The 72,089-nt window shown below is 40.3% G+C and overlaps 1 protein-coding gene across 1 annotated transcript; it reads right to left on the bottom strand.

The window, feature by feature from the left end:
• Positions 1-39,510: 39,510 nt before the first annotated feature.
• On the bottom strand, positions 39,511-39,839 carry LOC100444327 (non-histone chromosomal protein HMG-17-like). The gene has a single exon (XM_054551138.2). It carries the CDS (start codon positions 39,837-39,839, stop codon positions 39,567-39,569), a length of 273 nt encoding a protein of 90 aa, XP_054407113.1. The 3' UTR covers positions 39,511-39,566.
• Positions 39,840-72,089: the final 32,250 nt, after the last annotated feature.

Genomic DNA, 72,089 nt, shown 5'->3' with positions numbered 1-72,089 from the left:
TTGAGAATTGTAGAAAATAATGTAAGTAAAACACTTAGCACAATGAATGACCCAAAGTAAGAGCTCAAAATATATGTCAGTATTAAATGCTCTTTGATGAGTCAGCAAGCATGATATGCTTCTCTGATTGGCATTGTATCTGCCCATATAACTCTTTTCATGCTTCAAACTGTGGTTGAATGATGTATATAGGACACCAGCAAGTTCCTAGCTTCTGTCATATTTAGTCCACTGATCAACTCTCCTTGATGACAAACTGACCTAGCATAGTAATGGCATATCTCAAGTAGAGGCTTTTGGCCCAAGAGTCATCAGCTCAAACATTAAATAAAGTCATAGCCTAAAAGGATGATAAACTCATGAAAAAAATGTCCCCTACCTCTTTTAAGCTGTTTTTCAATTTGGCCAAACCAAGTGACATTTATACTGTGTCAGTACAGCACAGAAAGAAATTGAGAGCAAAACAATTTCTAGCAGATCTGGGTGATTTAGACAGATAAGCCTCATAGATTGGTGTCCACAATGGATGACCTTGCTGTAGTTATGGTTCTGAGGACCATGCCATTTTCACAGGGTAGATACAACATTGATTGAGGATCCTCTTTTTAGCCTTAGAATTTACTGGTGTTCTTGATGTATATTAGGCTTTCAGAAAACATTTATGGAATGAATAAATGAATGAGCCAATGAAGAGAGACTCCATTAGTGAATAAGACATAGAAAAAAGGAGTAAATTCGTGTTTTGCAGAGGACCAGTGTTTGTTCTGCTGTGGGTTTTACTTCTCTCTGTGGGCCATCATTTCCTCTGACCCAATGTTGGTTTTATTCAATAACCATGATTTATTGGGTGCTTCCTGTGTGAAGGCCTCATGCTAGAAGCCTGGTGAGCATATAAGGGTCACCAGCAATCTGTGTGGTTTATTCCATTTTAAATTAGTAAATGTATTCTCCCGGCAGGGATTGAGATATCATAATAAGCTGTTTGACCCTGTAACAATTGTGCTCCAGAATGATAACTGACTTTAAAAAATGCAGCTTTGAATATTCCCTGCCTGTGAAGATCCAGGTACGAAAATCATTATCAAATAGGAATTAGGGCGAAACACAAGGAGACTGACCCATAATCCCGGCCTAAATCTAAGGTGAAACATTCCCCTACTGCCAGATATCCCACATTGCTAGTGAGGAAGGAGAGAGAAGAAGGCCAATGAACAAGCCATTTCTGGTGCTTCAAGGATTTCACAAGTTCCAGTGGCCTCTGCCTGTCCCTTAGCCCCAGCCCTACTTCCTGCTATTCTCTTGCCAATAGTTAAATGCAGCCCAGGTCCATCCTTTTAAAGGCAGAGACCCACTCACCTTTTGAGGGAAGACATGAGTGTATCTCAGCTGCCAACTGACTTCTGACCTTGGCCATTTAGGAGGGCTTGATAAACTGTATCTGAGCACACATCTTATAACATAACCTTCTTATAAATGTGGACTGATGTGAGCATCCTGCCTTTCTATTCATAACTATTATGTTTTCTGTTTAAATGATACCCGTAAGGATATGTTTCTTTTTATTTTTATTGTTTATTTGTTTATTCTTACTGTCCTATGCCAAAGGCGACGCCAAATCAAATTTTCTGATTTGTAAAAACTGTGATTCAGATTATGGATGACTGCTTAAAGACAACCCCACCCCACTGCCCTCAGCAGTGGGCAAGTTTCCCTAATATAGAACAATTGTAGGGCTGCAGAGAATGTCTCCCACCGACACCTATGTGCATATGTCCCAGGTGCAAAGGGAAGCATGTAGTTATGTTTCATTGAGAATGGGCTGTGCTAGCCATTGTGCGATGTGCCCAATATGTATTAGCTTAATTCTAACTAAGCTTAGTTCTAACAAAATCTTTCAAAAAGGGGCCATTTTCTCATTTTATAAATAAATAAATCAAAGCTCAGAAACACTGACTCATAATAGACCACGCAGTTGGTAAGCTATGAGGAAGTGTTGATTCCTTCAAGGGGCGTATATCATCCAAGGCAGAAACTGCAAACTGTGGGCCATATCTGGCTTTACTTGGCACATATGGTGTTTAAAAAGCACCAAAGTTAATTTACTACATTTAAGAGCCAGGAAATTTTACATGAAAATCTAGGCTTTGGACTTCTCTTAAAGAATATCTGGCCACAGCAGACCTGCACACATGTAGGGTAAAAATTGGCTGAAAAGTGGCTGCTCTCTCAGGTGGAAGGAGCCCTTCCTAGATCACCGAGGCACCCATTTGGCTGGATTTGTTCATTTTTATCCCTTGACTGGTCCCTTGGATATTGGAACTTGATAGCTGTCATCTAGATTTCTCTATGAATAATGGTAAGGTATGTGGTATGGAGTAGGGGTAGTGCTGTAAAGGATGAAGAAGTAGGTAGGGCTGTAAAGGATGAAGAGTGATAAAGCAGGAGACATTTTCTAGAATATTCTGGAGCCAGGTCAGCCATTTCAAGCTGAGTTAGCCATTCGGAGTTTGGATTGCTTGGGGTCAAATGAAAGGGCTGCACTAGTTGATTTCTGATTTTCCATCGAGTTCTGAGTTTCTCTTTAGATCTTGTCTCTCCTGGAAAACTATACGCATTTCTTACTGCGAGTGGGTTTGTCCTAATTGCTATCAGAAAGTGACTTCATTATCCAGGTTACTATTGAACAGCAATTTTGTGTTGGTCAGCACTGCTAAGTTTACAACTCCAGGGTTCCATTTCCATGGTATTCTACATGAAAGGTGCCTCCTGGGGTTTTGCAACATGGCAGCCATGTGGTGGTATGTCCCATGGTTCTACATGGATACTGCAGTAAGATAATTTTCCTCGGGGGCTTCATGTCTAGGACAATGATGTACACTTGTAAAGGACCTATGGACAACTAAAGAAAAGTGTCAACCCTGTTCATAGAATGCTAGACTAGAATACATGAAAAAGTATTGAAAGCAGGGACCGGTGTTTCAAATTTGGGCGGGATGAGATTGAAAGCTGTCATGCTGCTCCTCACTCTCAAAAGGTGTCATGAAAAAGGCATATGTTTATGAGCTAACTCATGGTGGGGAAGCTGGCCAATTGGGCTGGGGTGAGGAATAGGAATGAAGGGAAAGAGGAATAGCAATATTTTTAGAGAAAACAAATTTGCCTAAGAATTTTTCCTTCCATTTTAGAAAAATTCAGATGGAGCATTTTTTTGGGCATGAAGACAATTATTCAACAACAACAAAAAAGGATTGCTGCTTTGTTTTTATTGCCCTCAAATGATTTTAAAAATCTACATACTAGGAAAAATTGCATGTACAATTTATATGTATTTTCTGCTAATCACACATTCCTTTTCCGCTAGCTCAGGTAAAAATCAAGTTTTTTGTTTTTTTTAATCCAAGTGTATTTCCAATTTCAAGTGCAAAAGAGAGCCAAGTCAAGGACTTTATGAAGAAACCAGAAGTAAGAATTTGCTCTCAGCTAATCCATTCAGTTGCTCAGAGCCTTCTTGGCTCATTGGATCACATTAGAAAATGGGCAGTCTACTTAGGATTTGCTGTGAAATTTCTAGGTTCTTAGACCCAGGGCCACTTGCACTTCTAGTAAACTGATGGACCTTAGAATTCTGCCAGACACGTTTTTCCTGCAACACAACAGCCATAACTTTATACAACATACTGTCTAACTTCCTCATTTCTCACAGACTCCTAATTCTGTCATCTTCTGCATGCTATAAAAGAATCAGCTCATCTTTTGATCCACATACATAAGGGTACAAATGTGGAGAAATGTAATGAATCCTGAAGAAAACATGAGTTTTGTAGTTACCAGTTCCCCATCCCATTCCCTCAGAATTTATTAATATTTTTAAAGACAAAGGGCTGCTACTGTGACATTTGTGAATTGCCTTGAGAGCTTTTTATCTGTCTCTGAGCACACAGCCTGCATACAAGGGAAGCCAGAAAACAGATGTTCTGGAAGCAACTCTCAACCAATCATTGAAAGGAGGGCCTCGGATTTCTCACTCCTTAATAAGTCTGCAGCATGTTGTCCTATACCAGCTCCCAGAATTCCCCACTAATCACGCCCCGGCTGCCCCAGCAACACCTTGACGACACTATTGGCTGCCTGTCCTTCCCTGTCTCACTCCCGCACTCTAATGGCATTTCCCAGATCACCTCCCAAATCAACTACTTGCACTCAATCCTTGTCTTAGGATCTGCCTTTAGGAAAGTCCAAACTAAGATGTCTATCGAAAGGAGAAAAAGGAAGCTCCACAAGAAGCAGGAATTGATGATTCTGATAGCTATGAAAATGACTGATTAGACAAAGTTGAAAGGGGCAAAGGCTGAAGTCCTTCCCCACGCCCCGCCAACAACCACTTTGCTGAAAAAGAGGGCTTCTATGTTTATTAGATATTTATAAAGAAGGTTATAATAATATTTTTGACATGTGGATATACGACACCTAACAGAGTTCCCAGCACATAGTAGGTACACAGAGTACTTGCTGAATTCAAGAGTATGGAGCCCCAAGTCAGATTTGTTTTTTCTATTACACCCCCTCAGTCATTTAAACACATGAATTATTATTACATCCATTCTCCACTTCTACCCTTCTTCTTGAACTGTCTGGCTGATTTTTTTTTCCCTCTCCAAATGTGGGTCTTTGTATTCACTTGTATTGACCCTTTTCTTGTTAGATTTACCCACATTTCTAGTTACTGAGGTTCTTTTGGCTACTGTTACTGTCATCTCATTCTTGCATTCTGCTCACTTCACATTCCCCGTATTTTCCCTCAGGACACCATCTCGGTCCTCACCTAAGGCATTGGTATAGCTCTTAACTAGGCAGGAGCAATGTTAAGAACCAGGACAGAAAATCATGTGAACTATGCCACTACTTCCTTTTATCTTAGGGGTGTTAGATAGCCAAGGAACAGAAAACTGCTCAAACTATCTTAAGCACAGGAGGGCTGATTTTAAGCACTCTGGGAAACTTCTTGCACTTTGATTTTTCTCTACCATCTGGGTCCTTGTTGTTTCTTTGCTTTGGCAATGGCTGCATTTTCCTCCCCCTGCAGACTTGTAAATCTGCTCATTCACTGAGGCTCACAATGAGCCACTGTGGGTGCCCTCATGGAGTTCCCTCACACTCCAGGACCACCTGGCCTTCCAGCTCAGCCCTCCACATTCACATACTCTTGGGATTGGCCAAGTTTGATACAAGTGTCCACATCTATTCCAACTATCTGTGGCTAAAGGCAATATCATATTGTATATTGAGCTGCCCCTTCAAGAATGTGAGTGGGACGATTTCTCCATGTTGGCATATAGAAGAGAAGAAAACAATTGCGCATATCTAGAGTCCTCTAAGGCCAAAAATACCTCTGTGGTTAAGAGAGCATTCATAGGGTAGATTTTGGAGACAGCATCATTTCAAGGCCTCATGACTTCTGGGTAGGCCTGCTATGTGGTTCCTACAGAAGACATAGCCTTGTCCATCCAAATGTCTGTTGGAAGCTTACTTTCACTGGGAAGGCTTTTATTTATTCATTACTAGGAAAACCCAACAATTTCCTATGGTCCCATTCTGATTTTAATTAGAATATTAATCAGCTGTACTCAGCACAACTTTGGCTAAACATCCACAATGCAATATACTAAAATTCCTAGGAACAGAGCCAATTTAATTTGTATTAGATATTTTGCCCCAGGATAGCATTAGGGACTTATTATTGCACATCTTATGTAGCTATTATTATTATAAATGTGCATATTGTGCAAATCAAAATCACATTTCATTCAGGGCAAAACCTCTCTGTTTGTTTGAGTCCTAGTGACTGCTTCCCTGTTCTTAAAGGAATTAAGTGCTTGCAACACCTCTTATGGTAGATCTTGCAGGGAACTCCTCAGACACTGTGCCACTTATCACTTCAGGAAGGATGTAGTTTAACCACTGATGCAGTGGCTGTACTCAGGGCATAGAAGAGTAGCAGATAATGACCCTCACTGTATCTTTGTTCAAAAAGCTTTCAGCACCCAGAATAATATATGATAAATATTATGATGGGGAGGTGCAGAATGCTAAGATACATTTGGTGGGGTCCCTAGCCTTGTCTAGATGTCAGAAAAGGCCTCTTGAAAGACGAGATATGTGAGCCAAGACCTGATGACTGAGTAGGAGTTAAACAAGGGAAGAGAGTGTGGTGTATGGGAGGAATGAATAAAAGTTCAGTATGGCTGCACTATAGAGGGTGGAGTGGGGATGGGCAAAATCAGGACTGGAGCTCTGAAGTAGTGTCTGTAATGGAGAAGTTGAAGGCATGGTAAGGAATTTGAATTCTACCATGACGAAAGGAAACCAGTGAAGCTTTTAGTAGAGGAGTGAGATATGAGATTTGCATTTTAGTAGGATCCTTCTGGCTAAGATGTGGAGCATGAGTTGAAAGGAATTAACAATAGAAGCAGAGATGGTAGTTAGGAAATCATTTTCATGATGCAAGCAGGAGCAGATGATGGCTTGGACTATGAGAGTGGCCATAGAAGTTGGAGAGAAGTGGATGGATAGAGAGATGTTTAGGAGGTGGAACTAATAGGTGGTGATGATTGGTTAGCTGTGAGGTTGAGAGATAGAAGGGAGAATTCCATGTTTTTTTAAAACATTTTGGTGGATGATGGTGCCTTTTACTGAGATGAGAAATGTTGGAAGAGAGAAGCATTGTGGTAGGAGGAAAGGTGGTAAGTTTAAAGTTGGACATGCTGAGTTTGAAGGTCTGGAACACAGGCAGATGACGCTGTCTTGGAGATGGTTACATATATGGGTTTGCCCTTCAGAAAGAGACCTGGCTGAGAATAAAGAATGAAGAGTCTCAACACAAGGAAGGTCTTTGAAGTCATGAATTTCACTGGAGTATCCCAGAGCATGTCACATGAAAAGAGAAGTCCCAAGATAAAGCTCTGAGCAAGAAACATCCTAAGGGTGGAGGAAAAGGAGCATGCGAAGGAGACTGAGAAGGAGTGACAAGAGTGGCCCTGGAGGGAAGGCAGGAAGCACTGGTGCCACCTAAGCTCAGGAAAATGTGTAATGGAACTGCAGGCATAGTCAACAGTCTCAAATGCTACTGAGGATGCAAACAAGATGGTTACCAGAGGAACTGAACTCAATTCCCTATGTCTATCTATGACCCCAGTGTCCACAGTAGCCAACAGTTTTAGCCCTGATTTCCTGTTGCATATTTACATTCTGCTTATCTTTTTTTTAAGCATAAGTATATCTTCATAATTTAAAGAATTTTATGCAGCATCAATAGGTGTTCAGTGTATTGGGTAGGTTTCCTTTTGAATTCTTTCTGTAATTTTGATTAGAAATCTTCATCCGGAAATATATAATCATTGCTTTTCTGAACTCACTGTTATCATCACCACATGAGTGTGTATTTATTTATATCTTCCTTTAAAATCATGGTTTTAAAATGTGGTTTCTGGACTAAAATCATCAGTGTCACCTGATGTGGTTGGTGGAATTCTAAGATGGCCCCAAGACTGCTGACTCCCTGGTGTACATCCCCTGTTTAATCCCTTCTCTAATCTATTCTCTTTGAATGTGAGTGGGACTTGGGAATATGACGGCATATTACTCCCATGATTGTATTAGAAGAAGAAGGAATTTTGCAAATGTACTTAAGGTTCCTAGTCAGTTCACTTTGAGTTGATCAGAAGGGAGATTATTTAGGCTGGGCCCTTCTTGAAAGAATAGATTTAAAGCATACAAGAAATTTCTTCTGCAGGACTCAAGATAAAGAAAATTGCCTTATTGTGAAAGACCTTTGGAGGGCTATATAGCAAAGACATGAAGGTGACTTCTAGTCCCTGGCTAACAGACAACAAGAAAACAGGGCCCTAAATCCTATACCCTCAAGAAATTGAATTTTGTCAACAGCCACCACAAGAGCTTGGAAGAGGACCCTAACTTCCAGAATGGAATGTAGCTCAGAGCCATCTTGACTTCAGCCCAGTGAGAACTTGAACAAAGAACGTAGCTTGGACTTCTGACTCATAGAACTGTGAGATGACAAAGGTGCTAAATTTGTGGTAATCTGTTACTCAGCAATAGCAAACTAATATACCTGGGAAGTCATTAGAAATGCAAATTCTGGGCCCCTTCCCAGACATACTGAACTCTGGGGGAGGGGCAGTGTCTAGAAACTGGGTTTTAACAAGCCTTCCAGATGATTCTGATTTTTATTAAAGCTCAAGAGTCACTGTTTCACATGGTCTTCTAAGTGCTAGATTTGGTTTCCAGGCTACAGATCTTAACTGGATGTCATGGCAATGATTAATAATATAGTACCATAATCATTTATGGATTACCTTACATATGAAGCACTTTCAAAGACATTATCGTATAGACTCCTGCATCCTTTAACTCTTACAAGATTGTCACAGTTCCATTTTATGAAAAGAAAGCTGAGGCAGAGCTGGCATTGAATTCAAATTTTGGATTTGTTGAAGTGGTATTAGAATTAAATCTTGCATTGGACAACACAGCCCTTATTAGTCATCTGTTGAATTCTGGAACATTTTATAATGTATCAGTCAAAAAATGAATTTGTGGAGTACAAAAAACTTGTGCTAGATTCATGTGACCCTTGGAGATCACCCAGTATTTTCTTCCTTGCGTTTATCAGACAGCAGAAGTAAGCTTCCCTCCAAGATAGACCAGGAACTGCATTCACTTTCCACTCATGCACACTCATTAATTATTCCCCTCCGTTCTTATGATGGGGCACCTGCCTGGTGGTAAAACCACAGTCATGGCTCCTGGGTCGGGGTGGTGGCTGGGAGCAAGATGGCAGTGATGAAAACCTGAGGAGCTCACTTGCTTAGAGACCGGAGTCCAGGCTGCTTTTGCCTTCAGTAACCCATCTTTAGAATGCATGCAGTTTGTGTTCTCACTCATAAGTGGGAGTTGAACAATGAGAACGCATGGACACAGGGAGGGGAACATCACACACCGGGGCCTGTTGGGGGTGGGGAGCAAAGGGGAGGGAGAGCATTAGGACAAATACCTAATGCATGTGGGACTTAAAACCTAGATGACGGGTTGATAGGTGCAGCAAACCACCATGGCACATGTATACCTATGTAACAAACCTGCATGTTCTGCACATGTATTCCAGAACTTAAAGTAAAATAAAAATTAAAAAAAAAGAATGAATGCAGTGTTATATTTTCAGAGGTAGACACTGTGGTGGAAGTCAGGCTGTTTTTTGATTAACGTAAGTAAAAATAATCCCCTCTGTGCACTCTAGTAGTTTCTGGGAGGCTCAGCCTGACTGCACTTGTGATATAGTAACCCTGACATTCATACTCATGCAGACCCACACCAGCCACCACAAAGGCTGCATGTTTAGCAGTCTGGCCATTGATTAGAGATCGCTGGACTGAGAGTTCTGCCTGGTAATGTCAGTTCATTTGTGGCAACCCCCTGTTATCCCAAACATCAAAACTGCTGAATGCAATGATTCTTATGAAGTGCAATTATTTTGGTAAACTAATTAAAAAGCCATAAGAAAGGAGACAGAGAAAGGGTGAGAGAAGCTGGGATGGGGGATGGGATACAGAGATAGTGAGAAAAAATCAACTGAGCTGAGGGCCACCAAGTGACTGCCTTTGGCAGGGAGATGGTCCCACGGTTTCACAGTGTGAGTTAGAACTGATAGTTTTCACAGGAGGGGAGTTTAGCAGAAATACAGTATTTGATTCAAAACATATCAAAGAGAACTACAGACTCTTGTCTCAGGCATTAGGACATACCACTGCCCTGAACAACAGTCCTGAGTAAACACCTACCATGGGGGATAAATATTTGAGAATACCTGTTTATGTGCATTGTCGAGCTGGCATGGAAAGTGGGGCTCCTCAAAGGCCAAAGCAGCATGAAAAAAGGAACTAAAAGGGGTTGAGCAAGCACTAAACCTGGCCTTTGCTCAGGCTTTTTCAGAATAAACACACAGTCCTTGGTGGTCATAGGAGCACAGGAACTGGCTGACAAGGCCTGGGTCCAAGCCAGGTGGGCTGTCTTGTACAAGGCCTCACCGTAACACTGGGACATCAAAACTCTACACCTTCAAAGTCAGGGTGCATGAGAAGTGAATCTGCCATGTCCAACAACTCTCTAGAGAGGTACTGTCCCATATAAGAGCTACTAGCCATGGGTGGCTATTGAATATTTGAAATGTGCCTGTGATTGAGGAACTGAATATTTAATTTTACTTAGTTTAATTTAACTTTGAATAGTCACATGTGGCTACTGGGTATCCTGTTGGACAGTACAGAGCTACAGGGCATACCAAGAGCCCCCAGAGAACTTTAGGAAATTCTTTAGGTCGCACAGGTGGTGTTAGGGTCTTGGTCATGTCTGCTGACATGGTTACATAACATCCCACACTTGTGTGAGAGTGTGGACCAGCAGGCAGGGAGTTCACCTGTCACTCCTGCTCCTTGGGCTTCAGGGAAGAGAGTTCCAGAAGGGCATGGCAATCTCAGGTGGGATGGGGGTGGCTGCATGAAGAGACCATCTTAGTAAAGGGCTGTGGGGCCATGTGGGGCCACTCTGGGGGAATGTTTTCTGCTGCTAGCAAGGAACACCAACAAATCCCATCTTGGGTGGCTCTGCTCCCTACACTCACACTTGTCACCCCCTGGTTATAAACCCACTCCTCCTGGGGCAGGTTCACCGTGTGCTCCCTGCTAGGTTCATTGTAAGTGATCAGAGGCGAAGTGCCATGGCTAGGGTCACACAGCACTAAGTGGTGAGCACTAAGACAGGACCCACGGCCAGGTCTGTGAGCACACCCAGACCTAAATGTAAAACAGAAAACTACGAAACTCCTAGAAGTTAACATTGGAGAAAATCTACATGACCTTGGGTTTGGTGATGACATTTTAGACACAACACCAAAGTCATGATCCATGAAAGAAGGAACTGATAAGCCGCACATCGTTAAAAAAATTCTTTTCTGCCCAAGACACTGTCATCATAATTAAAAAAACAAGCCACAGGCTGGGAAGAATATATTTGCAAAAGACGTATCTGCTAAAGGACTGTTATCCAAAATATACAAATAACTCTTAAAGCTCAACAATAAGAAAACAACCTGATTAAAAAATAGACTAAAGATCTGAACAGACACCCTCACCAAAGAAGATTTACAGATGGCAAATAAACATGTGAAAAGATGACCCACATCATATGTCATCAGGGAAAGGAAAATTAAAACAAAAATGAGATATCACTACAAATGTATTAGAATGGCCAAAATCCAAAACATTGACAACATCCAATACTGGTGAGGATGTGGAGCAACAGACAGGAGCTCCCACTACTTGCTGGTGGGTATGCAAAATGAGACAGCTTCTTTGGAAGACAGTTTGGCAGTTTCTTATAAAAATAAACATGTTTTTACCATAGGATCCAGCAACTGTGCTCCTTGATATTTATCCAAAAGAGTTGAAAACTTATGTCCACACAAAAACCTGCACATGGACATTTATTAAAGCTTTATTCATACTTGCCAAAAATTGGAAGCAACTAAGATATTCTTCAGTAGGTGAATGGATAAATTATGATACATCCAGACAGTGGAATATTATTCAACACGAAAAAGAAATGAGCTATCAAGGCATGAAAGGACATGGAGGAAACAAATGCATGTCACTAAGTGAAAGAAACTGGTCTGAAAATGCTCTAACCTGTATGATTCCAACTATATGACATTTTGGAAAAAGAAAAACTATGGAGATGGTAAAAAGGTCTGTGGTTGCCAGGAGTTAGCAGGGAAAAAGGGATGAATAGGTGAGGCACAGAGGATTTTTAAAGCAGTGAAATTATTCTATGTGATACTACAATGGTGGATGCATGTCATATGTTTGTTCAAACCCATGTACGCCACCAAGAATGACCCCTAAGGTAAACTGTGGACTTAGGGTGATACTAATGTGTCAGTGCAGGTTCAACAGTGGTAACTAATGTACTACTCTGCTGAGGGATGTTGATAATAGAGAAGGCTTTGCATTTATAGGGGCAGGGGATGTACGGGAAATCTCTTAAAAATGTCCATTAAAAAGTGCTACTTTTAATTGTTTTCAACAGTGTGTTATTAATATTTACAAATCGAAACTTCCATGCTATTCAGGGACAAATCAGAGTGTAAGGAAAGAATGAAAGCATCTCATTCTTTTAAAGACACTGACATAGAACCAATACCAGAACTTATATCTGAACTTGTATATGCATGTGTAGGAGCAGAGAGTATATGGAGAATCTCTGTATCTTCCACTGCAAATCTAAAACTTCTCTAAAATAAAATTGATTAAAATTAACTCAAAATGGGTCATAGATTTAAATGCAAGAAATAAAACTATAAAACTTTTAGAAGAGAACATAGGAGAAAATATTTGGCACCTATAGTTTGGTAACTAATTCTTAGACACAATACCTAACATATGATCTAGAAAAGAAATAAATAAATTAGATGTCATCAAAATTTTAACTTCTGCTCTCTGAAAGATCCTGTTAGCAGATGAAAAGGCAGCAACACAAAGAAAATGCTTGTAAACCACATATATGACAAAGGACTCCTATAAAATATATCTAAAATCTCTCAAAACTCAACAGTAAAATCACAAACAATCCCATTAAAAAATGGGCAAAAGGCATGAATAGACATTTCACTGAGAGGAATATACAGATGGCAAATAAGTACATGAAAAGATGTTCAATACAACTTTCCAATAGGGAAATGCAAATTAAAATCATGATGCGATATCATTATACAACTATTAGAACAGCTAAAATAAAAAATAGTGACTATCAAGACTGGCAAGGATGCAGAGAAACTCATAAATTGCTGGTGGAAATGTAAAATGGTATAGCCAATCTGGAAAATATTTGGTAGTTTCTTAAGAACTAAACTTACACTTACAGAAAAACCCAGCAATCACACTCCTGGGCATTTACCCCAGAAAAATGAGACTCATGTCCACATAAAAACCAGAACATGAATGTTCATTGCAGTTTTATTTGTAATAGCTGAAACCAGGAAACAACCAAAATATCATTCAATGTGTGAAAGGCTAAACAAACTGCAGTACATCCATACCATGAAATACTAACCATCGATAAAAAGAAACAAACTATTGATACACACAACTTGGATGGATCTCAAGGGTATTATGTTGAGTGAAAAAAGCCAATCCCAAAAGGTCACATACTGTATGATTTCATTTATATAACATTCTTGAAATGACAAAATTATAGAGAAGGAGAACAAATTAGTGGTTGTCAGGGGTTAGAAATGATGAGTGGGAGGAGGTGGGTATGATTATGAAGGGTTAGCATGAGGGATATCTCTGTGGTAATGGAATAATTCTGTACCTTGATTGTGATGGTGGTTATAAAAACTTATACATGTAATAAAATGATATAGAACTATATATACACACTGTACCAATGCCAGTTTCCTGGTTGTGATAATGTACTATAGTTACACAGCAACTAACCATTAGGGGAAATTGAGTGAAAGGTTCATAAAACCTCTCTGTATTACTTTTGTGACTTCCTGTGAATCTATAATTATATCAAAATAGTTTTAAAAATGAAAAAGTAAAACACTGTATCGTATGAGTTTATATTGATACTGTCAATTCAAATTTAGGATTACAGAGTAAATTTCTCTGATCTGACATCTGTGTCTCCTTTCCCCTATACTGAATATCCTGATTCTCAATGACACTGTCATAATTACCCATTTTCTTTCCTTTTTTTCCCCACAACATGTATGTATCCAACAGACTCAGAATAATAATACCAATACCTCTACCAACAGGTGATTATTGAAAACAACTGAAGAATTATCTTGCAGTTATTTCTGTCTTTAGGGAGTATCCTACTAGAGATGTACAGGTAATTTAGAATCACTTAGAATATTTTCTCTTTGGAGGCTATGCTACCAATGGCTGTACATCTTTGTTCATCTGTTTAATTTTGCTTTTGATTTTAAGAATTGCTTTTTAAAGATTCAATTTTGTTCTGCAACTATGTAAATTTTCACATGGTTTCAAGTGCAATCCTCAAGACTAGATATATCCAAAGAGGCCTACATTTTATCCCTTTTATCCACATCTATCTATAGGCAATCATGTAAAAATTGTATGGTTTTTCCTTCTATTTTAGAATATTCATCTTCGAGCATGGCTTAACATATGCAAATCAATAAATGTGATTCACCACATAAGCAGAATTAAAAACAAAAACCATGTGATCATCTCAGTAGATGTAGAAAAAGAATCTGACAAAATCCAACATCCCTTCATGATAAAAACCCTCAACAAAATAGGCATTGAAGGAGCATATCTCAAAATAATAAGAGCCATCTATGACAAATCCACAATCAACATCATACTGAATGGGCAAAAGCTGAAAGCATTCCCTCTAAGAACTGGAACAAGACAAGGATGTCCACTCTTACCACTTCTATTCCACATGGTACTGGAAGTCCTAGCCAAAGCAATCAGGCAAGAGAAATAAATAAAAGCATTCAAACAGGAAAAGAGGAAGTCAAATTATGCCTTTTCACTGATGATGTGATTGTATATTTAGAAAACTCTGAAGATTCCACCAAAAGATTCCTAGGCCCGATAAATGACTTCACCAAAGTCTGAAGATACAAAATCAATGTACAAAAATCAGTTGCATTTCTATACACCAATAATGTTCAAGCTGAGAACCAAATCAAGAATGCAATCCCATTTACAATAGCTACACACAAAAATACCTTGGAATATATCTAACCAAGGAGGTGAAAGATCTCTGTAAGGAGAATTACAAATCACTGCTGAAAGAAGTCATAGACAAAACAAACAAATGGAAAAGCATTCCATGCTCATGGATACAAAGAATCAATATTGTTAAAATGTTCATACTGCCCAATGCAATCTACAGATTCAATGTTATTCCTAACAAATTACCAATGTTATTTTTTACAGAATTAGAAAAAATTATTCTAAAATTCACACAGGACCAAAAAGGAGTCCAAATAGACAAGGCAATCCTAAATAAAAAGAATAAAGCCAGAGGCATCACAACTTCATTACATTACACAACTTCAAACTATACTACAAGGCTACAGTAGCCAAAACAGCATGGTACTGGTACAAAAATAGACACATAGACCAATAGAACAGAATACAGACCATTGAAAACAAGCTGCACACCTACAACCAACTGATCTTTGACAACTCAACAAAAATAAATAATGGGGTAAGTATACTGTATTCAATAAATGGTATGGGGGAAACTGGTAACCGTATGCAGAAGAATGAAACTGGACCCCTACCTCTAACCATAAACAAAAATTAACTCAAGACAGATTAAAGACTTAAATGTAAGACCCTGAAACAATAAAAATCCTAGAAGAAAACCTAGGAAATATCCTTCTAGACATTGACCTAGACAAATAATTTATGACTAAGTCCTCAAAAGCAATTGCAACGAAAACAAAAATTGACAAGTGAGACCTGATTAAACTGAAGAGCTTTTGCCCAGCAAAATAAACTATCAACAGAGTAAACAGACAACCTACAGAATGAGAAAAATATTTGCAAATTATGCATTCAACAAAGGACTCATATCCAGAATCTATAAAGAACTTAAACAAATCAAGAACAAAAAACAATCCATTAAAAAGTGGTCAAAAGACATAAACAGACACTTATCAAAAGAAGACATACAAGCAGACAACAAACATATCAAAAGATGCTCAACATCACTAATCATTGGGGAGATGCAAATCAAAACCATAATGAGATACCAACCATCTCACACCAGTTAGATGGCTATTATTAAAAAGTCAGAAAATAACAGATGTTGGCGAGGTTGAAGAGAAAAGGGAACACATATACACTGTTGGTGGGAATGCAAATAAGTCTAGATACTATGAAAAGCAGTTTGGAGATTTCCCAAAAAACTAACAGTAGAATTATCATTTGACCCATCAACCTCATTACTGGGTATATATTGAAATGAAAATAAATCTACCAAAAAGACAACTGCACTCATATGTTCATTGCAGCACCGTTCCCAATAGCAAAGACATAGAGTCAACCTAGGGGCCCATTAATGGTGGATCAAATAAAGAAATGTGATATGTACACAGCACGGAATACTACACAGCCATAAGAAAGAATGGAATCATGTCCTTTGCAGCAACATGGATGCAACTGAAGGCCATTATCCTAAGCAAATTAACACAGGAGCAAAAAACCAAATACCACATGTTCTCACTTATAGGTGGAGGCTAAACACACATACATAAAGATGGGGATAATAAACACTGGAGATTCCAAAAGAGGGAAGGAATGGGGCAAGGGTAACAAAACTACCTATTGGATACTATGTTTACTACTTGGGCAATGGGATTATTACAAGCCCAAACCTCAGCATCACACAATATAACCATGTAACAAACCTGCACATTTACTCCTTGAATCTAAAATAAAATAAAAATGCATCTTATTTATATGGATATGCATATATGTTTATATCTTTATGTCTACCACTTTTTAGGAATGATACAAACTTCACTACATTGAAATTGTTATTCAAATATTTATCCCGACAATGGCTTCTTTATACCACGCAGAACTATTCCTTGTTGACAGCTGCATAACACTCCATTGTTTGGATGTACCAAATTTACTCAATAAGTTTTGTATTGATAGTTGTTTACACTGTTTCCAGTTATCTGCTGTTGTAAATTACATGGCAGCAAATAGTTATTTGCATGTATCTTTTCTTACTTTTGCCAGTGTAACCTTGGCATAGATACCTAGAAGTGGGATTGCTGAACCAAACAGTAATTTTTATAGATCTATCAACTACTTTTGATTTGTCAAAAAGAAAGCTCAATGAAACACTAAGGTGGAATGTGGAATTCCACTTTCTGTGGAATTTAATTCTGTGAGAATGACCATGAATTTTTACATCCTTGGTTCTTCTTCAGGGTAGTGGAATGCTCCTACAGTGTGGACCACAGGGTCATCATTGTGAGATTTGGAAGGTGAGGCTTCTGCCTGCCCCACTCCCAGCTCCTGGATGGTTTCTGGACAGTGAGCTGAATCAGGTGAATATCCATGGTGGTGCCAAGCAAGATTCCAAGTCATCCCTAGGACCTCCTCTGATCTCTGGCCTCCCGGGAAAGTCTCAGCACCATCTTTGTGCTGCTCTTTAACCATCTTTTGATGTAACAGGACTCCTCTGAGTCCCAGGCATCATACTTATTCAATCTTCCCACCCTAAGAAATGAATGCTTATGACAGCTAACGTAAAAAGCAAAAGCTACTGTTTTAAATTATTACTATCAAAACACAATTTAACATTTGAAGCTATTTACAAAGAATACCTTAATGGCAACACAAGAGCAAACCTGGTTTGTCCACTCCCAAGTCTGTTCTCTGAAGCAATTAAACTGAGACAGCTTGAGGTTGTGGAGGAAACCCCGGTGTCTGGGGCAAAAGCTGGAGGGCTTTGGGAAAATTGTCCAGCCTATATGGGCTTCAGATTTCTTATCTGTAAAATGAGGACTTGGGGCCAACTCCAAATTCTGTAATATTAGGATTTAGCAATGTTGGAATATGGACTGTAGAAATGGAGTGGGACAAAGTGGGTGGAAGGGATGTGCATTAAACATTCTGTAAAAAAATTAGGGCTAAAGAAAGTAAAGATTTGCTGCTGTCAGAGAATCTTCAATTAAGGATTGCTTCCACTTTTGCTTATTTTCTTCTCCAGTGCTTTGTAATCCTCTCTAGCCAATTTACAAAATTCCCCTCTATGCTCTGGGGAGGATTATATTTCAATAGGAACAACATTTGATTATCTGGAAGAGCTTAGCAGGGACCAGTGGCCACCATTGGTGACAGTGACTAATGAAAGACCCTGGCCGACAGCATGTGATCACAGACGAGTATTGTGTGTCTGTGCGTCCACCCTTAGTTAAATCGAAGGGTCCAATTTGGTCTGCTGAACAAACATATTTGTGGAGGCTTATTGAACACAAAATTAATTTAGGAGGCATTAATCTAAAGAAACTCAACTGACAGCAACAGTAATGGTGTTTAATGGAAGACAAAGTGAAAAAAAAAAAAAAAAAAAAGAGCCAGGCCTGCCACAGTATTTCCCTTTGTTGAGAAAATATAAGTATCCCCAGGGCTTTAATAGACTCTAATCCTTTCTCTTGAAAAATTTGGCCTCTGAATAGACCAAGTGAGCAAAATAGAATCCTGAAGAATGCACAATCTCAGGGAGAAATATCCTGAAGTCATGCTGGTTTTGGAATGAGAAGCTGTCTGCCCACCAGTGCACCTTCTCTTTCTACTCTTGCTTTCTTGCATATCTTTGAGTTGGGATTTATTTACATTAGTCTATGCCCTGGCTTCTCACAGTGTGGTTCACAGACCAACACTACCAGCATCACTTGGGAGCTTGTTAGAAACGCAGAGTCTCAGACCCTGCCCCAGACCTGCTGAATTAGAATCTACATTTTAGCCTGATTCCCAGGTGATTTCTAAGCACTTTAGAGTTTGAGAAGCCTTGTTACCTAAAGTTTTCTCCTTGAAGAGAAATTGAAACAATCTAACTTCTGATAATGCAGAAAACCAAGAACTGTCTGATAATTTTCCCATCTACATTTATGACTAACTAAAGACTTGTGCAGAAAACTTGAAAAAAATAGTGGAGAAGCACAAAGGAAAACAAAATCACCTGTAATCTTGTGAACCCAATGTAACTATGATTAACATTTTAGGGTGTGTCCTTCCAGTCTTTGTTCTATGTATGCTTATGTATTATTTTTAAATACAAGAGGTAATCCCTCGTTCATTCATTCATTCATTCATTCATGCAACATAGCCTCACTGAGCACTTGGTAGGCACTGGGTGCTGGGGATATCGTAATGAACAAGACTGGTAAAGTTCATGGGGAAACCAATATGTAACCAGATGAGACATAACCAGTAATGTACCCTGGACAGGCCCCATCCTGCTTCCTTTTCCCAATCTCCGCTTTCTTGACCCCTACATCCTTGTATTTGACCCATAGTTCCAGAGAGGCAGTAATGATTTCCCCTAATTTGCTCTTATTGACCTTCCTCTCATTCACTTTCCTTCCAATTCTTCTTTCTTCAGGTTTTGTTAATCATAAGATTAGCTAACATTTATTGGGTACTTACAAAGTGCCAGGTGCTGTTCTAAGTGCTTTGCATGTATGATCTCCAATCCTTGCAACAATTCTATCAGGTACTGTTATTAACATTCGCATTTTACAGTTTAGGAAACTATCCAAGGTCACCCAGATAGTAACTGGCAGTCAATCTCCAGGGCCAGAGCCACCATTGAGCTGATACACTGATTCATGCTAGAATGTTGATTAATAATAACTAATATGTATCTCATCTTGGCATTTAATAGGCAACTGCCAGAGACCAGACAATGTAATCCAAAGGAATGAACCTCTGATTCTGATATTTTAGGAAGAGAGGATGGTCATTGAGGTGAAAAGATGGTAGAAGAGGATCTTCCATGTACACCCTATTTTATATCATTTAATTTTCATGATCTTATCGCTTTCTTTTGGCTAAATGGAGAACCCCCAAAAAGAAGCTCTTTTGGAAATTTAGCCTCTTGCAACATTGTCTATTTTAAATTCCCAGCCATACAAATGTTTGCCCAGAAGCCTCCTACTCGTCCTTCAAGACTCAGCCCCAAAACTTCCTGCTCCTTGAAGTCTTTCCTGCATTACCCAGGCTGAGCAGACCTTTCTCTTTCTGTTGTAACATGCTCTTACCACTTCCTAGTGCTAGGACTCTGAGTATGTGACTTGGTCTTTCCAAGTCTCAGTCCCCTCATCTGTAAGATGGTGATAATCACAGGGTGTACATGATAGGACCGTGGTGACGGGCTACAGAAGATATGCACAGTTCCATAACCAACATGCAGAAAACACCCAGTAATGGTATCTCTCTTGTGTCCATCTCATAGTGCAGCTTTTTATCTTATTTGCATGTCTATCTTCCATCTTTGACTGTTTCAGAAACAAGAACTATGTCTTACCCATTTTTATATCTCTAGGAACTAGTATAGACCCAGAATTGGTATTCCATGAATAAAAGCAATAGTTGGAAAATAAAGAATCAGGCAAACAATGTTACTAGGCAAGAAGTTATATGTTAATAGGAAAGAAATTAAGACAAGTATTTTATTTATGATGACATCTCATGTTCTAGGGCATAGAGGTACAAGAGGACACTGTTTACAGAGGGTATGAGTAAATATTTTACATGTTTCTAAAAGTTTGACTTAAAAATCCTGATTAAGTAAATTTCCATTGATCTTCCCTCTCCTTTCATATTTGTGGCCATAGTGAGTGGTTTGGTATATTAGTCAGTGTCAGTCTTTGTAATTAGGTTTAAGGAGGATTTGTCATTAGTTTAGGAATAATTTAAGCTGATCAGTGAATTGAAAAATACCTAGGAAAGAAAGTTAAAAGGACCCAGTACCAACTGATAGTAGACGAAAAGAGCTTCAGAGCAAATTGGTATTACTAAGATGATAGAGAAACTGTGTGTGTGTGTATGTGTGTGTACACACACAGAGAATAGTTTTATACATCCTAAATTATATTTGCATTGATTTGGGTATAGAGTCACCTCAATTCTTTACCATAGACAAAGAGAGAGTACTCTGGTAGTTTGGGGCTCTAGATTTGCTAAAAGGGCTTTAGAATTGATATAAGGAATTTAAATTTAAATAAAGAAGGATCTTTTGAGACCATCTTGAACTATGTTACCTTATTCCTAGGTTACAGAGAAAAGCCTAGTGGTAGCCTCTACCTGAATCTATTTTTTTAAATATGAGTTTTTTGCTCTAAAAAAAAAATCCTGATTGATGAATTTCTTTGGGAATTTTATGCAATTTTATGAACAGAAAATAACTACAAGTGACTTCCACAAATTTCCTAGGTTAGTATTAGCAAAGGAAGACTATTATTAGGAAAACAAAGAATAACAATGGATTGGAACAATTTTAGATCCCTTAAGATTAAATAATAGCAATACTTACTATAATTATATTAAGATTGAATTTCTCCAAAAGGCTCAATAATAATTATCTCCCAGCTTCTGATTGAGCTCTTTGGCATCTTCTGACTGACAGCAGAGCTTGAAATGGAGAACTTTCCCTCCAGATGGCCCCTCTGACATAGCATCTGCAGCCTCTGAAAGTTGAGTTCATGCCCATTGCCCCAAATTTTGTTAAAAAGGAAGTGTTCTTGGCTTGCAGCTAAACTGCATGCTTAAGCTTTGTTTCTTTTTAATTTGTTTTTCCTCTTAGTACATTATTTCTTCTGTTGGCCATAGTCCTCAATGACCAACTGGACATGAAAGATGTTTCGTAAATGCGACCTAGGCTAGATCAACATGGTTACCTCACTTTCCAGTCAGTGTAACCAAGATCCTCCCAACACTCTCAGCCACTATCTGGTGTTCCTAGATGTCCTGAAGGGGAGAGAGTAGAGAGCCACAGGCCAAGTTAACTGCAGAAAATGCATAGGTTCCAGATCATCGCTCTGTCAGAGGACTGTCATTCTGGGTCTCATGTTTGGGCTTTTGATAGAGTAGGAGAACAAAACTCATTGAATCATTAATTCATGCTTTGAAGCAGTGAACACTGCATTCCTACTTTGTTCTAGACTTTGATCCAGTTGCTGGAGATATAAATGTACACAAAGACACAGCCCCTTCTGAGAATGAGCAAAAGGGCAAATTGTGACAAGCAGACATATAAAAACGTATCTGTGGCATAGTGTGTTGTAGTAAGAGAGATATGTAACAGGGGAGCTCCCAGTCTCGCTTTATGAATGAAAAGATAGCAATGGGGAAGTGGCCATTTTCACAGTCAGCCCTCTACTGTCTTCTCTGGGAGTTGGCTCCTGTTCTGTTCTGGTCTAAAGTGTAATTCTTTATCCATTTGTCTATCATTTATTCATCACCCATCCATTCATTTAACAAACATTAAATACCTACCAAGTGCCAGGCACCTTCACAGTTTTCAGGAATATAAATACGAGTTCCTCTTCTCAGAGATTCCATAAGTAGATAAGCAGAAAAACCTTTAGAATGGAATGTGACAAGTGCACTGTTAGGGAAGTGTGCATATGAGAGGGCCTGGTGATTAAATCTTTAAAGGCTGCATGGAAAGGGATTGATCTGCTGAGGCTATTAGGTAGGGTTGAGAAGTCTGGACTTGCCCCATTTGCATAATGGCGACTCACTGGGTGAGTGACATAGGCAGAGAAGGCCATTTGAATCACTTTCAGTTGAATAACATACATAACATTTTCTGGTGCAGCATGTATGCTCACAGATAGAATTTCAAAATAGATGTTTTCCAAAAATGGTATGATATGGTGATAAGATGTTTTATAGTTAGCAGAACCCATGTATGTTTCAGGTGTTTTCATCTGTAATTACCTTGCAAATCCTGGGGCATTGGTTAAGGAAAGATTTGTTTTTGTCATGACATACCAGCATTACAGATGTGACTCACTGAGATAAACTCTCAAAAGGGGTATACCTGGCTTCTACCTTGTGAGGCAACCAGAGATTGGGGTAGGAATGGGCCTCTAAATGAGTGTTGGAGGCTCCTTGACCTGGCTTTCATTCTCAGATCTACCACCTTACTTGGGCAAGTTTCTTACACTTTCTAGTCTTTAGTTTTTCTATTTGTAAAATCGAGAACAGAGTAACACCCATCTCATAGGTTTGTATTTAAGAATTAATAAAATAATTCAGGTTACAATGGGTTTTTCAGTAGCAGTTGAAGATTTAAGTGAAAGTAATTAGGAAGAGAACTTAAGAAAAGGTTTTTGGTTTTACGTAACAAGAAAGGCAATTCTATATATATATATATATATATATATTTTTTTTTTTTTTTTTCCTAAATGAGTCTCTGATTTGAAAGTCCACACTTCGAATACACAATCTTCTATTTTGTTCCATTGTTCGGTCTATCCATTCATTCATTCTTGATTTAGTAAATATAGATTTATAGCACATTTAATATTTGATAGAGCAAAGCCCTGTCAATAGTCTTCTTTTGCGAATATTTTCACTCACCTTACATATTTGGTTTCCCAGATGAGCTTAGGATCATTTTGTCAGTTTGTGAAAAGTTTATCTATGAATTTTGGTTGACAGTGGTTCACTTTACAGATTTTGGGAGAATGGACAGCTTTTACTCTTCTTGTTTGAGAACATGGCATGCCCATCCACATATTTCTATTTTTTTTATAGTTTTCATCTTATAGGTCTTGTACATATTTGTTGAATTTATTCATATGTATCATATATAAATGTGAGAGATCTCATTTTGTATTGCATTTTCTAAGTGCATTTGATTTTTATTCTTGGTATGTAAGAAACCTACCAACTTTCTGCATTTACTTTGTAATTGATCACTTTATTGAATTTGCTAATTTTCAATAGTTTTTCAGTTAATTGTGTTTGGTTTTTGAGGAATGCAATGACAGTATCTGCAAATAATGGTACACTTGCTTTCTCATTTAGAATATTAATGTGTCTTATTTTACTTTTTAGTTATTTTATTGTTTAACCTATTTATATTGTTTGGGACTCTAATCAATGCTTACGTTTCACCATTAAGCAGGATACAAGCTATTGGATTTGTTTATGTGTATAGTATTAATTGTTTTGAATTTTTTTTTTTTTTTTTTTTTTGAGATGGAGTCTCGCTCTGTCCCCCATGTTGGACTGCAGTGGCGCGATCTTGGCTCACTGCAAGCTCCGCTTCCCGGGTTCACACCATTCTCCTGCCTCAGCCTCCTGAGTAGCTGGGACTACAGGCGCCTGCCACCACGCCTGGCTAATTTTTTGTATTTTTAGTAGAGATGGGGTTTTATCGTGTTAGCCAGGATGGTCTTGATCTCCTGACCTCGTGATTGGCCCACCTCGGCCTCCAATTGTTTTGAACTTTTAAAAAATCTGGATGTTATGCTTTTTTGAAATATCTCAAGAAGGCCACATGGTTTCCCTCTTTTGTTTATTAACATGAAGAAATATATTGCTAGATTTCCTAATTTTGAATTAACTTAAAATACTCTCAGATTATATTGCTAATATTATATTAGACTTTTCATGGATATTTACCAATCCTGGAGTGTTTTTAAAAAAATTGTCATGGACAAATTCTGATATTGGCACTACATCAGTGTCTTTAAAAGAATAGAGATGCTTTCCTTCTTTCCTTCCTTATTCTCTGATGTGGCCTAAAGAGCATATGAGGTTTGATTTAGAAATAACTCACCCCTGAAACAATTTAATTCTGGAACTTTTTTGAGTGGTGGTTTCTTTCTGACAATTTCCCCAGTTTTGATCTGTGGAGATAGGAGAAAATGAATTATTTTCAGCTTCTCTTATCAAAGGGAGTTGTCAATTATCACTCCAGCCATTAACTGAACCCTAGAATTGGCTTTTCTGGGAAGCTATTTCTTTTTCTTATGAGAAAACATCCAAGGGGCATCTACAGCCATGTCAGGTGCCTCTCAGAGCTGCGGGATGGCAACTTGGAGTACCAAATGCTGGGGTTTGGTTACTTTATTCCCTAGGACAAGACTTCGTTGAGAAGAGAAAGCGAAGCAGAGACTAGGGCTGGAGCTTCAAATCTCACCCCTCCTTTGCTCTCCCTGCTCCCTGCCTTTAGGAACCCTGTCGCTGGTTAGGTAAAATCTGCATAATTTGCACAAATGTTTCCAAATGCCTCCTAAACATCTCCTAATGGAAACCTGACAGGCCGAAGCCTCACCTCTCCCCTTGCCCTCCAAACCTCCTGTATTCTTTGATCAATTAATGACAATTCCACCTACTAAATTTCCAGCATCAAGAACTTAAGCTTTGTCCAGGACGATTCCTTCTTTTTCACCTATCCCGTTTGATTTGTTGACAGAGGCTGCGATTCCATCTCCTCAACATCTCTCAGATCTATTTCTTTCTTTCTCTACCAAACACAGATGCTTTAGTTCAGATCCTTCAATCTGGTTGCCTCATTATTGCAATAGCCTTGTCATCAGTGTCTGACTCCAGTCTTACTCTCCTATGTACTCCCACTCCCCAAATCTTCCTCTACCTGTCTACCAGAATGAGCTTTTAAAAAATGATTTTGATATTTATCAAAGTACTATATAGAGTTAAAAATATCAAATACAAGTCTACAGTCACTAGTCTGTATTTTTTAAAAATAAAAAAAGCTTTGAAACGGATTTTTTGGTACTTCTGGCACCAAAGCTCATTCTGGTGGCAAAACTTGACCTAAATTTAGTTTCATTGCGAAAATATTGCATTGAATACAGCATACTTCCCCACACCTTGATGGGAGTATGTATGATAAGTATGTGCATGATATTCCCTCTTAGAAATCAGAAAATGTTAGAATTCTGAACTACATTTGGCTCTATGGATTCAAGATTGTGGATTGTGCACGTGTAGTATGAATCCTCCGCCCTCATTCCACTCCCCAGGGGCAACTCTTTAAATGCTTTTAGCTTTTAAAAATTATATTTCTTTCTTTATTTCAAATAACATGCTTAGCTTCATATCTTGATTTATAATTTTGGACATTTTAGTGTGTTGACTTCTTATTATAATTTATGAAGATTTGGTCATCTTACATCTTTTCCAACTGTATTAGTTTGCTAGGGATGCCATAACAAAGTACCATAGACTAGGTGGCTTAAACAACAGAAATTTATTTCCTTACAATTCTGGAGGCTAGAAGTCCAAGATCAATGTCTTAGCAGGGTTGGTTTCATTCTGAGGCCTTTCTCCTTGGCTTGTAGATGGCCATCTTCTTTCGATGTCATCATATATGACATCCTGTATGTTTCTTTGTTCTCCTCTTTTTGTAAGGACAACAGTCACTGGATGAGGACCTACCATCATGACCTCATTTAACCTTAATTATTAATACCTCTTTCAAAACCCTATCTCCAAATAGTCACATTCTGAGGTTCTTAGGGTTAGGACTTCAAAGTATGAATTTTGGACACGATTCAGCCCATGACACCAACTATGCCTCTACCTATTTGGTCGTCTCTGTGCTTATCAAAAGTTTTGTTTATTTAATAGTCAAAGCTTATATTCTTAGGGGTACAAATATTGTTCATTGCAGAATACAGTAGGGCATTATATTTCCTTTCTTATTTTTTTCCTAGAATTCATAATTGTCTCTTTTTCCATTTGCTAGCCTTTCTCTGTGCATATTTTTAATTTTTTTTCTCAAATGCTTCATCAGATCTGTCAGCGTATTAAGATGATTTTCCCAATAGTTGGAGGTGTAAGAAGAACAACCAGAGAACAAGTATTGGTTCTATTTGTATGCACCTCCTGAAATGATCATTCTCTAAAATTGCTGCATAACTGTCATTCTTTTTTTGGATCCACTTTTTCTTGGGTTCCATGTTTTCCTTTTTCTTCATTTTTGACCTCATTTTTAAAAAGTACATTTGTGGTAGCTTTCTTAGAAAAGACATGGGATATAAGTTATTAGGTTCCTTGCATTAATGAAAATTATTTTATACTAACATATGATTGCCCAGGCGTAGAATTCCAGATAGAGAATAATTTCTCCTCAAATGTTTGCAGCGTAGTCCTCCTACGTCTTCTATGTTTCACCGTGGCCTTTGCAAATACCTGTTTATATTCTCTCTGAATGCTTTGGAATCTTCACTTTATCCTTGAGACTCTGACATTTTACAATAACACCCTGTATAATGAATCTTTTTTCATTCGTCATGGTAGACTGTTGGTGGACCTTTCATTTGTTTGCTCATTTTTCAGTTCTGGTTATTTCTTTAATTATTTCTTTGACAATTTCTATTTTCTGTTTTCTCTTTCTGTCACTCCTTATTCAAATGTTGGACCTTCTAGTATGATTCTTTAATATTCTTTTCTCTTTTCTATCTTTGTTTTCGTGTTCTGCCTTCAGAGAGATTTTTAAATGCATATTGCTTAATTCCTCCAAAGTTTGTCTGTTTCCTCTAAGCACCTACTTTCTGTTGGTTTTGTTCTTTCTCATGTTGTGGGATTTTGTCAACATTTCTTGATCCTTGGGGGATGAGTATATAACTAAGAGTAAGACACCCAAGGGATGAAGGAACTGATTGAATGTTTAGGTAAACTGTTGGTGCTTGTTGTGAATAATATAAGATAGTGGATTTATTGTAAGATAGCGAGGAACCCTGAAATGTCAGTATCTAGTGATCTTTTCCTTTGAGGCATTCAGTTTCTCAAAAATAGTATTCACCTCTTGCCTGGGGTTTATGAATGAATAATTAGGGAAGGGTGTGTATGTGTGCTGAGGGAGGGAGACTGGAAATAGAAAATGGTTTTCAGAATATAAGTTTTTGGTTTTTTTTTTTCAACTTATCCACCTGTTTGTAGCCATGTGTCACATTTCTGAGCCTCCTCCCTTCTTGAGATCTTGAATTCTGAAACCCTTGACTTCAATTCATTCAAAGACCAAACTCCCTTCTCCTTGAATGGGATAGAGGGCCAGAAGCATAACTATATTGCTTACAGACTTTTTTCCTCTGCAGATACCTTATCTGGCAGCTTCGTTTGGACTCCCAACTCAATGACCAGTCCTGTAATGACTTCATTTTCTTAAATAATTTGTTGATATTCTGCTGATATCTCTCTTTCTTTTATGAGTCTGTATATTTAAAAATCTTTTACAAAGAAGTAACAGAAGGAACAGGAGATGCACACGTGTGATAAAGACTTTGAATTAAATTGGAGGTCCCACCGGAAGAGTGATCTTCGTGGATGACACCAAACAGATAAGTGGCATAATCAGATTTTCATTTTAGAATGTTAGCTTTTGTAGACCCTTAGGTAGACAGGCAACTCTCAGTCACCTCTCTGCTAACTGCTTTCTGATTTGCAAAAATTTGTTGAAATGTGTGTCTCTTTTAGTGACTCTGTGCCGCTTTTAAAATAAAGTCCAAGCTTCTTTAATCATCAGCCCCTGCCTACACCTCTTCCCTTGTAGTAGTCTGTGCCCTTCTTTTGCTTACCATTGTGTTCATTGGATGCCTCTCTTGCTTAACAAAATGTATTATTGGTTCTCCTCTATTGTCTCCTTACTTTTTTGTGAGCTTCATAAGGACTGAAATTAGCTTCTGTTTGACTTTTGATCCCTGGGTTAGTACCTGATATATTAAAGGAGCTCAATAATGTTTGTTGAATAAATGATAACAAAGCTACTATAACCTTCCTTCTTAAGCTGGTCACCCCAGACGTAGGCCTTGAGATGAAGATTGGTATGCAGGTGATTTGTTAAGAAACTGCTTCCAGTAGAACTAGTGTGGGAATGAGAAAGAAAGACAGGGAAGGGAGGGAAGTTAGTAAGGGGTGTAATGTTAGGCAAAGACAGCAGCTACAGCCTAATCCTATAGGGGAACTCTGAAGTGTAAATTATCCCTCAGAGTTTGTCCAAACTTGAGGCAAAGGAGCTAAGTTTACGTAGTCCAGCACTGTCGGTCACTGGCTAAGGTCTGATCTGGGATAGAGTAACCAACCACCTTAGTTGGTCCAGGACTATCCTGGCTTTAGGACTAAAAGTCCCATGGCCCAGGAAACCCCTCAGTCTGGGGCAAGCCTGGACATGTTGTAACTTAAATACTTGCAGCTATCTTTGCTTGTGGGAAAAATGGTATCAGGAGCCCAAGGAAAGTCCTTGGAAGAGAGAAACAGCTGCAGTCATTAGATGCTGTGTTAGAAAGAATAATGGCTCTGAAATCTGTCCACATCTAATCCCGGGAACCTGTGCGTTATCTTAATGGATAGCTTGAGTCCAGGACTTCAAGACCAGCATGGGCAACATGGTGAAATATACCGTATCTACAAAAACTACAAAAAATTAGCTGGGTGTGGTGGTGCACACTTATAGTCCCAGCTACCTCAGAGGCTGAGGTGGGAGGATCATCTGAGCTGGGGAGGTTGAGGCTGCAGTGAGCTGTGATCATGCCACTGCACTACAGCCTGAGTGACAGAGTGGAACCCTGTCTCAAAAAAAAAAAAAAAAAAAAAAGAAAAGAAAACCTTGCAGATGTGATTAAACTAAGAATCTTGAGATAGAGAGATTATCCTGGGTTATCCAGGTGGGTTCAATGCAATCACAAAGTCATTATATGAGAAAGAGGGAGGTGGATGAATCAGAGAAGACGATATGATGACAGAAGCAGAGGTCAGAGTGATTTGATTGCTGGCTTTGAAGATGGAAAGGGAGTGTAGGCAGCCTCTAGAAAGACAAGGAAATGGGTTCTCTCCTAGATCCTCTAGAAGGAATGTAGCCCTGCTAACACCTTGATTTTAGCCCCATGGGACCCATTTGGGACTTCTGATTTCCAGAACTGTTAGATAATAAGTTTATGTTATTTTAAACCACTAAGAAGATAGTGGCCAGGCGTGCTGGCTCACACCTGTAATCCCAGCACTTTGAGAGGCCAAGGTGGGTGGATGACCTGAGGTCAGGAGTTTGAGACCAGCCTGGCCAACATGGTGAAACCCCGTCTCTATTGAAAATACAAAAATTAGCCAGGCGTGGTGGTGGGCGCCTGTAGTCCCAGCTACTCAGGAGGCTGAGGCACGAGAAGTGCTTGAACCTGGGAGGCAGAGGTTGCAGTGAGCCGAGATCATGCCACTGCGCTCCAGCCTGGGAGACAGAATGAGACTGTCTAAAAAAAAAAAAAAAAAGGAAAAGAAAAAGAAGGTGGCAATTTGTTATAGAAGCAATAGGACAAATACAAAGGCAAAGGCTCCTTGAAGCTGGGGGAGATGAACAGAGACTCAGTAAAAGGGATCTGAGGGGGATCTGGCTGGTGCCCCAACAATACCTGTTCCCTCCAAATCAGGAAACTCCATCAGAGAGACAAAGCTTTCAATATTGACTACTGATTTAAAGTTTTGGCTCTCTGATGAAGTTTTCTGATTTGGAAGATCAGAAGTTGACCATCAAACTAGGGAACTATAGCATAGAGATTAAGCCATGGGATCCGGAGTTTGATGCCCATTGAGTAAGTCTTGACTTTCAGCATTTTTAAACCCTGTGAACTTGGCATGTTACCAAAGCCTCTCTGAACCTTAGTGCTTCATTTGTAAAACTGAGATAATAACAAAACTCAAAAGGTATTCTAAGGATTAAATGAATATGCTTGTAAAGTGCCTGGCATACAGTAAAATCTCAATGCAGATATTACTGGTAGCACAGTGGGATCCCGTCTCTATTTAAATGTTACATTCTAAAGACAGTATAAGGTAAGAATCAAGATTGGTGAATATTAGGGATTAAAATCACTTAACTTGCTCAGAAGGTACAGTATACAGGGTTTAGTGTTCACAACCTTGTAAATATGTACATATGAGAGTTTACTCCTCACCACAATAGAAACTTTATAATACTGAGTCCAAGTGCAAAACAATGTTACAGTATTTTCAATTACCTAGAAAAGGGAGGGAGTTGTTGAACTGTGCAATGGTCTACTCTTTAGCATTTGTTTCAATCCATGGTTTATTTAAAGGGTGACTTTCACCTTCATTTGAATTTGCTCTTTTTCTGAGATCTTTGTTAAGCCCAGCAAAGTCACCCATTGTACCTGTGCCTGCCTTCTCTTCCCAAGGTTACCTGGGGGTATTTTCCCAGCCTTTTGATATGCTAAGCAGTCATAATTGGAGAGAGTTTAATAAACAACCATTAAGTTGCTCTTAGACGTGTTCAAATTGGTCTAACTAGCAACTATCTAATAATTAATGAAGACCAGCTGTAACTATAAAACCATTTAGTGACCCAGATCAGTTTCTGCCAGATCCAGAAATAGCCCTACAAACCCCCTTCTGTTATCAAGGTGGCAGCTATTAAGGTGGTCGATTACCTGGGGTCTTTTATTCATTTCCATTAGAGAGCAGGGGCTGAAACTCAAGTCAGCTGATGTGAAATCTTTTGAACAGCTCTTCAAGGAGGTCAAAGCCATTGATTATATTAGGGGGTAGGACTCATCTAAAGGTCGGGTATCTGTGGTCAGCTCTGTCCTCCCCATCTCCCTGACCCAGGTCACACAACACAGAGCTGTTGGACATCCTAGCAGGGCTTTCCTCTATATTTCAGGTATGCTGCTGGTTTGAGCTGACTTTTTTAAAACTTGGAGCTTTCCCCCCTGGGTGAAATGGTGAGAGAGAAGGGGAGGAAGCCAGAAGGGAGGAGAAGGAAGTCCTTGGCTGAGCTGCCTGGTGCTTGGTGAGGAAGGGAGTGGGTGTGGGCGAGCTTGCTTCACTCTGAGGCCCTGCCAGCTCCTGGAAACGCTGCTGCTCTTTCTGAAAACCCTCCCTGAGGACGACCAGTGAAAACAACAAAAAACATCAATCAAACCTTATGGGGTTATTTTAAGGCCAAAGGGAAAGTAGATGAAAAAGGAGGTGGGCAGGAGTGGGAACTTGACCCACCTCCTCCCATCCCCGGTCCCAGAGCCTCAGTTCACAGCTCTTTACTCCCTCCCCATGCCTCTCCATTCCCATCTGCATCCACTGTGCTGGAACCTGGCTCACTCGCCTTGTTCTCCAGATGAACTGCCCTGTCTCTGCCTTGCCTTAGGCGGGGCCTTTGGGGATTGAGCTGTATTTCTCTTCACTGTGTGTTGAATTTGGCAGGTGCAGGCGCATCTCATTCCAAGTCAAACTACCACCTTTCAGAAAGGAGGGCTGGGCCTGGAATCCATGGCTTGGGAAGGGCCCTGTGTACAACCACTGACTGTTGGAAGTGAATATTGTCCTTCTCCACCACCCGTGCCAGGCCTGCCACTGGTCATGACCGGGAAGGGAAGAAACAGGCATTTGGGGCTGAAGGTTACCCTGCAGCTGACCTATCAGAGGAGGTTCTGTGGGCAGTAAGAATGGGGTCAGCTTCCCGGCCAGAAGTTCAAGTAGCCCCAGCGAGTCATCCATTGCTTTAGACAAATAAGTGGTTGTTGGCCATGCTGATGCCACTTGGGCACACACCTGAGTGTGCAGAGCCATTTTAAGAATGAGGTCTTGTTTCCCAAGAACCAACCCTCCTACCGGAAATGTCTGGAAAGACAACGAGTGCATTCAGGAAGTTTTTTTCCCTTTTCCCATGGTTCCCTGCAGCTGTCATGGGATCTGTTGCTCCCATGGAGAGAAGCTGCTCACCAAGAACTACAGAGGCCAGCCTGCAGATCAGAGAAGCAGAGAGACCTCCAGACAGTTTCTCATTTGAAAATTGTTTCCAGAGGGTGAGGTCCCTTGTCCACTCCACCAGTGTCAATGACTCTCTGATAGGTCAGAGTAGAGGTCTAGATGTCAGCCCCACCACCTGCTGGCTGTGTGACTTGGCAAAAGGACCTAGCCTCTCTCTGCCACAGTTTCCTCACCTATGAAATGGGGATATTGCCTACCACATAAGTGTGAAGGTCAGAGGTGGTAACTGTTGGAAAGTGTTTACTTGGCTGATATTTTAATCATCCCTTGTTCCAATGTCACAGAATTTTCACATTCTCTCTTCAGCTTCATAATAGTCTCATGAGGTAGGAAGGGGAAGGGTGGTGTAACAGTAATTACATTTTGTTTTAAAGTTTGAAGGGCTTTGCCAGTGGAAATGATGATATTGGCAGCTCACATGTGGCACAGAGAAAATGACCCCAGCAGTTTTTGTGCCCACATTGGCTATGTTTTCTATTTTTCTGGTAATCTTACTATGTAACAAAAAACTCCAGTATGGGTAAATAAGGTTGCACATTTTTCAAGACCCTCCAGGGCTACCAAAGATGAGTGACCTGTTGTAGGGCAAAGAAGTCCTCTCTACCAGTGCTATCCAGTAGACAGATGATGTAAGACACTATAAAAGATAATATGAAAACACTATAAAGATAATATAATTAAAATAATGTAATTTTAGTTTTAAATTTTCTCGCAGAATTTTAGTTTTAAATTTTCTTGTAGAAACATCTAAAAAATTCTTAAAGGGCAAAATTAATTTTTATAATGTATATTTTTAATTCCATTATAAGTATTAACATTTCAACATGTAACAATATAAAAATTATTAGATACTTTATATTCTTTTTTCTTACCAAGTCTTTGAACTCCTGTGTGTATTTCACACTTACAGCACACCTCAATTCCAATGCTAAAAAATAATCATTGGAATACTTAATTGTATTTCAGTTTCACAAATTTTATAGTTGCCAGAATAGATTCATATACTCAAGTGGTTCCACATATACTTAAAAGTTTTACAGTAATGGAATCACATATCAGATTTTAAATATATATTTACATTAATTAAAATTAATAGAATTTGAACTTCAGTTCCTCAGTCACTCTAGTGACATTTCAAGTGCTTAATAAGGACAGAACAGGAGAAGTATCAGCTAGGCTGTTTTTTTGTTCACTTGTATTTCAATACTTAGAATTCTCTTCAATAACTGTTTCTTTGCAGGAATGCTTTTAGTATTCATCTAAAACTAGCCAGTATACTCAGTCTATCCACTTGACCGGTCACACTGCAAGGCAGTGTGAATAATGGAGTTCTACTGTCAGCCTCTGTGTACTGTGAATGAGTCAAGCCACAGAGCCTGAGTGACATGTGGCTGACATAGTGACTGAAGGAGACCTCCAGTGTCAATTCATATATTAAATAAAGTATTAATTTCTGTCCTTTTTTGATAAACAGAAATGGATGATCTAACATTCTCTTCCCATACACCTATGGATCACCTTTGTACACCATACTTGAAAGATCATGCTTGGAACTCTACCACTGTGGTTGCTTCAAACTTTCTCTGAGCTGGGGCTTTAGTCCTAGACTTTCAGGGAATAAGTAGTGTCTATTCTGGGCCTTTTTCCTTCTGACCTCCTCTCTTCCTCCCAGAGTTCCTTGGTTGTTTTTTTAAGCACTATGTAATACATTCATCCATCGGGTTTTGTCTTCAGATTTTTTTTTTTTTAAGAGACAGAGTCTTGCTCTGTATCCCAGGCTGGAGTGCAGTGGTGTGATCACAGCTCACTGCAGCCTTGAATTCCTGGGCTCACGGGATCCTCCTGCTTCAGCCTCCAAAGTAGCTGGGACTACAGGCTAACACCACCAAGCCTAGCTAGTTTTAATTTTTTTTGTAGAGATGGGGTCTAGTTATGCTGCCCAGGCTGGCCTTGAACTCTTGGCCTCAAGCAGTCTTCCCAGCTTGGCTTCCTAAAGTGCTGGGACTACAGGTGTGAGCCATCATGCCTCGCCTGACTTTTTATTAACTGTCATCTACAACAAAAGCAAAGAAAAACAACAAAATATTTCCAACAGAAGTCCCCAAAAGATGGCCAAGTTTTCACTTTAAAATTTGACCTAATTTTGTTCTTTGAGGATAAATTGTACAGTAGTTTTTCCCTGTCACTCATATTTGCCTAAATACTTTGGCACTCAAATAGGACACCATCATGGGAACTTGTGCTTATGTTTCCAGTATTTGTAGTATTCATTGTGAGTTCCTACAACCCCCGTATTTTCAGGAGTAGAAGTTCCCTCCTCTTTATGCATGGACTATTAGTTATTGTATCTGTTCAGAGTTCACTGCTTTGGCAGGGCTGGCCTCCCTGTGTCTTTGCTTAGCAGCATCATCCTGGCTTGGTTCTGGGTGGTCCGTTTCTTCTTCAGATTCTCTAAGGGTCCCTCCCCACGCTCACCACTTTTATTTTTCTTTCTTTAGCTATTTTTCTGCTTAAGTCATCGGAGGTGGAACTTTTGGAGTCCTTGGCTTTTTGTGGTATTTTAACACTTATGACCTAAGGCAGGAGGAGCTGCATTTTCGGCTCTTTTCTTCTCTCCCACTTCCCTCTTGAGGAGGACCCAGATAAAATTCTCTGAGGGAGAGAAAGGATTCTTGGCAAACTGTCAGAACTTTCTTCTTCCTTTTTGTCTCTAATTGTATAAACAGAATATTCCAGAGCCCTGCAATGTTATTTTCCACAAATGCCTCATGAAGAATACATTTTGTTAGAGGAAATCTAGAACATTCCTATCCAAGCTCACCTGGGCTTCCAGCATATGGGTGACTTTAGCTTGGCTGCATTGGGCCCTGCTCAGAGGCTGAGGCCTGTCTTGCAAGTTAAATGGCCTAGGTCTTGTTTCCAGATTCCATAATCAGCTTTATTCCATAAACCTCTAACATTGTTTTATAAGCCAAGAGGTAACTTCTTAATGCTTCTGCTTATTTTCTCTTCTTAGTTCCTCAACTTAAAATATAATTATTTCCGTAGCTTCAGTTCCAGCTTTATCTTCCCAGGGAAGAAACTCCCAGCTGGGAATGGTTGAGCCCTATTTGGCTTTTTTAGAAATTCTGTTTTATAAACACTGGTCCAGGGTCAGGATTTGCACAAATCTTTATGCATAAAGACTCCTCTCTGGCTTAGAAGATGACTCTAGGATTCCCATGATCTTTCCACCACGGCCCACCTCCAGTAGTCCTATTGCCAAGAGATAGAGCAGGGGCAGGGCAGGAGGGTGGCAGTGGAGCCAGGGCAAGGGACTAGAGCATCTGGATTTCCACCAACCGTACATCAACCTCCCATCTGCCTTGTGAAAGGTTTTCTAAGGTTAATTATTAGTATTTTAAAATAGTCATCTTTTTATTTATAAATAAAGGCTATTGCTGCTTTTTGTGATTTCCATAGCAGCCTGTAGCCTACCCACAACAGAAACTGGAGGTGGATCAAGCAAAAGAATAAGTGAACATTTAATTATTCATTTAGCAAATGTTGATCTAGAGGACATGCATGATCTATAATACATATATATAGCAAGATATACTGTGCATACTCGCCATATGTAATATATATACTGTGCACACAATACATATACTGTGCACACCCCATATATAATTACATATATATAATTGCATATATTATATATGGTGAGTGTGCACAGTATATCTCACTAATCTGTATGTATATATGTGTATATATACAGTGTGTATATATATAGTGTGTATGTATATACTGTGTGTATATATATAAAAAAGGATTATCACAATGTATTCATACAAGTCAGTGTGGTGTTATATTTAAGAAAAAGAGCATTTGGATAGGAACAGGAAAATCACAGAAGAAACATGAACAGCTAATAAAAGTGTAAAAAGATTCAGCTCCACCAATGCACTGTGGATTAAGGTGCTGCCTCAGCTCCAAATCTGCTCTGTTCTTCTCTGTTGTGTTGCTGGGGCTGTGATTCTGCAAACTGCATTTCTTCTGTGCTAGCTGGCTCTTAATTAGGTTCGGCCGGAAGGACTGGAAGGTAGAGGAAGGGAGAAGGGATCTGCCCTTTCTTCTGCACTTCCTATTTCTCCTATGTCACGAAGAAACAACAACATTGGCTCCTTTCCCCAGATACTTTCCACATTCCGTCAGCTAACCTTGTTGCATCCCTTAGCAGTGTCTGCCATGTTAGGCAAGGACTCCTTTTCTGCACTGGAAGTCCTAGTATTAAAGGCCTCTTCTCCAAGCTCCTGAGCTGTTCAACCATCTAGTCAATGAACTCTGTTCTGTAGTCTAAACTCTGACTCTTAAAGCTTCTAGCTTCCCAGAACCACAAACTTTCCCTTTTGTTTCCCCAGCCTTGAGGGTGAACATGCTTCCTGCAATTGCTACCTTTACCTTATCTCTGACTTTCCTAGGCTTCCAGCATCTACCGACCCAATTACCTACATCAAATCCTTTCTGATAAGATAACTAGTGTTGCTTCTGTTTCCCCAACTAAACAATGGTTAATACAACAACTACTGTAAGAAAAGGCAACAAACAAACAAACAAACCCAAAAAACAAAAAAACCCCAAACCCTAAAACAACATTGATATCTATATATCCATACTCTCAACACATGCATGGTTGTCAATACCTGAGTTTTGGAAGGCTTATGGCCCTGTCCTGTAGGCTGGGGATCTCTCTTTATTTCAGAGATGCAGTCTTGGAGTCTGCAGGGTTCTGCAGGTGCAGAACTTGTGCACCTCTGCCCCGAGAGTCCTCATCACTGGTCACTGACCCTATGCCTAGATGGGCCTTTCCCTGCAGTTCTGCCAAACTATTTTCACTCCCCTCACTGGAAAGCAACAGAGATTTCACAAACCTTGTCAGCTCCTATGAAAGCAATTTTCAGTGGGACTATGGGGATTATCTCTCTCCTAGATAGGTGGTCCTACAGTTGGAGCTGTTGACCCTGTCATTTAGTGTTCAGGTGGTGACTTAAAGTCTCACTGTCCTGACTAATACCGACATTTCCAGGACTTAGGGTTCTCAGGGAACATCACAGCCATATGGCAATTGTCGCAGGTCCCCTAATATGGTATAGAACTTTGGCAAGGTATGAAGCACTAGTTCATTTTATTCTTTGGGACAGTCCTATTAGGTAGGTACAGTCATGCATCATGTAATAAGAAGAATATTTTCTGAGAAATGCATTTTAAGCAGTTTTTCATTGTTGTGTGAACATCATAAGGGTTTACTTACACAGACCTAAATAGTACAGCCTACTATACACTTAGGCTATATGGTATAGCCTCTTGTTCCTAGGCTACAAATCTTTACAGCATGGTACTGTACCCAATACTCTAGACAATTATAACACAATAGGAAGTATTTGTATATTAAAACATATCTAAACATAGAAACGTACAGTAAAAATATGGTATTATAATTTATGGAAACACCTTTTATATGCAATCTATCATTGATTGAAACATAGTTATGCAGTACATGACTGTATTATCTCTATGAAATATGTGAGGTCTGGGATATGGGTTGAGTTGCTTGTCTGAAGCCAGGCTAGATGGTGTGTATTTTCAATAAATAATAATCAACATTACTATTATTTCTATAGAATTTCATCAGAGAAGGCAGGTCCCATCCTACTTCTGTGAAATGGGAAGCCCTGATCCAGTCTAGTAGGCTGGTAGACTACCACCTTCCTACTACAACTGTATAAAGGTAAAAATAGTGAAGGATCAGGGGAATGAGAGCTTGAGCCAGGTCCTGGGGCCAGGCTGTTACTAGATTTTCTAACCTTGACAACTATAATACAGTGCATTTTATATTGTGTTTTATTTTCAAGGGAGTTTAATGAAAAAAATAATATATTTTAAAATAGGTCCTTTTTTCAGGTAAAAATGAAGAAAACTGGGATGAGATGGAATATGTAATGCTTTGGACATGGAACTCTGAGTCCTTAGAAGCCAAGTTATCCAAGGCAAGGCATCCTTTAATGGGATGGCTCTGAGGCTGGTTTTGTGGCTCTCCTGACAAGCTGAGCTTTAACCAACTGGAAATATTCTCTTTAGGGACATCTCTCAGTCACTGGGACCTTTGATTATCCTGATCCCATTTAACTTTTGAGAGTTTCCTAGTTTACTGCCTCTGAGATCATCTCCCGATTTTGGCTTAGAAACTGAAAATCGTCGACCTTGACTATCTCCCTACAATCTTCAACCATTCAAGGAATTCCTAAATTAATTTCCAACGTCTTTTTCTTAACATAGAAATTCACCTTAAAGAAGATGCTCTATTTCTTTTTTCTTTCCAAGCCAAACTGTATCCAGCTTTATTAAAGATACTTTCCATAAACAATCATGGTATTTCAGGTAGGACATGGGCAGACAATCATTAACAGTATATGACAAATTTTAAACCCCCTTCTTCAACTGACTACCAAAAATCCAAAAACCACTATAAAACCCAATGAAGTCTTCATCTGATGCTCTGAACAGGGAAAGTTTAGAGTGAGGGTTGACATTTAACATTTAGCATGTTGTTTAACAACTTTTTGCAAGCCAACCCTGAGTTTCAGGAAGTGAAATGAAAATGGCAGAATTTATCTAAAGATCCACAATCTAGAAATGGAACCACTGCTCTTTTGACAGGTGCCATCTCAGTGGCATCACTGGAAAGTCCAGATTGCCCGACACACTGCTAACCAATGACTGGGGGTCAGGTCCCAAAATACGTCTGGGCTTAAGGGAGTTAAGTCTATGCTGAAGGATGGAAAGGGAGAAGAGGACATAAAACCAAATTTGGTTTTCCATACTACAAGGATTTGTGCCAAGGTGACCATCTGTGTCAAAGTCAGGGAATCCCTCCTCCTGGGAGCCAAGAGGAAGTCTCTCAAAACTAGAAGGGAAAGATGTTTTCCCCACATCAATCCAGCTTCGGGGACATTCTATTAGTGACATATGCCCCTTCTCCCTAAAACAACAATAAAGTGTTCTGTGTGCTAATAGCATAGCTTTAAAAAAAAGTAAAACAAAATTCTGCATTTTTATAAAACTTCAGAAAAATAGTATTTCAAGCTGTACAGTCACCAGAAGTACACAGTTATCAAAAATGCACACACTTCACTTGGCATCTCCAGCACCTTCAGCTTTCTGTGCCTGGTCTGTTTTGACATCTCCATTTTCAGCAGGGTTATTCCCCTCTTTGCCAGCATCAGCTTTTCCCTTTTTCTCTTTGGGCACCTTCTCTCCCTTCTTTGCAGGGGCCTTTTTAGGCTTGGGCTTTGGCTTTGGAGGAGCAGGTTTAGCGGACAACCTCACGGATCTTCTCTTTGGTTCATCCTTCACCTTGGCTTTATCTCCTTTAGCATCCCCTTCAGCCTTTCTCTTGGGCATGGTGGTGGTGGGACATAGGTGCTGGGCGCGGGATGCAGCAGCACAATTACTTTCGTTGTCCGGGGATCATTCTCACCTCTTGTTCTTCCGAAGATGCTCTCTTTCTTTGGTGAGATTCTTCCCTTCAGCCCTTTTCTTCTCTCAAGACCTTCTCTCTTCTGTTCTCTGCCTCAGATGGCATTGCTATTCCATGGCTAAAGTCTCATAGGGTATAACATCCACCCTCATCACTTGGTAGGATGACCAACTCATCCCAGTTTATCCAGGACTTTCCTGGTTTTAACAATAAGAAAGCTTGTCTCCCAGGGAACCCCTCAGTCCCAGACAAGCCAAGATGGTACTATGATCTGGATATTTATCTTCTCCAAAGTTTACATGAAATTTAATGTGGCAGTACTTGACAGGTAAGGCCTTTAAGAGGTGATTGGACCTAAAGGTCTCTTCCCTCATGAATGGATTTACCCATTCATGGATTACTGAATTAATAAGTTATCACTGGAGTGGGGCTGGTGGCTCTATAAGATGAGGAAGAAAGAACTAATCTAGCACATTCATCCCCCTCACCATGAGATGCCCTGCACAGCCCCAGGACTCTTCAGAGAGTCCCCACCAGAAGGTTTTCACCACTTGTTGTCCCTTGACCTTGAACTGTCCAGGCTCCAGGGCTGGAAGAAATTTTTTTTTATAAATTACCTAGTTTCTGGTATTATGCTATAAGCAACAGGCAATGTACTAAGACAGAAAATTGATACCAAGAAGTGGGGTTGTTGCTGATAACAAATATCTGAAAATGTGGAAGTGACTTTGGAACTGAATAATGGGTGGAGGCTGGAAGAATTTGCAGGAGCAGGCTAGAAAAATCATAGATTCTTGTGAGAGCTTAGAAGACAAGAAGACTAGGGAAAGTTTGGACCTCGTCAGGGATTGGTTAAGTGGTCCTGACCAGAATGCTGATAGAAATATGGACAGTAAAGGTCATTCTTATGAGGTTTCAGAAGAACTGAGAAACAAGGTATTAGAAACTGGCGTAAAGGCCATCTTTATTATAAACTGGCAAAGAACTTGTGTGAATTATGTTCATGCCCTAGGACTTTATGGAATGCAGAAATTAAGAGCAATTCATTAGAATATCTGGTGGAAGAAATATCTAAGCAGCAAAGCATTCAGGCTGCTGCATGGCTGCTTTTAGCCCCTCAAATTAAACTGTGAGAAGGAAAAAAATGACTTAAAGATAGAATTTATAATCAAAAAGGAAGCAAAATGGAAAGATGTGGAAAACTCTCAGTCTGGTCATGTGAAGAGTAAAAAAGTGTTTGGGAGAGAAAACCAAGGGTATGGCCCAGCAACTTTTTGCTAAGGAGATTAGTACAGAGAGAAGAGATAATCAAAAGAATGGAAGAAGGACTTCAAAGGCATTTCAGAGATTTTCAAGGCTGCCCCCATCATCACAGGCCCAGCAGCCTAGGAGGACAGAATGGTCTGGGGGGTCAGATCCAAGGGTGCTCTCCACGGACTTGCCTCCCAGGATCCCCTTGGGTCTCTGTTCCCTACACTCCAGCACAGTGCTCCTCAGCTACCCCAGTGGTGGCTTAAGTGGCCCCACTATTCTGGAAGGTACAAGTTATAAACGTTGGCAGCATCCACATGGTGTTGATTCTGCAGGGCCATAGAATGCAAAAACTATAGAGATATGGCAGCTTTCACCTAGATTTCAAAGAATGTTGCTGAAAACCTGGGGGGCCAGGGAGAGACTTGTCATAGGGACATAGCTACTGCAGAGATCCCCCATTAGAGCACTGCCTAGTGGAGATGTGGGGTGGGAGCTGTCACAGAGAGTCACCACTAGGGCACTGCTTAGTGGAGCTGTGGGGGCTGGGCCATCACTGATACCTCAGAACTGTGGAGTCATCAGTAGCATATAACACCTGCCTGGGAAAACTTCAGGCACAAAACTCCAACCCATATGAGCAGCCACATGGGCTACACCCAGCAAAGCCATGGGGATGTGGCTGCCAAGGCCTATGGGAGACCATATCAGGGCCCTCTGGACTTCCACACTCATAGATAAGAGACTAGAACAGGGAGACATTCAGGGTGATGACCTCATTTAACTGGACTGCTTGATGAGCTTGGCTTTGGAGTTCTCTCTTTATACATGTATGCCTGAGGAGGGAAAGATGGGTAGGGGGAGAGGCCAAAACTGGGCATTTCTCCACCTAAATGCTTATGGATTCAAGGACCTTTAGAGGCAGACCAGGCCTCTGCTGCATATGTAACCATAGAAAATGGGCATCTAGGACCCAATGAGCTCCTGAACAAGGAAGGAAATCCAAGAGATATTCAGGTAATGTTTACAACCCACAGAGAGTGTCCAATTTCTGGTTTCTAAGCCATATGGAACTTCCCAGGAGGGGCCAGCATAAAGTAGTCAGCAAGCCCTGAACAAGTCACAACTGACTTGGAAACAATCCTGATTGGTCTGCCCCGATTTCTTGTCCAAAACCTTCCTAGGACATTTTCCAGTTGCCTCTTATCTTCCTTGGGTTTATTATAAGCCATTTCCTGAGTGATTCACACGCCACTCTCAGTCTCCTTCTCAGTCAGTGCCAAGACTCTTCACTGGGTAGATTTTAAAAATAATAATAAACTTTTGAAGAGCAGTTTTAAGTTCACAGCAAAATTGAACAAGGCATACAGAGTGTTCTCATATACTTCCATCCCCACACATGCACAGCCTCCCGCACTATCAACATCCTGCACCACAGTGGTACATTTGTTACAATTGATGAGTCTACCTTTACACCTCATTATCTCCCAAAGTCCATAGTTTTCATTAGGATTCACTGTTGGTGTTGTACATTCTATAGATTTGGACAAATGTACAATGACATGAGTCCACCATTCTAGTATCATACAGAATAGTTTCACTGCCCTAAAAATCCTCTACATTCTGCCTGTTCATCCCTTCCTCACCTCTGACACCTGGCAACCACTAATCTCTTTGCTGTCTCCATAGTTGCCTTTTCCAGAATGTCATATAGTTGGAGTCATACAGTTTGTAGACTTTTCAGGTTGGCTTCTTTCGCTTAGCGATAATCCATTTAAGTTTCCTCCATGTCTTTTCATGGCTTGATAGCTCATTGCTTTTTAACACTTAATAATATTGCATTGTTCAGATGTACCACAGTTTATCAATCCAGTCACCTACTGAAGGACATCTTGGTTGCGTCTAAGTTTTGGTAATTATTAATAAAGCTACTGTAAACATCTATTTGTAAGTTTTTTTGTGGACGTAAGTTTTCAACTCTTTTGGGTATATACCAAGGACCATGATTAATGGATTCTATGATAAGAGCATGTTTAGTTTTGTAAGAATCTGTCAAACTGTCTTCCAAAGTGGCTGTCCCATTTTGCATTCCCACCAGCAGTGAATGAGAGTTCCTGTTGCTCCACATCTTCACCAGCATCTGGTTCTGGATTTTATTTTGGATTTTGGCCATTCTAATAGGTGCATAGTGACATTTTGCTTCTGTTTTAATTTGCAATTCCCTAGTGACATGATATTGAACATATTTTCATATGCTTACTTGCCATCTATATATCTTCTTTGGTTAGATGTCTGTTCAGGTCTTTGGCCCATATTTTAATTGGGTTGTTCACTTTATTTATTTATGTTTTAAGAGTTCTTTGTTTTATAGAACAGTCCTTTATCAGATGTGCCTTTTGCAAATGTTTTCTCCCAGTCTATGACTCATCTTTTGATCCTCCTGATATTGTATTATACAAAGCAGAAGTTTTTAATTTTAATGAAGTTCAGGTTTTTAATTCTTTCTTTCACACATCATTCCTTTGTTGCTGTATCTAAAAAGTCATTACCAATCCAATGATCACCTAAATTTTCTCCTATGTTGTCTTCTAGGGGTTTTGTAGTTTTTATTTTTACATTTAGGTCTATGATCCATTTTGAGTTAATACCTGCGAATAGTGTAAGGTCCGTTTTTAGATTCTTTTCTTTTCTTATTTTTTTTTGCATGTAAATGTCCAGTTATTCCAACACCATTTGTTGAAAAAACTATCTTTTCTTCATTGTATTGCCTTTGCCCTTTTGTTAAACATTAGTTGACTGTATTTATCTAGGTATATTTATGGGCTATCTATTTTGTTCAATTGATCTATTATTGAAGTACCACATTGTCTTTATTACTGTACCTTTATAGTAAGTCTTAGAGTAGTGTCAGTACTCCAAGTTTGTTGTTCTTCAGGATTACATTAGATATTCTGGGTCTATTGCTTTTCCACATAAACTTAGAATTACATTGTCAATATTCACATAATAACTTGCTTGGATTTTAATTGGAATGGCATTGAATCTATAGATCAAGTTGGGAAGGACTGACAATAACAATAAAGAGTCCTCCTATTCATGAACATAGACTATCTCTCTACTTAATTTGTTCTTTGATTTATTTTGACAGAATTTTAAAGTTTTTCTTATATAGATTTTGTACATGTTTTGTTAGATTTATACCTAAGAATTTCATTTTGGGGAGTGTTAATATAAATGGAAATATGTTTTTATTTGAAATTCCATTTGTTCATTGACAGTATATAGAAAAGTAATTGACTTTTGTTTATTAATCATGTATCCTGCAACCTTGTTATAGTGGCTTATTAGGTCCAGGAGTTTCCTTGTTGATTCTTTTGGATTTTCTACATAGATGATTATGTCATCTGTGAACAAACACAGTTTTATTTTTTTCTCCCAATCTGTATACCTTTTACTTCCTTTTCTTAGTTGGGGCTTCCAGTACAATGTTGGAAAGCAGTGGAGAGAGGGGATATCCTTGCCTTGCTTCTCATCTTAGCAGAAAAGCTTTGAGTTGGTCACCATTAAGCATGCTATCTAGCTGTAAGTTTTTTAAACAGATATTCCCTATTAAGTTGACGAAGTTCTTCTTTTATTCTTAGTTTCCTGAGAGTTTTTATAATAAAAGCGTATTTTATTTTGTCAAATTTTTTTCTGCATCTATCAATATAATCACGTGATTTTTTTCTTTTAGCCTGTTGATGTAATGGATTACATTAATTGATTTTCAAATGTTGAATCAGCTTTACATACCTGGAATAAATCCCACTTGGTTGTGTTGTCTTATTCTTCTTTTTATACACTGTTTGGTTTGCTAATTTTTTTTGAGAATGTTTGCATCTATGTTTCAGAGAGATATTGGTCTATACTTTTCTTGTAATAGCTTTGTCTGATTTTGGTATTAGGGTAATGCTGCCCTCACAAAATGAGTTAGGAAGTATTCCCTCTGCTTCTATCTTTTGGAAGAGATTGTTGTGACAGTTAATACTGAGTGTCAACTTGATTGGATTGAAGGGTGAAAGTATTGATCCTGGGTGTGTCTGTGAGGGTGTTGCCAAATGAGATTAACATTTGAGTCAGTGGGTGGGAAAGGCAGACCCACCCTTAATCTGGTGGGCACAATCTAATCAGCTGCCAGCGAATATAAAGCAGGCAGAAAAACATGAAAAGGCAAGATTGGTCTAGCCTCCCAGCCTACATCTTTCTCCCTTGCTGGATGATTCCTGTCCTCAAACATCAGACCCCAAGTTATTCAGTTTTGAGACTCAGACTGGCTCTCCTTACTCCTCAAGCTTGCAGCCTATTGTGGGACCTTGTGATCATGTAAGTTATCAGTTAATAAACCCCCTTTTGGAATACTACTCAGCCATAAAAAGGAATGAAATAATGGCATTCTCAGCAACTTGGAATAATGGAATTAGATACCATTATTCTAAGTGAAGTAGCTCAGGAATAGAAAACCAGACATCGTATGTTCTCCCTCACAGGTGTGAGCTAATCTACAAGGATGCAAAGGCATAAGAATAATACAATGGACTTTGGGGACTTGGGGGAAAGGGTGAGGGGGGTGAGGGAGAAAAGACTACACATTGGGTACAGTGTACACAGCTTGGGTGATGGGTGCACCAAAATCTCAGAAATCATCACCGAAGAACTTATTAATGTAACAAAACACCACCTGTTTCTCAAAAACCTATGGAAAAAATACATAATAAAAACATGTTAAAAGATAAAGAGCAAACTGGAAAAAATGGTAAACATATTTATAAGTCTAAATGAACACTGACTTTAAAAACTATTGTAAAACATTAAAAAAAGTCCTTTGAGCATGGGTTCTGCTGCAATCCAAAAATTTTGATGTTTATATTTTCATTTAGTTTAAAATATTTAAACATTTTTGATATCTCTTTTTTGGCCTGCATATTATTTAAAAGTATGTTGTTTAATCTCCAAGTATTTTGGGATTTTCTAGCTATCTTTCTATTATTGATTTCTAGTTTAATTCCATTGTGGTCTGAGAACAGACATTGTATAAATGCTGTTCTTTTAACCTTGTTAAGATGTGTTTTATGGCCCAGAATGTGGTCTATCTTGGTGAACTTTCCATGTAAACTTGAGAAGAATGCTGTTGTTGGAGGAAGTAGTCTATAAATATCAATTATATCCAGTTGATTGATAGTGCTGTTGAGTATAACTATGTCTTTACTGATTTTCACTAATTTTCTACCTGCTGAATCTGTTTTTTTTTTTTTTTGAGATGGAGTTTCACTCTGTCACCAGACTGGAGTGCAGTGGCACAATCTCGGCTCACTGCAACCTCTGACTCCCTGCTTCGAGCAATTCTCCTGCCTCAGACTCCCAAGTAGCTAGGATTACAGGCATGCACCACCATGCCAAGCTAATTTTTGTATTTTTAGTAGAGACGTGATTTCACCATGTTGGCCAGGATGGTCTTGATTTCCTGACCTTGTAATCAACCTGCCTCAGCCTCCCAAAGTGCTGGGATTAGAGGAGTGAGCCACCGCCCCCGGCCAGATCTGTTCATTTCTAATAAAGGAGTGCTAAAGTCTCCAACTTTAATAGTGGATTCATCTACTTCTCCTTGCAGTTCTATCAGTTCTTGCCTTATGTATTTTAACACTATGTTGTTAGGCCCATATACATTAAAAATTATGCCTTCTTGGCATATTGACTCCATTTATTATTATGTTCCTCTTTATTCCTTGTAAGTTTTCTTGCTCTAAAAGTCTACTCTGTCTGAAATTAATATAGCCACTCCTGCTTTCTTTTGACTAGTTTTAGCATGGTATATCTTTCCCCATCTTTTGTATGTGACTTCATAGTTAAAGTGGGTTTCTTGTAGACAACACAGAGTTGGGGCTTGTTTTTGATCCACTCTGGGAATTTCTCTCTTTAAATTGGTATTTTTAGACCATTTTAGACATTTACAGTGATTATTGATATAGTTGGGTTAATACCTACAATATTTGTTACTGTTTTCTATTTGTTATCTTTGTTTTATTTCTATTTTTATCCACCATATTTTTTCTGCCTTTTGTGGTTTTAATTGAGCATTTTGTATTATTTCATTTCCCTCACTTTCCTAGCATATCAATTATTTCTTTTATTTTTTTTTTAGTTACTGCCTTAGAGTTTGCAATATACATTCACAAGAAACACAAATCCATTCTCAAATAACACTATACCACATCACAGATGGTGCAAGTAACTTATAATAACAAAATACCTCTACTTCCTCTCTCCTACTCCTTGTATATTGCTATTATTATTATTTTTACTTATACATATGCATAAATCTGTAAGAATAATTAATACATTGTTGCTATTATTTTGAACAAACATCTGTTAGATAAATTGTGAATACAAAAAATAAAAATTTTTATTTTAATTATTTATTCTCTGATGTTATTTATTTATTTATGTAGATCTGAGTTTCTGACCTATATCATTTTCCATCTTTCTGAAGGACTTCGTTTAACATTTCTTGAGAGGTTTATTGGCAACACATTCAACTTTTGTTTGCCTAAGAAAATATTTATTTCTCTGACACTTTTGAAGAATAATTTCACAGGGTATAGAATTTTAGTTTTTTTTTCTTTTGTCCCCCTCTCTCAACATTTTAAGTATTTCACTCAACTGTCTTCTAGCCTGCATGTTTACTAAAAAGAAATCAGATGTAATTCTTTTATTTGCTCTTTTATAGGTCAGTTTTTTTTCCTTTATGGTTTATTCAAGATTTTTTTCTTTATCTTTGATTTTCTGAAGTTTAAATATGATGTACCTAGGTGTAGTTTTTTTTGGCATTTATTCTGCCAGGAGGTGTTCTTTGAGCTTCCCGGATCTGCAGTTTGGTGTCTGACATTAATGTGGGGGAAATTCACAGTCATTATTTCCTAAAATATTGCTTCTGTTCCTTTCTTCTGTTATTTTTCATTACATGTATGTTACGTCTTTTGTAGTTGTCCCACAGTTCCTGAATATTCTGTGCTGGTTTTTTCCTCTACTTTTTTTTTTCTCTTTGCTCTTCAGTTTTGGAAGTTTCTATTGTCATATCCTCAAACTGAAAGATTGTTTTCCTCAGCCATGTCCAGTCCACTAATGAGCCCATCAAATGCATTTTTCATATTTATTAGTGTTTTTTATCTCTAGAATGTCTTTTGATTCTTAGAATTTCCATCTCTTTGCCTATATTACCAATCTGTTATGGCATGTTGTCTACATTTGTATTATAGCCCTTAGCATATTAATCATAGTTTTAAAAAATTTCTGGTCTGATAAAGATAGCAACAATTGACACTGGGTACTACTAGAGGGGAAACGGACGGAGGCAAGGGGGTAAAGGTTGAAAGACTAACTATTGGGTGCTATGCTTTGATATTATTCATACCCCAAACCTTGGCATCATACAATATAACCAGGTAACGAAAACCGGCATAGTACACCCAATTCTAAAATAAAAGTTGAAAATAAATCCTTGATCTGATCATTCCAATATTCCTGCTATATCTGACTCTGATGCTTGTTCAGTCTCTGCAAACTATGTTTTTTACCTGTTAGTGTATCTTGTAATTTTTTGTTGAAAGGTGGGCACAATGTACTGTGTAAGAGGCACTTTGGTAAACAGACCCCTTAGTAACCCAGTGGTGAGGTATGGAGTTGGGGTGGGGGTGTCTTCTATAGTCCTGTGATTAGGTCTCAGTCCTTTGTGGGCTTGTGCCCCTGGACTGTGAGCTTCATTATGCTTCTTTGATTTTTTCTCCCCTTAGGAGGGACAGGATGGCTAAAGAAGGCTAGGGTAGGGTGTTTCCCTTCCCCCTGATGTGCTAGGCTCTGATAAATCCCAAACAGATTTGGCTCTGGCAGAAGAGAGTCTAATCTATTAGACTCAATTTCCTCCAGAGAGAACGCTTTGTTAAGAAGAACAGAATGCTGTGGTGTATTTTTAAATGATTTCTTCCCCCCTCCTCATGTTAGACGCAAAAGGGGATTTTTCTTCAACATTCTCCGTGAGGATCTGATGGAGTATCTGGAGGCAAAACTCACAGAAGTGTGAGAGTCACCCATATGAATGGGTCTTCTCAGAACTGTCCACACTCAGCCTCCAGAAATTTGTCAATTACAGCTTAGGTTTTTGTACCCCGGTACCGGTTTCTGCAAATGTTTCTACTCATGCATTTCTGCTCCAGGAAGTTGTGATTCTCTCTATCTGCCTGTTTCTCCAGTTTTGGGGCCAGCAATTTGCTCTGTAACCTCATTTCTCTGACAGATATAAGAGTTGTTGATTTTTCAGTTTGTTCAGCTTTTTACATGTTAGAAAGGAGTGGCAACTTTTAAGCACCTTACGTGCTGGACTGGAAACCAGAAGTCTCCCTGAGTAGCTTTTTGAGCTCCTTGATAGATTATCTCCAAGCTATGTCTGAAACCCTCCTCCAGGCCCTTCACAGGGAAGCTTCCTGGGTGCAGTCCATTCCTCCCTAGCTCTTCGTTGTTTGGCCTTTAAACTCAGAGTGGTGAGAAGTTTTGTTTGACCTTTGTCTGATGTTTCCTTGATTATTTTCTCTGAGACTGCATTCATGCCAGAAACTCTGTATCTGATGGGTGAAGATACATCAGATGTATCTGATGGGTGGAAGAGCCCTTTTGAACAGCAGTGATCTAGTTACTTTTGAATCTTATTGCCGACAGAAAATCTTTGAGACAGCGTAGGGACTGACACAAAGGCCTGGGAGTCCAGGCTAGATGGGGTGGTTGTGAGCTGGAGGACCAAAGTTCTTCTGAGATCTTTGGACAACTGAGACTGAACCCACCAAATTCCCAGCTGCTTCTTCAACCACTGTCGTTTTAGGTGTCGAATTTCAGTCGGTGTCAGAGACTATACCTCCCTCTGGGTTTCCAGGGAAAGATAATCCACAGCCCTAATCTGAGATGGATAAGATCATGAAATATAGGAGGTAACTGAAAAAAATGAATCAATCTTTTTATGAAAAGAAATTAGATTACGTGCCCCGTCAGCTCTTCATGGCCAAGTTCTCCAAGCTGACCTTTGAATGTTCCCATTTGCTTCTATGCATTGATGCTGAAAGGCTAGAGTGAAAGGCTAGCATCCGTCTCACTCCTTTTATTAGACAAGCTGCAAATATTTATAATGCATGGATAACATGACGTTCTACATTCAATTAATAGAGAGTTGTGGATTTTTTCATGTTACTCACTTTTAAAGTGATAAAAATATTTTGTATGTTTTCTTCACTGAAAAACGGAAAGAAAGGTTTTTTTGTACTGTATCCTCAATTGGTATTTCGGTTTGTAATCCTCAGATGAAGACACAATGTAATCTTAGACCTCCACTTGCTTGATGTTCTGTGGGTGAAGATTCTGTTCCCTGAGGAAGGATGCGGTTCTATCATAAATCAGAGGCTTAGAACCACTTTCCACAAAGCCCCTAACCCAGAGGAAAGGCTTGACTCAGATGCCTGTGACAGGAAGACAGCGTGAATGTTGCTCTCTTGCAGGGATTCTGACCTGCCATAACAATTCAGTCCTTGGCCACTGAATCCCTGTGTTTGGGATGATATTCTTTTTTTTTTTTCCTATTGCCTGTCTTAATTATGTCTCTTTGAGCTAAAATAAGTAATTTAGAAAAGTGGGAAGAGGAACAGGAAAACAAGAGTGACCTCAGCTGGGGCTGGGGCTTGGCTTCCTTACCTGGTTGATGGGTCCTTTAATCTGAATACTGGTAGCAACTGGCTCTTCCATAGAAAGAAAGATAAAGGGAGGAGTCCAAACCCATGAAGAGGTTTCATGATGGAATTGATGCCTCATGGCTCTGTCAAGGAGATGATTGTCCCTCATCTGAAGGCTGAAGCTAACTGCTGCCTTAGGCAATGGACACCGAGATGTCTGCTGTGTTCTAGAGGGTTTCAAGGTCACATCAGAGAGCAATGGAGTAGTCACAAAGGGTTCCCAAAGGCAGGGCAGTGGAATCCACAGCCCTACCCCTACCATCCACCCTCCTAAGACTCTTGATTCCTCTCCCCTTCTCTGGGCCTTCCTATTTGCCAGCCCTGTCCTATTCTCACATCATATCTATACCTTAATGTAATTCTATGTATTTTCTCTACAATCCAGACAACCTAGAAAGCCCTTTACCCTTGGAGATCTGGCTTGGACCCCACCATTTCCACAGTCTTTGACAGTCTGGAGTTTTCCCAGGAATTTTACTAATTCCTAGGCAGTTTTAAAAATGAAGAGGTGTGGTACAGATGATAAAGTGCACATATCTTTAACACACAACTTTTTTTTTTTTTTGCCTCTCATAGATTTTGATTTTTCAGTTTTAATTTTTTTTTTTTTTGAGACAGAGTCTCACTCTGTCACCCAGGCTGGAGTGCAGTGGCACAATCTCAGCTCACTGCAAGCTCTGCCTCCCAGGTTCACACCATTCTCCTGCCTCAGTCTCCCAAGTAGCTAGGACTACAGGTGCCCGCCACCACACCTGGCTAATTTTTTTGTATTTTTAGTGGAGACAGGGTTTCACCGTGTTAGCCAGGATAGTCTCGATCTCTTTTGTTGTTTTTATTTTTACAAATTTATAGGGTACATGAGAATTTTTTTTACTTGTATATACTATGTAGTGATTAAGTCAGGATATTTAGGGTGTCCATTACCTGAGTATAACACATTTTTGTTAAGTGTATTCACTCTACTGTGTTGTGTTATTGAACATTGAATTTATTCCTTCTATCTTACTGTATGTTTGTACCGTTTAGCCCACTTCTCTTCATCCTCCCCCTTTCCTCTACCCCTACTCACCCTTCCCAGTCTCTGTTATCTATCTTTCCACTTTGTACCTGCATGTGGCCAAATGTTTAGCTCTCACGTATAAGTGAGAACATTCAGCATACAACTTGATGAATTTTCACAGTGGAATACACCTGTGAGACTAGCACCCAGATCAGGAAACAGTGTATTCCCAGCACCTTGCATGCCTCCCTGGTCACTACCCCCACAATCTCCACACATCCACTCCAAGGGTCACAATGTGGCCATCCTCTAATGGCAGGGATTATTGTTGCCAAGTAAAGTTTGCAGCCCTTCATGTGTATTAACTCACTGAATCCTCACCATGACCCAGAGATGGTTCCATAACTACTATTTTACAGGGAAGGAAAGTGAGGAACACATGGGGTGTGCTGCTGCCAAGACCCCACTGCTAGTAATTAGCAAGCTGTGGTTCAACGCAGCCATCTGGCTGCCCCAGTGGTTCACAGTCTTGAATCACTAAACTGTGCTGCAAAAATATCATGGCGGCTGGAGAAACAGTGTGAGTTAAACAAAACTAGATTATGTGGTGGCTCATGCCTGTAATCCCAGCATGTTGGGAGGCTGAGGCAGGTGGCTGAGCCCAGGAGTTTGAGATCAGCCTGGACAACATGGTGAAACCTCGTTTCTACAAAAAATACAAAAATTAGTCAGGTGTGGTAGTGCACACCTGTAGTTCCAGCTACTCAGGAGGCTGAGTTGGGAGGATCGTTTGAGCCTGAGAGGTAGAGGCTGCAGTGGGCCATGATTGTGCCACTGCACTCCAGCCTGGGTGAAACAGTGAGACCCTGTCTCAAAACAAAAACCAAAAAATAAATAAAACCAGATTCTGGGAGAAGGGCCACTCACTTCCACATGGCTCTTTGCAGGTGGCTTTGCTTGTGCTTGTGCTGTTTTCATCTTCCCACTTGCTGCTCAGGACTTGTTGAGGGGCCTTAGGGATGGGGGTTGGTGTGGGGGCAGTGACTGGCCCGAGGACTATACCTGGAAGGATGGGATCAGGTTTGAGCCCAAACCCAACCAAGGGACATTTTAGTCCTCTCATTTCACATGGAGAAGCTGAGGCGAAGAGGGATTGAATGGGCTACATTGCTCCTCTCTCAGTGGGCCTGGGGAGCAGACGGCTTTGCTTGTAGCTGAGACTAATTTGTCATAAGTCATCAATCATGCCTGTGTCTGGATTGAATGCTCAGAGGCCACCGACCCCTCAGAGTCCTTGGTGGAGCATGGGACCTCGGCTGCACTTGTGCTGAAGACAGGAGGTTTGCCCGGGAGCCTGGCAGACAGGATCCTGGAAGAAGAAAGGACAGTAAAAGGCTGCATCTATAGGACCTTACTCCTTTGCAAAATAAAATGAAGTAAAAAGGAATGCTTTTGAATGCTTCTCAGTGCTGAGTGTTTTCCATGATCTTGCACGTGGACAGTGGGAGGAACCTAGATGGATTTGGTGAGAGAGAGCGGCACTGGCTGTGCCCACACACCCAGCTGTGGGTCCTGTCTCAGTGCTCACTGCTTAGTGCTGTGGGACCCTGGCCACAGCATTTCCTCTCTGACCCTCAGAGGGCTCCTCACGTCACCTCCAGAGGCCTGGGGAGGGAGCACTTGGTGAACCTGCCCCGGGGGGAGTGGGCTTATAACAAGGGAGTGCCAAATTTGAGTCCACAAAGCAGAGCTGCCCTTGGTGGGATTTTCTGGCATTTCTTGGTAGCAGCAGAAAACATTCCCCCAAAGCCTCTCTACATGGTCAGGGTCCCCACAGTCTTTTACTAAGATGGTCTCTCTATGCAGCCTCCCTCATACCACCTGAGGTTTCCATTCCTTTCTGGAACTCTCTTCCCTGAGGGCTAAGGAGAGGGAGTGACAGGTAAGCACCCTGCCTGCTGGTCCACACGCTCAGACAAGTGTGGGATGTTATGTAACCACATTAGCAGACAGATCAGACCTTGAAACAGCTCGGTTCACGAGACCTGAAACACTTCCTGAAGTTCTTGGCACTCTCGGTGTACCCTCTAGCTCTGCACTGTCCAACAGGGCAGCCAGAAGCCACATGTCACTATTTAAACTTAAGTCAAATGAAGTCAAGTACAATAAAAAGTTCAGTGTCACTAACCTGTGTGACCTTGTCTCCTATCCTTCTAACCATCTTCTCCACCGCGGGCCTTTTTCCTCCTCACATCCCTCACTCTGGGTTCCTTTCTATGCATAATCACACCAAGCACCTCCGCCTCCAGGGCCTTGGTACTTGCTCTTCATCCCCCTGGAAAGCTCTTGCTCCAGTTTGTCACCTGGCCATTTCATCCTCATTACTTAAGTTCCCAGGGAAGCATCCCTTCGTTAGCGAGGCCTCCCCATGCCCTGAGCTGATGCCCTTCTCCCAGTCACTTTCTGCCCAGCCTGTCACCTCCATCTGTACACTCCCCAGGACCTGGCACCAACTTATTTGCTTAGGTATTTAACGCCTGTGACTCCCCACCAGAACATAAACCACTTACAGGCAGAGGCATGGTTTCCTCTCACCACCAAGGTCCATTTCCTGAGACAGCACCTGGGACAGGCTTGTCATTCTATAAATGTCTGTTGACTGTCTCCAATTTCCCACACTTCCACATTTGTGCTTCATGCTCACGATGCTTGCCTCTGTGTACTAGTATTTAACATTTTTCTCTAAATTGACCTGCACTCTAACTTGAGTACTTACTTTAGCGTTACCCTAACAAGCGAAGTTGTGTGATTTATGTGCTAATATTTCCAAACGTGCATCAAAATAAATGTACAATTATTTTCCTTTTTTTTCAGTGTGCTACCTAAAAAAATCATCATGCTCATCTCAAGTGGACACACTTTTTTGGAAACATTGCTATACCCCAGCCAGCTCTTCTACTGCTGTTCCTCATGCCCACCTATGTTGCCAACTCACGGCATGACCACAGCTCCCCAGCCTCTCTTCCCCGATCTCACACTGTGGGTTTACAGAGCTAGAGTTCCAAGATTCTGAGATTTCAAACACGTAATTGGGAACAGTGGTACTGGGGCACCTGACTGAGTAGCTTGGCTCTTTCCCTGTGGAACACATGACTCTTTAGCAATTTGCCCTCTGTGTGGCTATACAACTCTTTGAAAGGGCCTAACCAACAGGCACAGCCCAAACCAACTCACTCACAACCACTGCCTATTTGCCAGCCACCTGCCAGGTGGGCCAGGAACATCATTGATCACAGGCATTTTCTTCTAAATTGAGCAGCGAGCCTCAGATGCTCCTCCTCCACAGGCTGTGGCAGAAACACGAGTTCTGGCCGACCTGATTTCTCAGACAGCACTTCCAGCTTTAACTGAGTCAGATGAGGGAAAAAGGAGGAGGTGAAAAAAAAATTACCAGCCTCAGGCGCCCTACCTCCACCTTCAGGTCTCCTGGGGAATCCGTCAGTGTTTCCCAGGCTCAGGTAGACCGGTTTGAGCATGTTTTAAGTCATATGTTCTGGATCACCAGCAGCTTCGATGCCTCCACAAACAGGCAGCATCACAATTTGGCTTGTTTTATTTTGCTTTTTCTCAGCGGCATCTCCTTCTTTTGTTTTTACTTCCTCATTCTAGATATGAAGCATGATTCATCACTCTAAGCCCCTTCTTCTTCTTACTCCCTGAGTTTCCATGTCCTCTTGGGAATTCTTCCCTCCCTTTCTTCCCTTTCCACTCACGACCAGCCTCCCCACACACTCCTTTCTCTCCACCTAAGAGACAATTTGTTAGGGGAACTTAGGAAGCTCCTGCCTTGTTTCTCATGGTTACATCATCTGAAAGTCTTTTATTCCTTCAAACTCACCGTATGGTCCCCCTCACTCTGGGCTTTCTCATGTGGGATTCCCTGATCCTGGGTCATCCTTTCCCATCACTTTGGGTTGTTCACTCTCTTAATCATCCTTCAAGTCTCCTCTGAAATGACACTTCCTCCTGAAGCCTTCCGAGGCCCTGCCCACCACAGATTAAATGCATCTCCTGTCTGCTTTCGTTGCATCTTGTACTTTCTCTGTCAAAATCACAACACTGTCTTGGCACCCTGTTTGTGCCAAGGGTGGCTTCTCTGGTGGTGCTAGGGAGCCTCATCCTCCTTACAGTCACATAGCTTATGCACTAGATAATTACAGAGTCCAAATAAGAAGAGTGCTTTTGCTACACAACACATCACCACCACTTTGGAGAAGTCCCACAGCTCCTGCTGCAGTAAGCCCTGTAGCTGTCAGCCCTGCAAGGAGAGGCTGTGTCTGTCTTGCTCATCCCTGAATCCCCAGTGCTCAGCATAGGGCCAGAATGTGGTAAATCTTCAATAAATATTTATTGACTCAGTGACTAGATGAATTAATTTCCTTAGAGTAACTGATGCTGGCTAGAATTTTGAGGATCTACTGAATATCAGAGAGACAACAAAAGGGAAAGAATGAATGTACCAGAAGCCCCCACATGGCTTTAAGCAGAGCAGCTTCTAACACAACCAGTTCACTCCCAAGGTCAGGCTCTCCATGGTCTGCTCCACATTTCCTTGCTCACTGAGATATCCTGGAGGGAGGGATTTGGGGATGGAAGTAGGGAGCAGGGGAGGGAAAAGAGAAAGAAGGGAAGAATGACAGAGGGGGATTCTCACACCATGACCCCTCCAGGGTCTACCTATCCATTCTATTTACCATCATTGGAAGACTGAGATGAAAATAGTGTGATGGCTTTAGAACGCTTCTTTCTTGATATCTGCCCCAGATACTTTCAAGCAAGGACCTGTTTCAGAAAAGCAGGTCCAGTGGAAAAATAATGTAATGGAAATGTATAATGTAGTTTAAAAAGAGAGAAAGTTTGAAAATAGCATCATAAAAGCAAGATTTCTTCCTCTTTCCAAACACATTTTAGAAAATCTAAATAACAGAAATGAAAAATATATATATCATATATGGAATATAACTAAAGTGGTATACAGAGGAAACTTCTTCCCTTAAATATGTGTTTCAATAAAAAAGGAGAGCATTAAAATAAATGAATTAAGCATCTAACTCAGTAAGTTAGAAAAATAGTAACAAAATAAACCTAAGAAAACTAGAAGGAACGAATACCATGAAAGGAGAAATAATTACAAAACAGAATAACAAAACAAATTACATATCCAGGTTTGAATTCTTTGGCAAAACCATGAATGAGATAAAGCATTCACTATCTTAATCCAGAAAAATATGGAAGAGTACAAAAGCACAAAATTTTAAAAAATGTTAAAGTGAAAATAAAACAGATATAGAGGAAATTAAAAGAATCACAAGGGATTACTTTGCTCGACTCTATGTAAATATATCTGAACACTTAGATGAAATGGATAATGTTCTAGGAAAACATACTTTACAAAAATCAACTTAAGAAAAGTTAGAGAATTTTAATAAGCCAAGTACTACAAAGAAATGGAGAAATTGTCAAAGAGCTGCCCTTCAAAAAGCACCAGGCCCACATGGTTTCAAGAGAAATTATTCCAAACCTTTTAAGAAGAAATTATTTCAGTGTTATTTAAACTGTTTCAAGGCATTAAAAAAGGGAGAAAAACTTCCAAATTCTTTTCGTGAAGCAAGCATAATATTGATATCAATCCCCACAAAGTTGCACAAAAAAGAAAGTCATGGTTCAATCTCACTTATACTGAAACAAAAAACCCTAAATACAACAAATTCAAGAGCACATTAGTAGAAAATAAATCTTAACCTAGTTGAGTTTAGTCCAAGAATATACTAACAATTTAATAACAACAACTTATGAAGGTTTAATAATAGAACATCTTTTTTGTGGTTGTTTTAAAAAAAACAAGAAGTTACAAAAAAGTGGCAACTTCATTAAATTTTCTAACATATTTTATTGTTTAGTAGTTTTATTTGAGATATGTACTAGGGTGACATCTTAACAGTCTCAGTGTTTAAGGCCTCTAAACATCTTTTTATTTTATTTTATTATTATTATACTTTAAGTTTTAGGGTACATGTGCACAATGTGCAGGTTTGTTACATATGTATACATGTGCCATGCTGGTGTGCTGCACCCATCAACTCATCATTTAGCATTAGGTATATCTCCTAAAGCTATCCCTCCCCACTCCCCCCACCCCACAACAGTCCCCAGAGTGTGATGTTCCCCTTCCTGTGTCCATGTGTTCTCATTGTTCAATTCCCACCTATGAGTGAGAACATGTGGTGTTTGGTGTTTTGTCCTTGTGATAGTTTACTGAGAATGATGCTTTCCAATTTCATCCATGTCCCTACAAAGGACATGAACTCATCATTTTTTATGGCTGCATAGTATTCCATGGTGTATATGTGCCACATTTTCTTAATCCAGTCTATCATTGTTGGACATTTGGGTTGGTTCCAAGTCTTTGCTATTGTGAATAGTGCCTCAATAAACATACGTGTGCATGTGTCTTTATAGCAGCATGATTTATAGTCCTTTGGGTATATACCCAGTAATGGGATGGCTGGGTCAAATGGTATTTCTAGTTCTAGATCCCTGAGGAATTGCCACACTGACTTCCACAAGGGTTGAACTAGTTTACAGTCCCATCAACAGTGTAAAAGTGTTCCTATTTCTCCACATCCTCTCCAGCACCTGTTGTTTCCTGACTTTTTAATGATTGCCATTCCACCTGGTGTGAGATGGTATCTCATTGTGGTTTTGATTTGCATTTCTCTGATGGCCAGTGATGGTGAGCATTTTTTCATGTGTTTTTTGGCTGCATAAATGTCTTCTTTTGAGAAGTGTCTGTTCATGTCCTTCACCCACTTTTTGATGGAGTTGTTTGTTTTTTTCTTGTAAATTTGTTTGAGTTCATTGTTGATTCTGGATATTAGCCCTTTGTCAGATGAGTAGGTTGTGAAAATTTTCTCCCATTTTGTAGGTTGCCTGTTCACTCTGATAATAGTTTTTTTTGCTGTGCAGAAGCTTTTTAGTTTAATTAGATCCCATTTATCAATTTTGGCTTTTGTTGCCATTGCTTTTGGTGTTTTAGACATGAGGTCCTTGCCCATGCCTATGTTCTGAATGGTAACGCCTAGGTTTTCTTCTAGGGTTTTTATGGTTTTAGGTCTAACATGTAAGTCTTTAATCCATCTTGGATTAATTTTTGTATAAGGTGTAAGGAAGGGATCCAGTTTCAGCTTTCTACATATGGCTAGCCAGTTTTCCCAGCACCATTTATTAAATAGGGAATCCTTTCCCCATTGCTTGTTTTTCTCAGGTTTGTCAAAGATCAGATAGTTGTAGATATGTGGCGTTATTTCTGAGGGCTCTGTTCTGTTCCATTGATCTATATCTCTGTTTTGGTACCAGTACCATGCTGTTTTGGTTACTGTATCCTTGTAGTACAGTTTGAAGTCAGGTAGCGTGATGCCTCCAGCTTTGTTCTTTTGGCTTAGGATTGACTTGGCGATGCAGGCTCTTTTTTGGTTCCATATGAACTTGAAAGTAGTTTTTTCCAATTCTGTGAAGAAAGTCATTGGTAGCTTGATGGGGATGGCATTGAATCTATAAATTACCTCGGGCAGTATGGCCATTTTCATGATATTGATTCTTCCTACCCATGAGCAGGGAATGTTCTTCCATTTCATTGTATCCTCTTTTATTTCATTGAGCAGTGGTTTGTAGTTCTCCTTGAAGAGGTCCTTCACGTCCCTTGTAAGTTGGATTCCTAGGTATTTTATTCTCTTTGAAGCAATTGTGAATGGGAGTTCACTCATGATTTGGCTCTCTATTTGTCTGTTATTGGTGTATAAGAATGCTTGTGATTTTTGTACATTGATTTTGTATCCTGAGACTTTGCTGAAGTTGCTTATCAGCTTAAGGAGATTTTGGGCTGAGACAATGGGGTTTTCTAGATATACAATCATGTCATCTGCAAACAGGGACAATTTGACTTCCTCTTTTCCTAATTGAATACCCTTGATTTCCTTCTCCTGCCTAATTGCCCTGGCCAGGACTTCCAACACTATGTTGAATAGGAGTGGTGAGAGAGGGCATCCCTGTCTTGTGCCAGTTTTCAAAGGGAATGCTTCCAGTTTTTGCCCATTCAGTATGATATTGGCTGTGGGTTTGTCATAGATAGCTCTCATTATTTTGAGATACGTCCCATCAATACCTAATTTATTGAGAGTTTTTAGCATGAAGTGTTGTTGAATTTTGTCAAAGGCCTTTTCTGCATCTATTGAGATAATCATGTGGTTTTTGTCTTTGGTTCTGTTTATATGCTGGATTACATTTATTGATTTGCGTATATTGAACCAGCCTTGCATCCCAGGGATGAAGCCCACTTGATCATGGTGGATAAGCTTTTTGATGTGCTGCTGGATTCGGTTTGCCAGTAATTTATCGAGGATTTTTGCATCAATGTTCATCAAGGATATTCATCTAAAATTCTCTTTTTTGGTTGTGTCTCTGCCCGGCTTTGGTATCAGGATGATGCTGGCCCCATCAAATGAGTTAGGGAGGATTCTCTCTTTTTCTATTGATTGGAATAGTTTCAAAAGGAATGGTACCAGTTCCTCCTTGTACCTCTGGTAGAATTCGGCTGTGAGTCCATCTGGTCCTGGACTCTTTTTGGTTGGTAAGCTATTGATTATTGCCACAATTTCAGAGCCTGTTATTGGTCTATTCAGAGAGTCAACTTCTTCCTGGTTTAGTCTTGGGAGGGTGTATGTGTCGAGGAATTTATCCATTTCTTCTAGATTTTCTAGTTTATTTGCAAAGAGGTGTTTGTAGTATTCTCTGATGGTAGTTTGTATTTCTGTGGGATCGGTGGTGATATCCCCTTTATCATTTTGTATTGCATCTATTTGATTCTTCTCTCTTTCCTTCTTTATTAGTCTTGCTAGCGGTCTATCAATTTTGTTGATCCTTTCAAAAAACCAGCTCCTGGATTCATTGATTTTTTTGGGGGGTTTTTTGTGTCTCTATTTCCTTCAGTTCTGCTCTGATTTTAGTTATTTCTTGGCTTCTGCTAGCTTTTGAATGTGTTTGCTCTTGCTTTTCTAGTTCTTTTAATTGTGATGTTAGGGTGTCAATTTTGGATCTTTCCTGCTTTCTCTTGTGGGCATTTAGTGCTATAAATTTCCCTCTACACACTGCTTTGAATGTGTCCCAGAGATTCTGGTATGTTGTGTCTTTGTTCTCGTTGGTTTCAAAGAACATCTTTATTTCTGCCTTCATTTCGTTATGTACCCAGTAGTCATTCAGGAGCAGGCTGTTCAGTTTCCATGTAGTTGAGCGGTTTTGAGTGAGTTTGTTAATCCTGAGTTCTAGTTTGATTGCACTGTGGTCTGAGAGACAGTTTGTTATAATTTCTGATCTTTTACATTTGCTGAGGAGAGCTTTACTTCCAAGTATGTGGTCAATTTTGGAATAGGTGTGGTGTGCTGCTCAAAAAAATGTATATTCTGTTGATTTGGGGTGGAAAGTTCTGTAGATGTCTATTAGGTCCGCTTGATGCAGAGCTGAGTTCAATTCCTGGGTGTCCTTGTTAACTTGCTGTCTCGTTGATCTGTCTAATGTTGACAGTGGGGTGTTAAAGTCTCCCATTATTAATGTGTGGGAGTCTAAGTCTCTTTGTAGGTCACTCAGGACTTGCTTTATGAATCTGGGTGCTCCTGTATTGGGTGCATATATATTTAGGATAGTTAGCTCTTCTTGTTGAATTGATCCCTTTACCATTATGTAATGGCCTTTTTTGTCTCTTTTGATCTTTGTTGGTTTAAAGTCTGTTTTATCAGAGACTAGGATTGCAACCCCTGCCTTTTTTTGTTTTCTGTTTGCTTGGTAGATCTTCCTCCATGCTTTTATTTTGAGCCTATGTGTGTCTCTGCACGTGAGATGGATTTCCTGAATACAGCACACTGATGGATCTTGACTGTTTATCCAATTTGCCAGTCTGTGTCTTTTAATTGGAGCATTTAGTCCATTTACATTTAAAGTTAATACTGTTATGTGTGAATTTGATCCTGCCATTATGATGTTAGCTGGTTATTTTGCTTGTTAGTTGATGCAGTTTCTTCCTAGCCTCGATGGTCTTTACAATTTGGCATGATTTTGCAGTGGCCGGCACCGATTTTTCCTTTCCATGTTTAGTGCTTCCTTCAGGAGCTCTTTTAGGGCAGGCCTGGTAGTGACAAAATCTCTCAGCATTTGCTTGTCTGTAAAGTATTTTATTTCTCCTTCACTTATGAAGCTTAGTTTGGCTGGATATGAAATTCTGGGTTGAAAATTCTTTTCTTTAAGAATGTTGAATATTGGCCCCCACTCTCTTCTGGCTTGTAGAGTTTCTGCCAAGAGATCCACTGTTAGTCTGATGGGCTTCCCTTTGTGGGTAACCCGAGCTTTCTCTCTGGCTGCCCTTAACATTTTTTCCTTCATTTCAACTTTGGTGAATCTGACAATTATGTGTCTTGGAGTTGCTCTTCTCGAGGAGTATCTTTGTGGCGTTCTCTGTATTTCTTGAATCTGAATGTTGGCCTGCCTTGCTAGATTGCGGAAGTTCTCCTGGGTAGTATCCTGCAGAGTGTTTTCCAACTTGGTTCCATTCTCCCCGTCACTTTCAGGTACACCAATCAGGTGTAGATTTGGTCTTTTCACATAGTCCCATACTTCTTGGAGGCTTTGCTCGTTTCTTTTTATTCTTTTTTTCTCTAAACTTCCCTTCTCGCTTCATTTCATTCATTTCATCTTCCATCACTGATATCCTTTCTTCCAGTTGATCTATCACATTGGCTCCTGAGGCTTCTGCATTCTTCACATGGTTATCGAGCCTTGGCTTTCAGCTCCATCAGCTCCTTTAAGCACTTCTCTGTATTGGTTATTCGAGTTATACATTCGTCTAAAGTTTTTTCAAAGTTATCAACTTCTTTGCTTTTGGTTTGAATTTCCTCCTGTAGCTCGGAGAAGTTTGATCGTCTGAAGCCTTCTTCTCTCAACTCGTCAACGTCATTCTCCGACCAGCTTTGTTCCGTTGCTGGTGAGGAGCTGCGTTCCTTTGGAGAAGGAGAGGCACTCTGCTTTTTAGAGTTTCCGGTTTTTCTGCTCTGTTTTATCCCCATCTTTGTGGTTTTATCTACTTTTGGTCTTTGATAATGGTGATGTACAGATGAGTTTTTGGTGTGGATGTCCTTTCTGTTTGTTAGTTTTCCTTCTAACAGACAGGACCCTCAACTGCAGGTCTGTTGGAGTTTGCTAGAGGTCCACTCCAGACCTTGTTTTCCTGGGTACCAGCAGTGGTGGCTGCAGAACAGCGGATTTTCTGAACCGTGAATGCTACTGTCTGATCATTCCTCTGGAAGTTTTGTCTCAGAGGAGTACCCGGCCGTGTGAGGTGTCAGTCTGCCCCTACTGGGGGGTGCCTTCCAGTTAGGCTGCTCGGGGGTCAGGGGTCAGGGACCCACTTGAGAAGGCAGTCTGCCCATTCTCAGATCTCCAGCTGCGTGCTGGGAGAACCACTGCTCTCTTCAAAGCTGTCAGACAGGGACATTTGAGTCTGCAGAGGTTACTGCTGTCTTTTTGTTTGTCTGTGCCCTGCCCCCAGAGGTGGAGCCTACAGAGGCAGGCAGGCATCCTTGAGCTGTGGTGGGTTCCACCCAGTTCGAGCTTCCTGGCTACTTTCTTTACCTAAGCAAGCCTGGGCAATGGCGGGCGCCCCTCCCCCAGCCTCACTGCTACCTTGCAGTTTGATCTCAGACTGCTGTGCTAGCAATCAGCGAGACTCCATGGGCGTAGGACCCTCTGAGCCAGGTGCAGGATATAATCTCCTGGTGTGCCGTTTTTTAAGCCCATTGGAAAAGCGCAGTATTGGGGTGGGAGTGACCCGATTTTCCAGGTGCCCTCTGTCACCCCTTTCTTTGACTAGGAAAGGGAATTCCCTTACCCCTTGTGCTTCCCGAGGGAGGCAATGCCTCGCCCTGCTTCGGCTCGTGCACGGTGTGTGGCACCCACTGTCCTGCACCCACTGTCTGGCACTCCCTAGTGAGATGAACCCGGTACCTCAGATGGAAATGCAGAAATCGCCCGTCTTCTGCGTCGCTCACGCTGGGAGCTGCAGACCGGAGCTGTTCCTATTCGGCCATCTTGGCTTCAGCCCCCAAGGCCTCTAAACATCTTGACCAGGTCTTGATTGCTGCAAGAAGTTGGGTAGCACTGCAGACTGGCTCTGTTGTATGGGAATCCTGGAGTCTGCTGGTTGACACACTTTTAACACAAGTGGACCTGGAGGCTGAGTATGAGAGAGAGAAAGGGAACCGGCTAAGGTCCCTGGTGTTAATACAGAACCCACCCTAACAGGGGATAGACAGCCACAGAATTCTTCTACCCAGCTGAGGTCTGTAGCACTCTTGGGGTTTGGACTTGTCAAGGAGCTCAAAGAAAAATCCTCTGGCTCTTGTGGTAGGGAGGTTGGAAAAGGGGAATCCTGCAGGGACTGGCATTTGCACTGTAGCCAAGGTGGCAGCTAATTTCTTTTTCTTTTCTTTCTTTTTTTAAAATAGCAAATCCACCTTAGTCAAGGTACTCACTAACCATTGCTCCCTGGAGGCTGGAAGAGAGAGTTAATTTTTAGGACATTTAAAATCATAACATTTTTAGATGCAGTCAAAGAGTGAAATCGGCCTTGAGGTTGAGGGGAGGAGGTTAACATTATCGGGGATGAGCATGGAAGTGAATCATGCTAGCCACCACGGTTCAGTGATGGCCTAGAGGAGAATCGATGAGAGCTGCACAATTTGGAATGTTTTCAGCCTGACATACTTACTGGTGTATGTGATAGAGATTAGTGTACATTGACAGAGAGACAGAGACAGAAAAAGGAGTGGGGAGGAGATGCAGAGGGCAAAGGGGAGAGGGGGAAGCAGGGTGGGGAGAGAGGGAGAAAGACTCATTTTATCTTTTAACTAAAGCGTAATTATGGATCAATACCCCATACTGAACCTGCTGGTACTGGTTTCTGGTTTGCAGCAATAGCTGCCACATACTGAGATTGCTTCCCTGGAGGAATTCAGGGAGCTGCCTCATACCATGCCAGGTTGACTGGGCTTGTTCCTGGGCACCCTCTTGCTAGGCCACATGTGCTAAGTCATTACTCACAAAAGGGCTGGACGGAGAGAACATAGGCAGACTTTTTTTCTGGGTATACATTATATCATAGAACCTTGGACAACTGGACCCTGTCCTTAATTAGATCTTCAACACATCCACCCATATGCTAGTACTTTGAGGACAAGCTTCTACCTATAAGCACTGGATTCATTAAGCTAAGAAAAGATAGAAAGTGAGGTCTGGGAGAGCCTGTTTTTTGGAAAGTCTCTCCTTTCATGTCAGCTATGTGGGAATCCAGCTCTGAGACACAGCACTGAAAGCCAGAGAAGCACAGGAGAGCTTGCGCTTACTGGCCCTAACCTCTCCCCTAGCCTAGAATCCTCCCTGCCACATCTCTGAGGGTTGGTAGCCAGCTTCTCTTTAATCTCTTTGAGGGACAGGGAGCTTACAGCAAAACTAAGCCTTTTTTTTCTTAAATAAGAGAGCCTCTCTTGATGCAACTTGTCCTACTTCCTCATTTTACAAACCTGTCAGTTTCATAATTGAAAAATGACATCTCATCATTGTTTTGTTTTCTGTATCTTTGATACAGAAAAGTTGAATGTCTTTTTTCATATGCTTATATTGGTCATTTATATTCATCCTTCTGTGATTTAACACTACATTTCCTTGGCTCATGTTTTTCCTATTGGTGTGATGTTTTCAAGATTAATTTAAAAGAGTTTAACATGACTTAAATTATAACCTTTGTTTGTTACATTTATTTTCATATTTCTTTCCTGGTTTATAATTTTCCTTTTGGTATTGTTTTGTTATGTGTGAGGGAAAAAGAGAGCTGGTTAAGGTCCTTGGTGTCTATACAGACCCTGCCTCCAACAAGGGATAGGTAAACAATAAAATATGTTACAAAACTTGGAGTAGATATTTTAAATTTTATGTAGTTAAACCTTTCTACATGAGATCTTTTGTTGTATTTATTCTCAGAAACTCCTTCTCATCCTGAAATAACTTAAATATCATTTTTTAACATTTAGATGTTTATGTCCTTTTAAAAATATTTAGTGTATATTTCACACATCTTAATTTTTATTTATTGTGAAGTCTAGATTAGATACAACTTTTTATCTCCTTCAAAAACAGCCATTTTCCTCAACACCGTTTGTTCAGTAATCCAACTCCTCCACTTAGTTTCTGATACATATGTTAGAGTAGGTAGGTAAGCAGACATGAGCAGGGCAGGAGAGGGCCTCCCCACTATCCCAAAGAATGTCAGGCAACCGTCAGGTGATGGTCAGGCAGTTGTTAAACTATCTCTCTAAAATAATAATTGGCCACAGCTGGCGCCAGGGAAAGGCGGTCTCCCAATAGATAGAAAACACCTGAAACTGGTGATCAGCCGCTTCCCAGTAAGGTTTCAGGAGCTGGGCAAATGGGCTCAAGCATGCGCACTAAGAGGCAAAATGGCGGAGTTTAACTGGTGTATGACCTTCTTCTGGAAACGCTAAGCTGGTAAGGGAAAAAACACCTCAAATGGGCATGCACTCAACTTCAGTAAACATACTGCACATGCGGCTCCTCCCAAGTGCTGTCAGGCCACTGTGCATGCGGACAGCCCACCCCCAGGGAAGAATCAGGGGAGAAGAAACGCAAACCCTGGAATCATGCCAATGATTCCCCAAGTCAAGGGCTAGATGGAGCTCTTGGATCTCTCAGGTCAACCACTTGGCTCTCTTCCAAATGTACCTGACTTTCTTTCATTCCTGCTCTAAAACTTTTAATACACTTTCAGTCCTACTCTAAAACTTGCCTCGGTCTTCACTCTGCCTTATGCCCCTCAGACGAATTCTCTGGAGGCAAGAATTGAGTTGCTGCACACCTGTATGAATCCATCCATCTTAACATATATGATAGGCAAAATTCCCAAAGTCACTAAGGCCCAGTTTTCTGAAACAGCCTTAATCATTATACATTTCTTTCTGGTGTTGAATGGAAATCTGTCACCTTTTAACTTTTACTTCTTGAAGCTTCTGCTCCTGTGGCTCCAAAATATGAGGACCCTTATGACATTATTCTGTGAATGTGTGTAGGGGGCTCTGTGGACAGATGTGTTGCCAACAAGGCACCTTACTACAGATTGCACTTTGCTCTGTTTAGTGAGAGGACGTTACCTTCCATGTCACATGTCACAGTTTCTAGCTTCGTTAGAAACCACTTTGATGCCCCTGGGGGTAGCTTTCCCCAAAGGCTGTGTGTAGGGAAAGTAGCCTCAGTTGTTAAGGGAGAAGCATGTTTTCAAGATGTATTACATTTTAAAGGTCTGAAAATAAGGCAGCCTTACCTATGGGCAGCCAGAGAGGTGGCGGAGATGGAGAAGTGGAGACAGTCGTTTGCAGTCTGCATGAGGGCCTGGAACCCAGACCTGCCTGGGCACTAATGGGGCCAGCTTGTGGCCTGTTTCCACCCTGGGGAAGAGACTGGAGGTGTGTGTGTGGACTAAAAGAGAGTTACTACCTTGGTGCCCAAGCTTGTAAGCTTCTATACTTGCATAGGGATCATCCCTGTGGATGAGCACCCATGGGATAGTGTGGGTCTAAGCTCCAACAGCCATAGTCTGTTGCAGTGAGAAACAGTGGTTGCCATGGGATACCCAGACTCCAGTTCCCTCTCTGCAGCATCAGGGAAGGCTGACTGTTTTGTGACTGGGATTCCTGTTTGCATCAGGGAAGGCTGACTCCTTTGTGACTGAGTAACCCCCCTGGGAATCCAGTGTGGGCATCTGCGAAGCCTCAAGGGGAATATACTGAATTAACTGTTAATAATGTTTGTGTCTACTTAAGTAATTAATCAGAAAAAGTAAAGATTTGACATGCATTTGTGGAGCAGTTCAAACCAGTTAAACCTGTCAAAATGGGTCAAATCAGATCAAACAGTTTAAACCACACAGCTATGGTTATTCCTCTCAAATCTTGTGGTCTCCAGACTCAACATTCTGATTTGTATTATAATAAAGTCATTCTTAAAATGGCTTAACTTTCAGCACTCTTATCTCCTTTATCTAATTCGTCTCCAGTTTGCCAATATTGCCATTAAACCACAGCATCTAGAATTTACCAGATAATCCAGTGAAGCCAGCCGATTGGTAATCACTCTTGGTCTGTATACAGTATGGGTTAGATGTTTTCTATTTGTCTCTTCAGATCCACTTTCCACACTTCTCTACCCTGGCCTGGGCCTGGGCAGCTGGCTTGTGTGGACTGAATGGGCTGCATCAAGGGGCTTCCTTGCTCTCTGGCTTCTGGTTGGGTTTGGCCAAGGGGCATCAGTAGAGACAGGAGGAGAGTGAGGTCCCAGTGCTTACTGCCCTGGCTTTCTTCTGCTTTGTCTCTTTACCCAAGGCCACAGCTCTTTTAGGCAGGTGTCTCTGATAACTCTTCTCTCCTGGTTTCCTTTCTTGGTCCTTGAGACATAGGGATGACAACAGCTTCCACTCTTATACCATATTTTGGGTTTTTCTTAGTTTTTCCTGCACTTTTATAAATAATTCTCATTAAATGCTCCCTAATTACTCGATTTGACATTGTCATTTGTTTCCTAGGCATATGCATTTTGTGAAACATCTAGGTGTTTCTTATGCACATTATATTTGAGAACCATTGAGTGAACAGTGCTGAGGTGGCTAAATGGAATTCCCACCAGCTTTTTAAATTATATTATAGAAACAACGATACATATGTTATGAGACTCCTCCTCTTGCTTCCCAGTGAGGGGGCAGAGCTGTGCACATTATTGTTTGGCTGGATCTCTACACAGCCATCAGTGAATTGCTCTGAAATTGACCTTCTTATGGTAGAAGGTAGGTCCTGCCTGAAAACCAAAGGCTGGGCAAGAAGAAATGGGACTTTGATAAGCCAGGGCTGGCGGAGTTTCAGGAATTAAGAGCTGAGCAGTCACGACAGAAGTGATTCACTTATATCCTTCTCTGCTGGAGCTTGTATAGGGATAGCAATATCCCATTGAAGAGGCTAGTGCCAGGGTCCCAGGGGTGCTCACTGAGTGAGAAGGACCCTGCTACTGGGTGGACAACCTAGGAGGGACATTGGACATCCTGCCTTTTCAAAAACTGTACTAGGAAAATTTACCCTTGAGGTTGGGGGAGGGTGACACTTATTTATAGTTGCTTTCTCAGAACTTTGTTTTGTTAAATGCAAAATTCTTCTCAAGGTAAATGTACAGTAACCAATAATAACTGCTGCCTGAATTGCAGGAAAGACCTATCCACGGGGCCCCCCATTCTCACTCTCTTTCCATTAGTTAATTCTCCCTGGAGCAGCCTGAGTGATATTTTATTTTATTTATTTATTTATTTTTTATTTATTTATTTTTTTGAGACAGAACTCGTACTGTCGCCCAGGCTGGAGTGCAATGGTGCAGTCTCGGCTCACTGCAACCTTCGCCTCCCAGGTTCAAGCCATTCTTCTGCCTCAGCCTCCAGAGTAGCTGGGATTACAGGCACCCACCACCATGCCCAGCTAATTTTTTGTATTTTTAGTAGAGACGGGCTTTCACCATGTTGGCCAGGCTGGTCTCAAACTCCTGACCTCATGATTTGCCTGCCTTGGCCTCCCAAAGTGCTGGGATGAGTGACATTTTAAAGTACAAATTGGACTCCATCACCTCTCCTACTAAAGATTAGGACAGGTTTCTTAGTGCACTTAGGGAAGGCACACAGAAGAAACACACCTGAGTCCTGCTTCCTTTATGTGCTTGTTTATTTGTTATTTCTTAAATTTCTGATTGGATGACTTTGTTAGACAAACAAAGTGTAACAGCTGAGCTTACATGAACACAGTTTGTGTTGATGCATATAAAAGAATGACCGCCAAATTGCACAGCCCTGCCCAATCTGCAGGGAGGGAGCAGGACAGAACGGAGCGTGTGTATTGGCATCTTAGGGCAGGGCTGTTCAACAGAAATAGAACACAATCCTTTCTAGTAGTCATAGTAAAAACAATCAGGTAAAATAAATTTTAAAAATTAACTTTAATAATATCAAATATATAATAATATCAAATAAATTTGTTTTCAATAGAAAATATTTTTACTCTGCTCCAGATTTTCAGTGTGCAGTTAAATTAATCAAAATTAAATAATATTAAAAATAGAGTTACACCACAGTAGTCATATTTTAAAGGCTCTGCAACCACATGGACTAGTGGCTACTATAGTGTAATACGGTCATAAGGTTCTGTCACAGCAATCACAGCCTTACCCAAGCTGCACAGGAGGCTACCCTTGTCTCTGCTGCTTTCTTTTCTCCCTTCAGAACCTCTTTCCATTGCTTTCCTTCTCCCTGTGTTCCTTGCAGCTCTTAAGAACTGTCATCCTTCTTAAAGTCCCCACTTCATCCAACCCTTCTCCCCAAACACTCCGTGGTGTTCCTCCAACATCTCTCTTAGAAGGTAAGAAGACAGATTAAAGGCATTTGTAAAGAGGTGGGAATGAGGCTTCAGACACAAATCTCCTATCCAAAATTAGCCTTTAATTGCTGAAAAGGGGTGGGAACAAATTGCAATGAATTATATTACACAGCTTTAATCTTGGGGTCTAATATTCAAGGATTTAGCTTGCAGACCATCAAGCCTCCCTGCCCTCTCCTAAACCCCTCCCATACCCTTCCTCACCCTTGCAAGCCAAGACCTCTAAGCTCAGTCAACACAGCTCTTGTTCACAAATAATAAAATAGGTGCCATGTATATAGCAGGGATAATGTCAGATTTGTATACTGATATCTGGAATCCCCAAGATGACCCAGCAAGGGAACAATTATACTCCTGTTCCCATGGACTCAGAGGGTGCAGCCAGGATGGAGATATGGGTCTCTCTGACCACAGCCATGGTCTGTGTAACACCAGCCTGCCCCTGGGACCTTAGCTGTCTGGTAGGTGAGGAGAGAAATCTGAGCAGCAAAGCCATGTGAAAGAGCTGGTTCCAGGAGGGCTTCCAAAGGGCTGTAGATTCACTGAGTGTCCACAGCAAAGTGTGTGCAAACTTCTGAGGGCAGACACCTTGCCTCCTACCCACAGGGGCTGTTGCACCCAAAGAGGACAGATTCACTGTTACCTGCATCTGGTGGAAATTATCTCCAAGATGGTTCAGTTACGTTCCCTACAATGGTTTGTTTTGTTATTGATAATATTCTTTTACTTAAAAAAATTGAGATAGAATAAAAAAAGTACCTCTTTCTATGTAACCATCACCCCAACCAAGGTATAGAACATTTCCTTTGCCCCAGAAAGTACTGTTTTGCTTCCTTGCAGATAGTGTTTCCTACAGGGATGAAAACTACTCTAACCTCATTACTATACATTAGTTATACCTTTTCTTGAACTTCATAAACATGGGATTATGTAGGATGCATTTTTTGATCTGACATCTGCTTAATTGTTTGTGAGATTCTTCTGTGTTCTTTTATTGGTAGTTTATTCTTCCATTAGAAATACCTAATTTTATTTTTTTGTCATGCCCTGTTGATGGGTATTTGGGTAATTTCCAGTGTTTGTGTACTATGACCAAAGCAGCTATGTCTTTAGGGGGACATATGCATTCATTTCTTCAGGATACATACTTGGGAGTAAAATTGCTGGTCTGTAGGATAGGCATATGTTTAACTTTATTAGAAACCAGCAAGCATTTTTCCAAAGTGCCTTTAACAGCTTTTATAAGGTCCTGGTTCCTGGCCAGGCAGCTGGCAGGTCCACCTGGCAACCAGATTGTAGTAGCCTAATGGGGTTGTTTGTGCATCCTCAATCTGGATATAGGTCAACAGAATCCAGCCTGAACCACCTTAAATAAAAAAGGGGGTATCTCTGGCAAATGTAGTCCAGTGTGGGAAGGCCAAGATGTTTGGAGCCGGGAACCCTCTCTCCCCTTTCTGTCTCTCAGTTCTACTTCTCTCTACCTGCGCTTGG

The sequence above is a fragment of the Pongo abelii genome, chromosome 2, assembly GCF_028885655.2.
Source record: "Pongo abelii isolate AG06213 chromosome 2, NHGRI_mPonAbe1-v2.0_pri, whole genome shotgun sequence".
Classification (NCBI taxonomy): domain Eukaryota; kingdom Metazoa; phylum Chordata; class Mammalia; order Primates; family Hominidae; genus Pongo; species Pongo abelii.
The sequence above is the reverse complement of the archived record's forward strand: the minus strand, read 5'-3'. Positions and strand labels throughout refer to the sequence as shown.

Excerpts from the sequence above, each read along its gene's own strand:
- LOC100444327 (XM_054551138.2), bottom strand. The coding sequence starts at position 39,839 with ATGCCCAAGAGAAAGGCTGAAGGGGATGCTAAAGGAGATAAAGCCAAG.